The sequence below is a fragment of the Chanos chanos genome, chromosome 4 (assembly GCF_902362185.1).
Source record: "Chanos chanos chromosome 4, fChaCha1.1, whole genome shotgun sequence".
NCBI classification, from domain to species: Eukaryota; Metazoa; Chordata; class Actinopteri; order Gonorynchiformes; family Chanidae; genus Chanos; species Chanos chanos.
In genome coordinates this window covers 25665723-25737811 of record NC_044498.1, presented here as the reverse complement: position 1 = coordinate 25737811, position 72089 = coordinate 25665723, and the positions used below count along the sequence as shown (strand labels likewise).

Sequence of the window (72089 nt, the reverse complement as noted above, 5' to 3'; positions counted from 1 at the left end):
AAGGTCCTCTTATTAACATATAAAATTTTACATGGGCTTTTGCCTTCCTACTTGTCTGTCTTAATTACACCCTATAACCCCCTTGGCACCTTGCACTCTCAAGATTTTGGACTATTAGTCGTTCCAAGACTTAAAAAGAAGTCCGCTGGCAACCAAGCCTTTTCCTACTGCTCTCCCTTCCTCTGAAATGGTTTACCTACAGAAGTTAGGGAGGCAAACTCTCTCCATACCGTTAAAACCAGATTAAAGACTTATCTATTTTCTCGAACTTATGGATAATATAATTTTGATTTGACTTTGTTATAGACATTTAAAGCCCTTTGAGACTATAAACAGTGATATTGGGCTCTAAATAAACGTATTATTATTATTATTATTATTATTATTATTATTATTATTATTATTATCACCTGATCTACCTTTGTACCTCAGTGAAGTTACCTGTGTTCTGTCACACATTCTTGAGTTGTCTGCAGTAATTAAGACTTCTAAAATTCGGCTTAGCTCAGAATGATACAATGAGAATCCTCTAAATGCTTGTTCATCAGTTTTGATATATAATTTCTAACTCATTATCTGTCAATAAATACAAAACATGTACACAATGTCTTTTAGTGGAGAAGGAAGTTTGAAATTCTTTGCAGAAAAAGTTATCCAAGAAAGGTTAAGTCAAGAGCAACTAGATTTGGCTGGAGATTCTTGAAGACATTTCACCTCTCATCCATGAGGCTTCTGCAGTTCTGACTGACTGACAGGTGGGGAGTCCCAGGTATTTAACCTCTGTGGGGTTGTTGTCAAGGCCATCATATGACTTGGTAGTTAGTTCTCCTGGTAGTTTCAACGACAGTCATTAAGGGTCGCTGGGGTCACATGTGGCCATGTGTGAATGGTTGTTAAATCTCCTGGGCAGGGATGAAAGGACAGTATTGCAGGTGGGTGATAAGTGGTGTTGTAGACCTCCTGCTCTGTTGAGAGATTGTTGCTCTACTTTGACGCAGATGGCCTCCTTCACACCTCTTTCAAACCATCTGTCTTCCCTGTCCAAAATGTGCACATTGTTGTCCTTGAAGAAATGTGTTCCTTGTCCTTCAGGTGTAGGTACAGTGCTGAGTCTTGACCTGAGGAGTTGGCCTACCTGTGTTGAGCCATGCATTTATTTAGAGATTGTTCCGTTTCCCCGATGTATAAGTCTGAGCATTCTTCATTGTATTGGACCGCATACACTAGATGGCTTTTCTTGTGTTTGGGTGTGCGGTCTTTCGGATGGAGCAGTTCCTGCCTTAGTGCGTTGCTGGGTTGCTGATTATGTTCCTCTATTAGATACTGACTCTCTTATAATGTCCAGTATCACACAGAAAACCACAACACATTCCACTGCCCCCCCCCCTTCGCCTATGGTCATCCAGGAATATGTGACATCACAGAGTGAGTGGTGAAGAAGTACAGTTTCCTGTTCCATCCCGCACCCCTTTTCCCCATGTGTACAGACATAACCTGCATCAACAGATGAGTGTGTGAAACTGATTCTACAGAGGTTGATTTGGTCTGAACTAAACCCTGCAGAAAAGCATTTATGCATTGCGAAATGATCTCTGGAAACTTCTGTATTAAAAAATAAGCCTTTTCTGATGGATCCCCCAGCAGATTAGAGGCTACACCAAAGATATATTTTAGAAATGAATACTTTGTAGACTTGCTTGCCACTGTAGGTGTTTCTGGAGCTAAGCTGTTTCTGAATACTTTTTTTCTGATGTCACATTTACCTGTTCTACCTGTTCTGTTTGTACCCCTCACTAAAATCAAGTTTTGTCATATTGTCCAATGCAGTGTTACTTCACATTATTCTGTGCAAAGTTGTTTTAATACCTGTGCATAATGAGGCTGAAACATGCGCAGAGCAAATGGATACCAATGTAGCACTGAGTCTGGCCAAGATTCTTGAAACAGATTGGCCCAGCTCCACCTTGAACATCATAAGTCACATCCAGCCCAAATGTGTCAAAGACTCATTTTTTTCCAGGCCCAGCTTGGCCCCAAACTCCACCACCGACACTGCTGCCTTAGGCCTCAGAACCTTGCTTTAAAAGGAGGGGAGGATGGCATACATAACATATCTCCTCTGGTAGACTTGGTGTAAGTTTCTGCTTCTTTTCACCAGACTGCAGAGGTCTTCTCCAAGAAGCAATGATACACCCAGAGGCTGACAATATGCTCCCCAAGGTCTAAACCATGATTATTGTAACATATCCATGACTATTGTAACACAACCAATGGGACAGATTGGGAATCTGTCCTCTTTCTAGCTTCCCACCTGTGTGCAAAGCCAGTTGTGTTTATGTGGACATCTGGCTGAGCTAGAGGCATTGCAGAAACCAAGAGCTTATCCCTGGTCCTTTGGAGGGTGGTTTAGTAGCTTTTCCACTTGGCACCCTTTCTTGTTTCAAGTTGCACCCTACAAAACAACTTACAACTGGCTCACATGCATGTTACTTTACAGTGTTACATCCTATGATGCAACTTTTGATTTGAATTTTGATTTGTGGGATAGATGCCAGGTTATTTCACCACATGACCTCACAGGCCAGCATGTTAAAGATAAAGCTGTTGGTCACATTTTATGCTTCATGTGCATGACTCATGTGCACGTGCTTTGTCAGACCCATCAAATCAGTCCCTGCAATCCTTTGATCTGATATAAACAAACTTACATAATTCTCTCTGATCCAATGTGTCACCTGTCCTCACATGTTTCTTTTATTAGGGCCGTCATATCACCACAAAAAGCCCCAAACTCACCAATGTCTGCTCATCAGGAGTGGAAAAATGGTAGGGGGACTTGAACAGGAAGTGACATTGTGGAGCTGTGGGTTGCTGCAAAAAGCATGGTTGAGCTGAAACTGCTTTTTGAGGTTAACACTCTGGTGCATGTTGATACCACATGCGATTAAGCTCTTAATTTTTCAATAGTCTTTATGGAATATACACAGTGTATACACAGTCCTTCATCCCTGAAATGCTGTTTAATCAAAGGAAGCTTCCAAAGCTTAAAAAGTTGTGTGAGATTCAAAACTTGAATTGCCAAAATGCTTTGTAAGAATGAGAAAGGAAAAAAAAATTACAAAAACAATACTAAGCAAAACAGAGGGTAACCTCTTGCAGAGCAATATTCATATCTTCCTACTTTATTCACAACCATTAGAACTTTCAGCAGAAGTAGATCAGGTTTAAAACAGTTAATATTCATATCTTACTCCCTTATTCACAACTGTTAAAACTTTTCACAATAGTTGATCAGGTTTAAAACAGTTAATATTATGTCATGTCAGATTAAGATATTACTTTTGAGTAATATTTGTTGTTATTCCTCATTATAAATTATGTTTCCTCTCTAGTTTACACGGACACATCCTGCACTCCAAAACAACTCAAATCACTGATTAAGATAATCTTAGTAACTCTCTCATGCAGTTACTCATAGAGGAATACCTTGGTTTTTGTCTACCTTAGTGTATGTGTTTATTAGTGCGTAATAATACATACATAGTGACTACATGCAGTCTCTTAGGCCTCTAAAAGGTGGGTTAACAATTTCAGAAAATCCATCTGCCATCTATGACTCAACCAATTTAATATTAAAGAAGTTTGTAGAGGATGCACCTGTAGTTTGTGCCAACACACAGTGATAGATCAATTTAAGAGAAGAGGAGAGCAAATGTTTTAGGGCTATATTAAACACCTGTTGTACATATGGAAAGAGGGATATCCATGCTGGAATGAACCCCATACATGGTGTGGAAGTAAGGATGTATCTTCAGCGTCATGGGGTTTTGCTTCACTTTCCCTGTAGCACACATGAAGGTCACTGGAACTCCACTAAGTAGTATTTTTCCAGTCACACCTCAACATCTGCACAGAAATGATTACCTGACCACAATCAACTGTTTTCCCACGGCTGGCACATTTTCTGTCTCTGAATTTTGTTAAAAAACGTGCGGTTTGAATTTAACAGAGCGTTCCATATGTGTGGACTGACAGAGCTGAAGGATTGAGAAACGGCCTCTGTGGAGTAATAGTTAAAGAACTCACGTAAATGTTGCTAACAGTCTCATAATGCTATCTCAGTCTCTCATATTTACTATAAAAGAGGGCTTAGTGGTGCTAAAAACAGTGGTTAATATTTCATGTTCTAATATACTTTGCTTTTGTCAGAAAGATTCAGATAATGAGCAAACAAATAAATACAAATGAAGTGCAATATCAATGATTTGATAAGGTGATTAGATGTTATCATCTATTTTAGTGGTGGTTAGCTGAGGGGAAAGATAAGCCCCATCAGATGTGTTTCCTGACAAGTCAGCAGTTGCGGTTTTCTGTTGAAGCCGAAAGCATGCCCGCATCATCACTAAATATAAACACCAGCACAGAGAGCAAAGCTGCTGACAAACCCTCCGTTCATTTTGTTGAACTTTTCCACTTTGATATTCAGCTCAAAAAATATTATATAGGATTCAATTTAAATTAAGACTGAGGCTAAGTTTAAGTGAGATTAAAATTAAGAGACTACTTAATAAATTATCAGTTGATTTACATATTTAGTGCTTATAGGAGAAATTCTGTCCTCTTACTGAGTTTTGTGGAAGTCAGAAATGTTTGTAAATAAAGGAATTGTCATTTTTTTGACTATGTTGCTTTGAGTTGTCCTTATACTGTGGTCAATCAGATGTATTTCACTGTATTTTGCAAGTGGTGAGAACATTGCACTGACAGGAAGAAATATTCTGCTGATTGAGGGACATTTGGTACTCGGGCTTCCAGGAACATGTTTAGTTGCTGATGTTCACTGAGTTGGCTTCTAGAAAGTTGGTATCTAAGGGAAGTTCCCCTTCTTTGGCATATGGGCCTCACCAAACCCTTGTAAACACAATCTTGACCTTATCTCTCTTACAAGTTAATTCAGTTAAACAACATTTACTACTGTTTTTGCATTTGTTTTTAAGTCCAGTGATTTTAGTGGTATAGAATTGTATCTTGTATGATCTTCAGGGTTTATGTTCTGGTGGAGAAATCTCTCTGTATGTTACTGATTTTAGACAGGATACAGTGAGAACGATGAAGATTACATCGTAATAGCACACACACAAGGTGAACAGTGAATTTGACCTCTGCATTTAACCCATCCTTACACTCCAGTAGTGAGCACACACACACACTAGGCACAGGAGCAGTGGGCGGCACACCTGCGCCCGGGGGTGCAGTTAGGGATTATGTGCCTTGCTCGAGGGCACTTCAGCCATGTTTTCCTGCCGGTCCTGGGAATCGAACTGGCAACCTTTCAGTCACAAGCCTGCTTATCCAAACTTTAGGCCACAGGCTGCCCTGAAAAGCTTCGAAAAGAATTGAACCCACACCACCAGTGGAGACTACAACCCTTAGACTGCTCGGCCATCTTGACAGCACATCCACTGACAGGATGGACAAGAGACCAAATCAAGGGAGAGACCAAGAGGAGTGTAAGAGACAACATGTCAGAATGACACATTCTTCCCAGAAAATACAGTGACCGGTGGAATAGTTGAACAAAATCCTACCTATTTCAATGCAAATAGTACCTGTTTACACAAGCCTCTGTGATAGTGTGAGGAGTGGGTCACTCCAGGAGACATTCAAACCCCAGCCAACTCCCCAAACCCCCCAGGGTCAGGACTGTGGAGTCAGATGCACTGGCAAGGGAGGTGAAGTCTTAAACTAGTGGCACTGTCCTTTGAGGGAGGGAGGTTTACTCACAACGCTGCCTTCTACAGGCACATCTCTGTCATATGAGCAAGGACTGCGAATTTCCTTTTTAGAATTAAAATTTTGTTTATTTGGAAATTCACAACTGGCACAGCCACCATATTTAACAGCAAAGTAAATCAATGTGGTTTTGAGTGCTTTATAGGATTTTACAGGAAAAAAAGAGCTGCTATGTCAAAAATATGTGAACTTCCCTTCCTCATCCTGAAACACTGTTCACATTTCTTAACAGATCCCATTTTCAGTCTCAGTTTTAACGAAGGTACTGTAGCACACACAGTACACATACACTCTGGGCTCACTGGTTTGTGCAGGGGGTTTGGAGCACATCAGATATGCATGCCCTGTAGAGCAATACTCTGTCATAAGACAGCATCAGCTGTGGTACCACTGAGAAACAGCCACAAAAGGGTCCGGTCAATGAGTCCCAAATTTCACACAATACAGCACACGAATAACAGCACTGTAAGGTGATGTCACCTGTGCACTGTTAAATATTGGTTAAAACTCTGCCAAAGAGAAATAGTCATAAAAGTTACTAGGTTGGAAATACCCAGAGTGACTTGGTTTGATTTCTGATTCAAACAGCACGCTCAAGTTCACACACTATGACAGCGGCAAACAATATGTTTCATAATGATGTGCGCCAACAAAGAGCCAGAAGAAACAGAAAAGCCACAAAATCACACTCCAATCAAATTACTACGATCCACTGCAGCGAGTGTTGGAAATCTTTGCAATATTGAAAAACTTATCTCTCTCATTTACACTGCAAACTTTTACTTTTCACATTGTTTCATCACAGGTTCCAGAACATCCAGCCAATTGTAAACATGCTCACATGTTGGCTGACAAATTTATGGATTTAGGGTACTTAAAAAGTGCTTAAGGAGAGAAAACAAGGTTGAAGTTCTTCTGATGTAAGGTGGGTAAACACCTGGGACAGGTTGCTAGTCCATTGCAGTGCAGACACACACAGGGGCAATTTAGTATCTCTAATTTACCTGACTTTGGGAGGAAACCCATGCAGACTCCACACAGAAAGTATCCTGGCCAGGAATAAAACCCAGGCCTTTTTGCTGGGAGGCGATAGTGCTACCCACTGTGCCACCTCCTATAGCGTATCCTTTCTTGATTCAGAAAGCAGTTACAATTATTGTCCACTTGATGGTAATGTTGCATCAGAGTTAAATGCAACAGGCCTGTCAATCTGAATGTTGTGAGACACCCTGGACAGCACAGCACATTTGCCCTGACTTGTCAAAGCCGAAGTCACTGAATCAAGATCTTAAAAGACAGCTGGTAAGTTTGATTAGATGTGTAATAGTTGGCTTATGGTACTGAGTCAGTTTTGAAGACTACAATTACTAATTATCCACTGATATAAAGAACTGGCTTCGCAGAATTTTAAAGCAAATTATGACATTCACAGCCCAAATCATTTCATCAGCACCTGTTTCAAAAACATTTTCTCATCAAACAGAACAAATAAGCTTACTGCCTTTGACAGTAACTGCAGTTAATCCAAATCTACCACTGCAATCTCAAAGATTTGGCCTTGGGACACAAAGATCACTGAAGGTACATAAAAAATAGCTGGCACTATGAAGAAATTTTGGTAATTCTTTATTGCGCCTGAATTTTTGGTGTGAACACATTACACAGAGGGTACCACCAGCATTCAGAACACCTCACATAAGGCAGTGGTGAAAACATTGTAGAATATTGCATACACAGTTATAACAATTTTATTACAGTATTCATTCAATATTTATGTCATCTATAATATTGCTGCAGGTTTGAATGTCGCATTAGAAAACAGGAAAAATCAAAATAAAGTTTCCCCAGACTGGGTTTGTGTGAAGAGATGTGCCACTAGAAGAATGGTTGGTGGGTTTGTGGTAAGTGTCCAGGGTCAGGAGTCCAGAATGACACCAGCTTTAGCACTTAGCACCTTTCCCGAGATTTGTTTTATTCAGGCCTATTTTGTATTTAAATGTGACATTCTCCTCCAGTGCACAATCACTGTCATGATTCACAAGCATGTTCCAGAAATACCTGAATGAGTTTTTTTTATTATTGTTGTTGTTTATGTTTATGGAACTCTGAGGTATGGTTTGTGGGTGGCTCTTTGTTTTTGCTATTTTCATGTCACTACCTGAGTTATGACTTTCTATATCACTACCCTTCCGTTTTTTCTCTGCAAAGGATACCAGGAGTAGATAGAAAACAGGAAGATGCCTGTTTATTTGGAAAGGTGGGATCATGCATTCATACAGCATATCTCCCACATTACCGTTTTCTACCCTTTTTTCTTTTCTTTGTTCCCCTTTTTTTCTGAGAGTTTCCTTGGTTGCTTGTGCAATGTTTGGCGCCAGGCTCACATGCAGTATGGAAATTGTTTGTCACCACTGTTGAGGACAAAGCCCTGTCCTTCTGGGAAACACAGCCCATATCTAAATATTTGTTATTTATAGATCCTATTCATTATCTCAAGCTGATTTTGACATCCATATCTGTGTCTTCAGATGATATGGTATCTGAAGTTCCTTCAACTGACCTCAGCAGTATTATGTAATGAAGGTGGAGATGTCATATTCTAAATATATATAATAAAGGTTTTGCACCTGTGTAATCCTTAAGTGTCATTGTGGGAAGAAATGTTTCAAGGGAATAAAGACTTGAAGGTATTCAGCAATTAACAAATAGGCTACTGACATTCTTTTCCCTGGCTAATACAGGTAAAACAAATACTTTGATTTGCCATGAAGTTTTGCACCAAAGGTTGCTGAGCCCTGAAATGAGCCCTGAAATGAGCCCAGCAGGATGGGGGAGCTGCTTGCTGCTTAGCATCTTTTGTTTTATTATGGACTTTGCCTTGTTCATGAGCTTGGCATCAGGGCTTTCGCATAGCATTCATGTTCATGCAGAAATGTTACTGTGCTGCTGTTTTTCATGTGGTGCACAAAATGGTTAGAAACTCCTCACCCACATTAGAGGGGTGGTCAACACGGTAATAGCGGGACACCAGCATGAGCTGGTAAAGACAGGTTAAAAGACAAGAAATCTAAATAACCATTTGCGTGTATTAGTGTTTTCAAAAGGTGACATACTGGAACTTTTCAGTTGTAGTGTCAAGCCCTTGCACCCACTAGAAACATGGAATGATAAAAAAAAATCTTTTATTACATGCATTGACAACAAGGCCAGGTTTAATCCACAGAAGTATGTCTCTATACTACATGTCCTGTTTGTCCACAAAAAGAGCGATGTTTTTATACTTAATAGTGGCTTTAGAGCATCTATGTTTGTGTTGGCCTGAGAGCAACTTTCCAAAGAAACTAAATGATAAAATGATATCCCATCTCCCAGACCTCCGCTGGAATTTCACGGATGCTTTTCTTCAGATGTCCCAGAGAAATGCAGTGGAATGACTGGCCTGAGCCACTTGACGATCTTTATTTTACTTCCAGTCACAGTAATGTTACGTAACACCGAGATGGTCTTGACTTCTTCAAATTGTGCACTTGCAGTATGCATTTTTTTTTTCAAACTCAGCTTTCTTAAATGCCAGGAGAGTATTTGAACTCAGCTTCAAACATTCAATGATTCATTGTTCTACACACACACACACACACACACACCCACACACACACACACACACACACACACATATATATATATATGTATATATATAACATTTCTTAGGAATGTCCCAATCCGATCTCAAAGATCAGTATCGGGGCCGATCAAGGCATTATTTAACAGATCGGTATCGGCTTTACTGAGCCTGACCCTAAGCCCGATCCTTTGTTTTACGTCAGCTGTCATACAGGTGTCGTAAACGGAGAGCACGATTTGTGGCAGGACGCAGCTAAAATGTCTGCAGTGTGGATATGTTTTAAACTGGGAAACGAAAGCAGTCCAACAGCCACTTGTAATGTTTGCAATGCAAGCATTTCATGAGGCGGTAATGACACAAAGCTGACCAGCCCATGTGGTAGCGAATACAAAGGTGCTTTCAAATATGGCAAATTGAGGCAAATGGGTTTTCTTTTAACTTTTAAATTTGGACATTTAAGGTCACCATACTCCGATGACCTTAATCCTCAAGGCTACTAATAACAACCAAGGTATCATTTCAAAATTGAAACACCTAACGCTTTAGCTATATGTGATGTATGCGAGTTTGCCTAAACTAACGACCACAGAGAGCAATGCAGTCACTTAACTAACACTAAGGATTGATAATATTCAAAAAAGAGGCTTTCAGAAAAAGTATCAATGAAACTGACAGTTAGACAACTTAACCACTTGAATTATTTTAAGATTAAATAAAATCAAACACTTACATGTATTTCCTGGTATAACTCCCACAGTACGCCTTACCCTCTCGACACTACATTTCAGACACTGCAATACCGGAACTTTACAAGAAAGTTTACTTTGTTATTTTGTAAAATAAGAAAAGTAATTAAAAAAAATGTAAGGTACAGCTTTGCCGCAGGCAATTTTTCTTAATGCATTTGCTATTCAGTTAAGCATATACATTGAAGTGGTTTTAATAACTTTTATGTACTTGAAATGTGCACTATGCAACTGTATTACTTAGGAAAATACAAATATCGGATCGGGACTTGGTATCGGCAGGTACTCAATATTAAATGACTCGGATCGGGATCGGGGGCAAAAACACTTGATCGGGACATCCCTAATACACACACACACACACACACACACACATCTATCTATCTATCTATCTATCTATCTATATAAACATATAAATACATACATACATACACACACACACACACACACACATATATACAAACACACACATATATTCATACATGCATATTATGAGGGGCCAAACAGGAAATATATAAATGTAATTCTTAATATACAAAAGTTAATTTATACTCAGACATATCACAAGACAGTCGTTTTTCTTTTTTTGAATATATATATATATATATATATATATATATATATATATATATATATATATATATATATATTTTTTTTTTTTTTTTTTTTTCTTTTTCTTCAAAGACTACTGAGTGAACAAAACAAGTTTAACATTAGTATCAGTTAAATTTTGCAGTACTATCAAAGATAATCAAACAAAAACATTAAATAATTTAAACTTGAATGAGGCAATAACTTGGACTTCATCAAAGGGTCCTTATTTTCTTGGTATTATCTCGACTCTGACTGTAGCCTATATTTTAAGCTCTGTCTGCTTGTCCCAGTTTTACATGTACTGTACTGTCCAATCCTCACTATTTGGAATCCTTTGATCTGTTTGCGTGCCCTACAGCATTTAAACTGTAAAATACCTCAAAAGAATTGCACCATGACGACGGAAAAAAACTTCTGTTCTAACCCGCTGTAACGAGGCATCCACCTGCCATGATTATGCTGTGAGGATGGAAATCTCCACCGAGAACTCCAAGAGAAAAGATCCATTCTCGCCATCAAAGAATCCACCAGCTACCAAAAGGAAAGACACAGGGACAGAAGGTATGGAAGGCATGAATGCTGTCTTGGAAGCTATAGAACAGCTAACTGAGAAAGTGGATACACTCGGTACCCAATTACAGCAAAACACCGTCATGCTATCTAGTATAGCTAAGGCAGTTGAGTTCAATACGGCAGAGATCAAAGACTGCAAAACTTTGCCTCAAACCACGGTGCGTGAAGTGTCGGCAATAAAGAAAGACAACGTTGAGCTAATGGAACGAGTCCTAAAACCTGAACGGTACAAGCGGCGTTGGGATCTCCGGATCCGGGGGATAAAGGAACAAGAATATGAAGATAAAGTGGCTGCTAACTTGCTGTTGAAAATGTCCCCATCATGGACTCCGAACATCAACCACATTGAGGATTCTGTTCACCGACTAGGCAGACGCGAAGAAAACAAAACAAGGCATGTCATTGTCCATTTCTCTCAGAGAACGCAGCGAGACGTACTGTGGAAGATGACCAAAGATTCCGCAATCTGCAAGGAATTTGGGATTGGCTTCAAGGCAGACAGAGAGATGCGAGCAGCGCTAAGGCCAAAGACACAACAAGCAAGAGCAGCTGGAAAACGGGCATACTACATAAGTGATGCTGGTTACATCAATGGACAGAGAATCACTTAGTAGTGGCACACAAGGTATATTGACTATGGTCTTTAGGAATAAGCATTAAAAGGACTTTTTGATCATAACAAACGGGTTGGATGGTTTAGATACAATATTAGACATTGAAGGGGCTTCTTTTTCACTTCTCTTAAACTAGCAACTGCTAGTGAATATTATGTTCATAATGCATGTCTTTTTCTCTTGTATTTCACTTAATGCTAGAGGCTTAAGAGACAACACTAAGAGAAAATAAATATTTTTATTTTGTAAGGTTGAGAAAGCAAATTTCATTTTTTTTGCAAGAAACACATTCAAAACCAGAGGATGAAAAATTCTGGGTAAACCAATGGGGAGACAGAGTTCTTTTTGACCATGGTTCCACCAAATCAGCAGGCTTGGCTATTCTGTTCTGTAACTCACCAGGTAAACTAGTGACATCTAGATTTAGTAATAATGGTCATCGGCTAATCTGTGTCCTGAACATTGAGGAGCAATACTGTATTCTGGTCAATGTTTATGGATTTAATAATCTAACTCAAAACAGACAGTTACTTGCAGATGTTTCTGGTGCCATTGAAAACCTTAAGCTCACCTATCCAACTGCAAACGTAATTATCAGGGGTGATTTCAACATGGTTAATGATGATTCGCTGGACAGATTTCTTCCCAAATGTCAATACAGCTTTTCCAACCCTATCTTATCTGATTTTTGTAACACTCTCAACTTAGTAGACCCATGGCGCTTTAAATATCCGGACACAAAGCAGTATTCCTGGTTCAAGCAAAACAATGCAGCAAAGTCAAGAACAGACCTAATTTATTTCTCTGTGATGGTCTTTGTCTCTGACTGCTGTATGTGAGCAGCTCCCCTCACAGATTACTGTGTTATTATGTTGGCTCTTAAACCCCCTGTTGTTTGCTGCAGAAACAAAGGGTACTAGAAATTCAACTCTAGTTTACTAAAATACCAGTAATTTTATGATGGCATTAAAACCTTGATCTCTAATGTGATGACTGATGAATCTGTGGCATCCTGTATTTCGAAATAGGAATTCTTGAAATTTAAAATTCGGGAATATTCTATACATTTTGGAAAATCGCAGGCGTGACAAATTATCAAGGCTTAACATCATTAAAGAAATAAACACATGCTGCAATAAGAGATCATCTACTGACAATGATAAACATAAGCTAAAGGGGCCTGCATAAGATCCAGGATGAAATGGATAAGGGGAAAGAAGCAAATCGTATTTCTGTCGATGAGAAAAGAGTGGGCCGGAGAGAGACTCAATCAAAGCCTTATTAGTTAATAACCAAGTAAATACAGATCCAGGCTTGATTGCTAACGAAATAGTTTCTTTCTATAGTGATCTATATCCCTCAGCCTTTTCTATGAATGATGCTGACTCCTCAACCATATCAAAGATCTCATTCCCTGCATAGATGATGAGATTGCAGAGTTGTGTGATGCTGATATTTCTTCTAATGAGCTGGATAAAGCAGTAGACAAATTTCCAGGTAGTGATGGTCTTACAGCCAATATCTATAGACATTTTTGGGACTTTGTCTCATATGTTAAAAGCAGCACCTGAAAATATGACATTTCCCTCTACTATGAAACAAGGTATAATAACTTTAATTCCCAAGCCTGGCAAGGACCCCAAAATATTAGATAATCTTAGACCTATCACTTTATTGAACAATGACTACAAAATTGTAACCCTTATGTATGCTAACAGATTAAAAATGAATCTACACAAAATCATAAGCGACTCCCAATCTGGCTTTATGAAAGGTAGATCCATTCACAACAATATTCGCTTAGTGCTAGATCTTTTAGATTACAGACATTTAATAGAGGATGATGATTTTACTTTATTTCTTGACTTTTATAAAAAAAATTTGAAACATCATAGAATCTCTTTATGAAAATAAAAATAATTCAGTCTCTTTACCAGGAGGAAATTAAAAGGATCAATCAAATTAAATTTGATTATATTTGGAAAAGGAAAATCCACTATGTTAAGAGAGCAGAGATGAAAGAATTTAAAGATGGAGGCCTACAAGCTATTGATTTGGATTTTATGAATGTAACCTTGAAAATCAATTGGTTAAAATCTTTTTTGAACAACAATAACTTTTGGTACCATATCCCCAGAGAAGTATGTAAGAAATTGTGAGGTATAGAATTTCTACTTAACTGTGATTTCAGTATTCAAAGGCTCCCAATTAAATTACCCCTCTTTCATCAACAGGTCCTTTTATATTGGAAACTCTTATATAATCACAATTTCACCCCACGCGACACCCCAGTATGGAATAATAGATATATTATGGTTCAAAACAAGTCATTGTACAACAAGGACGGGATGGAAAAAGGTAATTGGTCAGTGATTGATGATACTGAAACCACTGATCATTTATTTTTTCAGTGTATGTATTCTGCAGCTTTATGGCTTGATGTACATGACTGGCTTTACCCAAAAGTTTTTCAACTTGAAAACTTTTCTCAAAAGGACATTGTTTATGGACTCGTCCTGGACAATAACAAAGATGACTTTCTGATTAATAACATTCTTATTTTTGGAAAATTTTATATACACTAATCAAAGTTTATGAAAGTGAAACCTAAGTTTAGTGTGTTTCATAATGAGTATCTTTCTTACACAAAAATGTTAAGTGTAATAGAAGAATATGATTTACAAGAAAAGCCCTTGCCCTTTAAGTTCTTTTTGTTGTTGTTGTTGTTGTTTACGCTGTCTTTTTGTTATGTTTAATGTTATTTCAATCTTGTCAATCTTGACTTCTTCCTCCGTAGTTTGGTGTCCACTGGAACTTGCCATTTAGCCATAAGCACACAGTGTTCTGTCACTCTTGACGCATTTTGCAGTGAGGGTTTCTATTAAACCAACGCTTGTTATGAGATTATTTACTATTTCTTTACCTCTTTGGGCCACCCCTTCACCAGTTCCCTGTCAAATTTAGCTCCCTTACTTGGAAGGTCCTAATACCAAGAAAATAAGGACCCCTTAATGAAGTCCAAATTATTGCCTCACTCTTCAGCTCTTTACAGTTGTTGTGAGTGTCCAATCAGTCCTAGGTATTTTCAAGAATTTGCTTGACGACAGCCATTCAGAGCTGAAGTAAAAACATATCCTTTAGTGGCCACTGAGGCTTTGTCATGGGAGAACACAGCTGCTTGCCCTTCTGTTAAAGAAATGCGAGTTTACAACAGATTCCTCAAGGGAGAACAAAATCTTTTAAACATAAACATTCACTCAACAGAACATGACACAATGAAAGTCTTTCCTAGCAGCTGAAACAAACTGAAGCATTTTAAAATATGCTGCTGGGTTTTAAAATGTTATGGAGGTGGTTATCTGAGGTCTGGTTTCAGTATTTCCGTGCGGTAGGTGTAGTGGAGCGCAGCAAGGTTATCACTGGAAAATTACAGCGAAGTTTTGATGACAATTCTAATGTAAGACAAGGCCTCAACCCAGCAATGAAGCACACAGTTTTCAACGGTGAGACTGCAGCACTGAGACTGAGGAAACTGTTGTCTCAGTTTCTCAAACCAGATATGTAATAATGTTGAGTTGCAGAAAAGCACTTTAATCCTCTCAGGTAAGCTGAGCAGTTCTAAATGTTTTGAGCACTTCACCTTTGACTGCCAGTAATACCAAAACCACAGTCGGTGAGATCATAACAATATTGCTCTATGAATATTTCCATTATTTCTTATCTTGATTGCTCCACACTGCCCATCAGGCTAGCATTCCTCCCACCTCTTAACACATGTAAACCATTTTTCTCTCTTTACAGTATCAATACCATATCAGTTTTCTCCAACAAGTGTGGATGTAAATCAGCACTGAAAGTGACAGTACACTTACCCCTCCAACAAATGAAAACAAGGCATGCTTTAGTAGATCCATCTTTTCTCCTCATGAAGCATCAACTCAGAGGCCAAAGGTTAACTCCAAAACTCTTGTGTCCTCTCAGTGCACCAATATCCTTAAAGCATGGAATCTATGAAATAATATCTCTTTTCAGAAAAGGATTCCTTACCCACACTTCAAGAACAGTCTCTTTGAAGCCCGTCCTATGTGAGTATTTTAGTTGAACGTGGGAAATAGAGCAACCCTCATGCTGACAAAAGTTGAAGAATGCGCTTGACAGGGTGAAAGCGTTGGGTCAAGAGACTGTATACTGACGCTGGGTGTAGTCACTGTAAGTTTTATTGAGTCAAAGATTTAAGTATTTGTCCATTTCTTACAAATGAGTCTAAATTTACACATTGTGGAAAACTGAAGAGAACGATGTATAATGTCTAACCCTCATTTAACAACAGTATTACTTTGTTAAAACACAGACCAACAGTTTCCACCTCAACTGTTTGGCATTCGGTGTAATGAACATAATTAGCTATGCATTTTTAATGAATCGTCACGCATAAAAAATTATGAAAATAAAGTTGCAGTAGCTCTGGGTCTCTGTGGGGGGGTTTTAAAGCATAATGTGATGCTTCAATGAGATATCATTCTGATATGAATATTGTTATAAATACTTTCTGGCCTTTGTAACACTGTATGGACATCGCTGTGATCCGTTCAGGACAAAAGCCTCAGGGAAATGAGATGTTCACCATCCTCACTGCCGAGGCAAAGCAGAGTGAAGCAGGCCCCGCAGACCTGGGTTTGGCTCCTCAGAGGCACTGACACATATGAATGGGCTATTGTATTCATGAACTGGTGACGGGTTTGGGCTGGAAGTCCCAGGCAAGTTTAGACATTATCCTTGTGAATGTCCTTGACCTGCCCAGAGAGACCAAGTTCAGGGGACGGTCATTTTGAGCTTACGTTCTCCATCCTGTTTTTCTCTCTCTGTCTCTCTCTCCCTCTCTCTCTCTCTCTCTGTCTCAAAAAAAAATGACACAACAGGACCATAGGGTGAAACTAGAGATTTGAGCCAACGCAGAAATGGGTGTGAGGTAAGTGCACAGCTGTTTGTGGTTGTTGATAACAAACTGTGTTCTGATACAGTGTGTCCAGACAATATGTCCCTAAATGATTCTTAACTGGCCAGCTGGACGTATCTGAAATATTGTGACATTTGTCACTATTGTGAATATTTTAAGAGTACTGAAAGTTGCCAAACTCTGAGAGGGGTAGCTTCAAAATGCAGGAAGTGATGGGAAGAAAGTTGATGCACGTATCAAGAGAAATTCTTTGAATATCTCAGCAGGAATTCTCTTGCTCTCTCAGGAGAGATCTCTCCCACAACTTTAACCATCTTTCATTTCAATGTTTTGACAAGACTCCAGTATGTATTTCAGGGTAGTTAGCAAATCAAATTGGTATGACATTTTGTAACTTATCATTGAGTATCTCCTTCATCTTCTCTGCATTTCTGAAACTAATACATGGGAACAAAAATTCATCATCAGTGTGTGCGGGTATGGATGTATTTTGCATGTCAGTAAGTCATGATCTGGAATAAATCCAAGAATTTCGGCTAAGGCCTTCTAGAATTTTTCTCCTTATCCACACCATTATTTGACACTATAATCCCTTGTATTTTTGCTTAGTATTTACAATGTTTATTTTTAATAATAGTTCACACATTTTAAGCTGTCCGGAGGCACATTACACAATGTAAGCTATAGTTAAAACACATGTAACAGATGAAGAAATGCATTTTCCATTTACCAGTCATTCTCCCCAACTATAACTCTAACTGTAGGGAAGGTTCTGTTCCAGAGCCAAGCATTATGTTCTCCTTGTCTCTCTTTCTGTCTCAATTTCTTGAGAGACAGAGAAAGAAAGAGACGCCGTTTGGAGTAAATTGGGTTTGTCAAACTTGCGAATATTGCCAATAATCTCAGCGACTAATATGGAACCTTGCAGTCAATTGAGTTCCATTCGGATTGTTCTCTGCCAGCGTTGGTATGTCCTGAATATTGTCACCCTTCTACCATACCCCACTCAGAGCTGTTTGGTAAGAAGAGAATTTTATTTGGGAGGCTGGATAATCCAGCATGTCTGCTGGCAAATAGAACACCAGAATCACTGTAGTGTTATGTCATCTGTTAGTCAATGGAAATACATTTATTGTTGATTAGAGGAGCACATTGCTGAAAAGGTCTTGTTTATTGTCCACAAACCTTCAGTTTTGTGTGTAGTATTACTTTTTATACATAAGAGGGAGACAAATCATCACGGCCACTGTTTAGTTTGGCCTCGGATGCTATTCTGTAGGACCAAAAACGTGGACCAAAATGTCCCAGAGTTACCTTTGAGAAACTTGGCCTGCTGTTACTGTGCCTCTTCACTAGCAGCAGCTTGAACATTAATTATTTACTTCATCTTATGGATGTAGACAGTAATATAAACCTCTGCAGTGTCTAACCCAATGTGCTATATCACAGTCATAACATGTGGATCACTTCCTGACATAAACAATTTATTCCCTAGCAAAATGTTCAGTCAGTTTTGCTTTTCATGTCACCTATAAATGGAAATTTCTCTGCACATATCACAGAGGAATGTGCCTAAGCTATGCTGAAGCTTGCATGCCAGTCATAAGTCATGACAGTAGGTAGCGTTCTCAGTATTCTGTGCTCTGTGAGCTCAAAGGTCTCCAGGTCAACCACATTACTTCCAGTCAGCTCATGCTCAACTGTGTCATGGCAAGGGTGCATAATTAGCGCCTAGACGAGAGGTTTAGTGACTATCCTGGACACTCGTGACACATTCTTCCAGTTTGCTGGGTTGTTTCCGGGCCTCAGATGAAAGAAGAACCTTTTGTCCTCACTCACACATCACATCTCAGTGTTGTGAGGGCTTATTCTGGTCACCCATTTCTAAATACCTGCATTCACTCTCTCACTGGCTCCACGTGCTGCCTCTGACCTGAGAACCATGCTAATGTTTTATGAAATGGCTTTATCATGGGTCTCAGTGATAAAAGGATGGAATCCAACAGAACAAATGCCACAGGAGTTTGGCGAAGTTTGTACATTTTGTTTTTACCCAATGTGTTTAGCTGATTCTGAATTGAGTTGTGGGGTGGTACAGTGGTGCAGTGGGTAGTGCTGTTGCCTCACAGCAAGACGGTCCTGGGTTTGATTCCCAGCCAGGGTCCTTTCTGTGTGGAGTTTGCATGTTCTCACCATGTCTGCTTTGGTTTCCTCCCACAATCCAAAGACATGCAGGTTAGGCGATTGGAGACACCTGTCCAGGGTGTTTCCCTGCCTTTTGCTCAATGAGCACTGGGATAGGCTCCCTTGCGACCCTAATTAGGATAAGCAGCTTTGAAAGTGAATTGAGTTGGGTAATACTTTTGAAACGCTGGTCGTAAATGAAAGAGCAAGACACGAACAGTTTTGTCTGAAAGTCAGCGTTGGTTCGTATTTGTCAGTTAGGGAAATCTCCTCTCCTCATACCATCCATCTTTTTTCTCATTTGCATTCAGCTTAGATTGAGAAGTATGATTAAGCAATAAAACAAATGTTAAGAACATCAGGGCCTTAATACCTCCCTGAGATGTCTGATGGTGGAGATTGTTTATTACACACAATGGTGTGAAACACACACTTGTCTTTGCCAGTAACAGGCTCATCTGTTCACTTAATCTGTGTAATTCAGGACATCTGTATGGACAGGGCACTTACAAAGACAAAGTTTTATTGTTTCCGCTTCTTCAAACTGTGTATTTTCTGAGTCACAGGTGACAGGCAGATAATGTGTTCTTTATGCAATATGACTAAGTGAGAACCTCCTGTGGAAGTGATAGGAAATTCCTGTTGATGAACGAACTGTCCTGTGCTTACAAGCTTCCAGGGAGTGTACGATTAAAAATAGATGGGAAAAAAAAAGACTCAGATTGTTATTCCTCTTCTGGAAACTTCTCTCACAACCATCCCTGCTGAAATTATAAGAATAATACTTCTGCAAATGAACACTGAGGAAATTATATCAGACCACAGTTTGAAGGCTAATTTTGGAAAGTTCCCTGAACTCTATCAAAAAATGTAGTCAAATATGCAGAACATAATTGACTTTTAACAATATGTTCCACTCTCGAGACTTGACATAAAAGAAAAAATATATGCACACACCCACAGACGCCCACACAGAAGTGCACGCGCGCGCACACACACACACACACACACACACACAGATATACCAGAGCTATGGTGGGAGTGGCGGATGTGTCGGAGACTGAGAATGATGCTGATCTGCACTCTTCCTGTCCAGGTCTATTGTATGAAGGCGATTCAAGGCCAGGTTTGGCTGCTCTCTGTCAGCTCAGACTTTTTGGCAGACTCCTAGACTGACTGACTCTGTCCTAGCCCCCAACACACGTGGTGGCACACACTTTCTTTTGTTTTTGTCTCAGATGCACTCAGGCTAACACCGTTATTTCTGATTAATCAAAGGGCCCAACCTGAATGTAAACCAATCAACAGAAAATGCTTTCTTTGTTATTGTGCTGCTCACCAAAAAGAGCATAATATGTCATTCTGGGTGAGGAGGGCATTGTTTCACACACAAGAATGAAAACAACAACAACAACAACAACAAACAGTTTGCCCTGCAAAACTGATCAAAATTGTTGTGAATTCACCTGACACGAGCCTAGGTACAAAAACCTAATTTTTATCTTCTCAAAGAACAGTTTGTGCGAACGAGGAATGAAATGAAACATTGCTGTGTTGTGTGAAAAACAAAAACAAAACTGCTTTTGTCATGGATGATGCAGTTAAGAACACACAGAACACTTAACTCATGTGGTGGCCGAGGGCTGTATGAGTCAAAAGTTCAGGTGAAGCAGCATCATTGATGAGAGTTGTGAATGGGGTTGCCATGGTGCTAATCAATCAGAACAATCCCAGAGATCCAATAGGAATGAAGCTAAGTAGAAGCCCCAGAAATGTCTGACGCTCACCCATAGCATTGCTGGTATCAGTATGTGTGTCTGTCTTCCACATTATTTATCAGCAGCCTCTGATGTCCTCATACTGTCACATGATCAGTCTGTACTTGAGCTACAGAGTCACACATGATGCTGCCTCTGAATGTTTTACATGTAATGATTTTTTTTTTAGTTTATTTTCTTAATCGTCTTCCACAGATTAGTAGCAAGAATTGAGCAACAGCATCATTGGAGTTACAGTACAATCATGAAATTATCAACATCAGACAATAAATCATTCTACAGTAGAATACAGCTGAGAGACATTGGATTGGTTGAAGACATTCAGAGGTTAATCACCATGGACTACAATGATAGGAGAGCATATTTGCTTTTGCTGGCTTAATATAGTCCAGACGTGAGTCCCCAGCTTTATAGAATTAATTGCTCCTGTAATCTTGTAAAAACTTGGTCTTTCTAATGAAACTATTCTATATACTGCTTTATACCACTGAGTTATTATGGGCATTTTAGCACTTAGCCAGTTAAGTGAAATACATTTTGTGCCAGCCCTCACATCAGTTTGTTCCACTGAGATGTAGCTAATAATGCCAAAACTGCTAGGGCCCTGTAGACCAGTTTAAAGTGAGACATACAAAAAAAAGTCACACATTAAAGTGCCTGTTTTTGTCCAGGATGTGAGATTGACTGCTCTGAGCTCGTGGCCTCTGACCATGTCGAGTGGACACAAGAGAAGGGAAGTGTGGCCTGGTACAGAGAATAGGATTATGGGAAGGGAAGAGTAGGCCAGGAATATGTTTGTTATCACATCCTGCTGTCCAGTAAATATGACAGATGAGAATCAACCCTTGGTTTGCGTGAGATAGAGGTAACATATGAGTGATGCAACCAAACAGGAAGACATCAGTCAAGGAGAGATTATGGAGGAGAGGGGAAAATATAAAAAAGACCCTTGTCACGTGCTGTTAGCGGGAACATGGTTATGAGTTTCGCCTCTTCAGGAAAGATTACACAATAAAGATTTACTGAATTAAAATGAGTCCAAAAATGCTGACATCAATGTTATTCATAAATCGGTTTATTAAATAAACTCTTTAACAAATGAGTTAGACATTAGAGACATCTTGGCATAATATTCCTAAGACATGTTCATTACCTCCTACTATGTTTACTAAAAATGAAAAACAGCAAATTGTACATCTGAGAGACATATGTTTGAGGTAGATTTTAGGGAATGATTCATCACTGTCTCTGACCTCAGCTGTCTATGAAATGATGTATGTAATGTTGACAGATAGATAGGCTTCCCAGTTTATGGACTATTTATCAAAATGAGAATGCAGCTAGATAAGACTCACAATATACGTATAAGAGTATATATTATTTTTTCGCATGAATCTCTGCTCTATTTCAGATATGTGGATACAACACAAAATTGTGAAACATCGTAGATGCTGTAATGTTGTGAAATACATTGATTCAAGACATTCAGCATCACCATGTCAAAAGATGGGGTGAAAAATATTTACATTTATTATTATTACTATTATTTTTTTTACGCTTACTGTTTTCTCATTTGACAAAAATCTGGAGTCATCTGAGTTCTCTAACAAGGACATTTTTAAACATTGAAAACTCCCTGTAGAAATGCCAGGGAGATGTTTGACCTATAACCTGGGCTTAGTGAAGCCAAGTGAAACAGTGTGAGGGACACAAAGACAAACTCGATGGAGACGACAAACGACGATACACGAGAGAGGTCTTTATTTTCTTTTCAAAGCCAAACTCTCCGTAATGGGGGAATGTTTCATAATTCAGGTTCTCAGCGCAAGAAAAACACATGGAGAACAACAACATCATTTGCTTCCAATGTACGTCTGTATACACGCAGGGAGAGACTCAGACACACAGACGCACACACGCGCACAGACACACACACGCACACACATAAACACACATCGATCCCACTGAGTGAGAGAGAACAGCGTCACAATGTGAGTTCATACTTTAAGACCAGTCTAACCGAATATGAGTACAGCACAGGGTAAAATGTCTTTTCTCCAAGCCCTCGGTGGCATCTGCTCAAGACTGCCCACACAGCTCTGACAGGTCACAGTCTCCCTGACTCATTTACATCCCCAACTCTCATCAGAATTCAAAATCGACCTTCAAATCTGTGAATGGTGAAGATGTGCTTTTATTTACATAGCATGTAAAGCAGACACCAGATATTGCAATTCGTCAAATAAAGCATTGAGGAATGACAGTAGTCTACGGAAACTGTAAGCACGCATTCAAAGAAATACTGAAACTGTCCATGCATTCAAGGACACATTGAAAAATGATTTAAATGTACCTTCCAAAGAAGGATCAGTGTCTAAAGATTATTTTCAGACATCATAGTGTAGAGCAGATATTAGAATGCTCTGATTGTTGTTTTGATCATCACTGTTCTAAAACCAGTAGATTTGTTTCACCCAGGGAGGAAAAGGAGGAAGAGTAATTAATGAGTGAAGAAGGCCTTATGCAGGCCTGATGACATCATTAGTTAGTTAATTAAGTTCTGATAGCACTTTGACTTAGACTCTGAATTGAAATGTCAGGTAATAACTGCAGCAGTAAACAGAGTTGGAAAGGTAAAAGTTCATTTTGATCTGAATGTAGGCGTCTCAGTGCACAGGATTTTTGTGTGTGTGTGTGTGTGTGTGTGTGTGGGTGGGTGAGGGGGGGGGGTGATGGGGCAAATACTCAGGGAGCTTCCAGATTCGTTCTGTATTTAATATGATTAAATAGCTCGGGTTACATTTTAATTAATTTGTAGAGGTTAAGGTTACACAAATTAATACATCTCATAAATGCAGTATTGTATGCTTATAACAGTATTATAAATATTGAGGAACATGTCATAACTCAGTAATATCAGTAAATAGGTGATTTGTGATCTGAAAATTTTGTATGGCTCAAGTGAGTCAAAGTGAACACAAACTCTGATCTGACACTTTCTACAGATGGAAATCCACCTGAAAAAACCAGACCAAAAAAGGTACGTTTTCTTTCACTTTGTCCTCCTGTGAGGACAAAGTAAAAGAAAAAAACAAACAAAAAAAACCCACAGGTAATATATTTCTTTTTTTCCTGACTGAACTGGAAGTTTTATAAGTACTCTACATATTCTGAGAGATTGACTAGGTATAGACATACAGACTCTAAACGAGGATATTGTCGCTACAGGCAAATTCAAGCACAAATTCAAACGGAGAAGTCTACCAACCCTCTGACAGTTAGACTACTATACACTGGTAACAGTCTCTTGGTCAGGCTAGAGAGGGCTTGCATTCATAATAATGCTGCCTTCACAAGAAGAGATTCTCACTACACCTACTTAAAAATATGGTGCAAAAAAAAAAAAAACTTTTTTATAACAGCTCTATATTCAGGGTGACTAATCAAGACAGAGATCAGTGTCATCCTTTCTTCTTTTACCATACCTCTCAATTGTTCTCAAACAAATAAAGGGACACTGAAAAACAAAATGTGGTTGATATGTAGAACAAAGGCTTGTTCGTGTTATGACATTTGTTTCATATCTGAAATCAACAAAAAGAGGCAAGTCTTACACAAAGTAACTGAAACTACAGCATTTGAGAACATGTAGGTCAGTCCAAAACCACACTCGCCAAAAAGTAGGCTAAGCTTCACAAGTCTAAACCACCAGCACATTTCTTCATACAGAAAAAAAATGATTCCGCAAAAATATACAGGTTAAAGTAAGCAAACAAACATAATTGTATTGTTGACTTCAACCAATCATATATATATATATATATATATATATTTTTTTTTTTTTTATTTTTTTTTGAGAAGTCACTGTTCATCTTTTGTTGATGTATGCCTGTCTGAAATTCTTGAATTACCCAGAAGCATCCCTCGTAACACCTCTTTTCCTCAATCCACCCACCAAAACCTCACTGATATTGTCTCTTATTCTGGGATTTTTCTCTTGGAGGGGGGGACTAGGTGAGCAGGAAGCTCGCTTGGAAGCTCATGACCTTCTAGTTTGACCTTGATGAGGTGATTGGCCAGGGCAAACTCTTCGTCATCTAGCATGCCATCCTTATCAATGTCAGACAGCTTCCAGATCTTTCCTAAGACCGTGTTGGGAAGCTTGGATTTGACCATCTCCTTCTTGGCGTTGGCGCCTGTTACTTTTCCGTTGACTGGCGAGAGGGTGTAGAAGATCTCATCGTACATGGGCTTGTCTCGTGCCACCACCCACTCCACCTCATCAATGCCTTCACCAGCACCTTCTCCATAGCCGTGGCCAAATGGGCCGTTCATGGTGCCTTCGAAGGCACCACCCTTCACCACCTGGTTGGGTCGCTGTGTCTCCTCCTGACGCACCAGAACCATGAGCTGGGCAATGTCATGCGCTAACATGTCGTCCACTGCATCCAGGAGCTTCATCTTCAGCGGCTGGAACTTATTGAGGTCATGAGCTTGTAGCTGCTCCTGTGAGGGCAGACAAACAATCATGTGAGATCAAGGCCAAGGTCAAAGTCTCCTCTTCAGTGCCGTTCTGAACATAAACTAATGTTCCTTTGGGATTTCCTAAATTTCCCTCGGGATCAATAAAGTATCTATCTATCTATCTATCTATCTATCTATCTATCTATCTATCTATCTATCTAATGCTGAGGAAAATAATTGAAAATAACACCACTCTGAGCTCTATAGAGTCACACACGCCTTCACTGAAATACCTCACTGAGAATACATACAAGACGGATAGTATTGCTTTACCCCAAATCAACCAATGGCCTAAAATGATGAAAATGACCGATGAGGCCAGTTTCACATATGTGTTTACATTGGACTAGAGCCCGACCGATATAGGATTTTTCAGACCAATGCTGATTTCAATATTTGATGATTTAAAAATCTGATAATGATATATCGTCGGCCGATATATATATATATATATATATATATGTATAGAGAGAGAGAGAGAGAGAGAGAGAGAGGGGGAGAGATTTACTTATTTATTTTTTTCAGAAACACATAACATAAACAAAGATTTTCCCTAACATTTGTAATGTGTAGTTATGTAAGAGTCCTCACCAAGACAACATGACATCATACAGTTTAAAAATAAACTCGTTTTATTGTCATAAGTAGTACTTTGAACAAAGGTACAACAAAATATATTAAAGTTTTGATAAATAATGCAGTAAACTGATACAGTGAGCTAGAGTAGATGCTTCAGCTGAATGCATCTAATACTACATGACTGAAGTTATGTCATATCGACGATTGTGGGACATTAGATAACTGAATGAAAACTAGATAACTTAGTTTGGCTACAAAGCCATGTTAGATACTTGTTCAGCTCATGTCTATTTATGTGTCCCCTCTGGTTTAATAATTTGCAGTACACGGACTGTAACTACAGATGTGTGAGTCACAGATATATTTACCATTGCTTCATTTAGGCAGAATAAGTTAAACAGTTACAGTTTAATCGTTCATTAACGTTAGCAGTCTTCCACTGATAAACATGGCATTAGCTTGCTTTGTCAGTAACCTAATTTAGCAATGGACAGCGTTATACGCTGCTGTAAGTGATGTTGCCAGAGAGTTTTTACAAGAGACAAGGGAGAAATGACAGGACTGTTGTTTGTTTACTCGCTAAAACTACCATGCTGTTTGTCAACAGCTTAGTCGACACCACTCAACTACCGTAACATTAAACGTAATTTTGATGTTTGACTGACTGTATCGGCTTTCACGTTTCTACAGCAAAACCAGGCATGGCTGACATGAATGTCATTGAAGGATCTATCTTCCGTAATTGTCATTTATCAGCCGATATAAACGCCGATACCGATCTATCTATAATTAGCCTGTATCGGTCAATAAAATCAGCACGCCAATTTATCGGTTGGGATCTTTATTAGATTTTGAAAGGGCATTTATTGACGCTGACTCAGTACAATCAATTTAAACGAGAGGAGATGGACAGCATGGCCCTGCTTATAAAACCATACTGAACACTGTGATCAACAGCATTAAAATCAGCATGTGTAATGTCCCCAAAGCTAACTGCTCTGAATGACTCCTCTATGATTAGCTTTTGATCCCGAGTTTATCTGATTCCAATAAATGCTTCATTTCTGATTCACAAAATAATGAAAAATAATGCTTGACATGTACATGGCAAGTCACTGTGTTTACAAGTTCTGAAAGACTACATTGTAACCTTGAGTTTCAGGTCTTTTATACAAATGTTCTGGGTTGCAAATTTGTTTATCTTAACAGTTCATGAAACAACACTCTTGAGCAAATCGCCATAACATGTGGAACACTATTTCAGTACGAAATGGTGCAGGTGACAGATTCAGAAAGGTAAATCCACCTGTGTCAGTGGGACAGAATGACAGTGTAGTGATAATGGTGGTAGTGGGAACAGTGATGTGGTGAAAATACTGTTACTGTTAAACACTGTTAATCAGAGGTCTCTGCTGAGACTGCGCCATCCAAATCATCTAAATAGAACATAGTAAATCAGGAATGGGCCAGAATCCAAATAGAATATAGTTAATCTGGAATGGGCCAGAATCCAAATAGAACATGGTTCATCTGGAATGGAACAGAACATGCTGAGGTACCAGCCAGGGTATATGAGATGAGCTGTTCTGTCTGTCACTCAGTGAGTTTGTTCGCCTACACATATTAGTAATAAACTCAGCTGATCAGCCGAATCTCTGGTCTAACTGGGTTTCTTCTCCTCTCCTCACTGTTGGAGGAGCTATTTGACAAATGTCTCTTCCCAATGTCACAAATCATGAAAAATCGCATAATAAAACAACTAAAAGAAATTCAGCATTCAAATCAGTGATGAAAATATCTGAGAAACATGATTTTTACCTGCATCTTCTTGAGGTTGGGAAAGTCTCCGGGGGAGATCTGGTGCTCCCTCTCAATGCGGCTATAGATTTCTCCCAGACTGTTGATCAGCTCCTTCTTCTTGTTCTCCTTCCCAAAGACAGATGGCATCTCCTTCTTCAAAGAACTGATAATGTAGGCATGGACCTGTAAAGAAAGCACGAGCCTTTAGATTCATACTGAAATAGATTCATACTGAAATTCTCCAGGGAGTTAACAATGCCAATTCAGAACAAGGCTGATGAGATCCAATGGCAATGATCAGACTGGTAATGCAGTTTTGTGTTATTTGTTCAATGGCCTTGGTAATGACTGAGTCAAGGAGGGGTCTTTTTTCTCATCTCACTCTTTTCAGTGTAATCCCTATTTGGAAGACTATGTAACCTGCTCTAAGTAATAATACTGTGTGATAAGTAGATAAGAATCCATTTCTAATGAAACAGACAAATAAAGAAATAAAAGAAAAAATTACTTGTATAATCAACTGTTAACCTTAGTTTGGGTCTGACGCAGATATGAGACAAACAGGAGACAAACACATGGCGGGAAGCTTAATGAGCTATCACTGTATGTGAGTCAAAGCCTTCTCTGTAATGTGCATCCTTTGTGGGAGAGGCTCTCTCTCATCCGGGCAGGAGGACGACACACATGTCGATGACAGGAGAGGAAACAGCCCTGTGATCAGCACAGAGAGCAGAATACCAGGTGACGTCCTCTTTCAGAGGGAACCAGCTGCAGGGCTAGGCTTTGACTCATAGTGTGACCATTGCCCACTGTGAAAAAAAACTCAGCATTTCCTCTCACACACAGGGCATCTTCAGGACAGCTCGTATGATCTGTGTACTCAGTGTACAAAGGGTCTAATATACTCTGGGCTTTTCAAACACAGAGCAACTGACTTCAATGTGGTCAAACATCCTTTATGACTGACAGCTTTATGATTCGCTACCTATGAATTTCACAGTGTCCAGCTAAAGTACATTTACTGCTGTGTTTACAGATGGTTACTTTGCACAGATAAAAAAAAAAAAACAAACAAAAAAAATAGTCTGACTGGCCCTAACGGAGTGACTCAAAGATCTCATTCAGCACATCAAATGAGTAGAACAATCCCCCCCCCCCCCCCTTTGGCTTCATCAGAGCCACCAAATAACTTTGGTTTGTCAAAGTCTTGCTCCTATTCATTGACTTTTTGACTCTAAAACACTACGCAGGAAAAGTCAAACAATCACAAAAGGAACTGTCAGCCAATCAGATATCCTAACTTAGATGAGCATGACTCCGAGGAGCATGTAAGGACAAAAATGCCAATGATTTTCTACTATATCCAACTGACATGACCTTTCACTGAATGGTATGTTTGCTTATCTCTTTTGTGGGAAAGAACTGACCTCTGACCTGCAGAAATGTACATACTCTCACTGGGACTCCACATAATGAAACATACAGGACTCTGGTGATGAAAGGTGTGTCATCAGTGAATCTGTGACATGCACTGTTATTACTTTCAAAGAGTTTTAGGATACTGAAATCATAAAATGTGGTCCATATATATCCCTCAGCCAAACTCCCTTTCTCCAGGTCAATGAAGTTCTTTAGTAAACTTGGAAAAAAGGTCTTCATGAATGACTGAGTAATGTCCTGCAAATTGCGTGACCTCAGAATGCTGTTCTCTGACTCATTCCCAAGCAGTCATTTGGCCATATTACAACCTTTGGTCAGGGAGCAAATGTCCAATGAAAAGGGGTTTCCCTCTGGTGTAACACTGTTTGGGTCAAACTGTATGTCAAACACTGTTGGGGTATGAGAGATCAAATATATATGAATGAAACAGAGGTTCCATTAATGCATCACAATACAGACACACCCTATGGTTATCAGCATCTCTGCTCTAATAACTCAGCAACAACTCATGAGACTTTGTGAAATTTTGTTACGCATGAAAAAATATTTTTAGAGCATATGAAACTCTTATTTCTACGTCACTTTGGTTATGAGTGCAGTTTTGGTTCTCAAACAGCCCCTGGCTCATGAAAATCAAAATCTATTTCTGGAGGTACAGCAAGGCCAACAATCCTGAGCAGGCCAAAATAGGCGAGTGGAGATAATGAATCAATGTCTTTCTCTAAGTGCTGCAAAAGATCGGCTGTCTTGGCAGGTTTAAAGGTCGTGTACTGTGAGGACAGAGAACAGAGATCAAGGACAACACTACTGAATTACCAGAAACAGGGCAATCTGCTCAAACCCATATGGAACCAAACCACACATATAGTCACTATTCCTGCAAACAGATTCAACCACTTTACAGATTTCAAGTGATGAAAACACAAGCAAAAGCGTGTAGACTCAGCCACCTCAGAAAGGCCGAGGACAATAAACCAACATCTTTCACTGGTTCTGTGGAGATTTTATTCAATGTTGGTCCCCAAACAGCCAAATAAATGCACACAGTGTACACTGAACTGTGAACAGCAAATGAACAGCAATGTCTCAGAGAAAAGCCATGAGGGTTAAGCACTACTGCTGACAACCACCTGACGTTCATTGTTGTTTTACTGTCAGCCTATTAGCATGGCTCTTAAGACACACCACATGGGTTTTCATGCAGCATTTGGAGTTTCCATTGTAAGCAGTACACATGATTAGTAAACAACATTCTTTCTGTCTGGGAATAAAAAACAGACTCTAGTAAGGCAATCTACAAACAATTTAGTTTTGCTCGTACAACATCACATACGTGGTAGTGACCCTCCTTCAAACTGAATTATTCCAAAGCATCCTTTCCAGCATGAACTGTAACCAGATATAAGTTCTGTGAGTGTTTCCAGTCATTATAACAGAAATGTTTTAGTGTTTCTCTGTAAGTAAACTTACTGTAGACACAAAGCCAAAGCCGGACTAGGATAAAACTCACCGCTGTGAGGACACAATGTTCCCTCAGAAGAGGGCAGGAGAAAGCTTACTTAAATGTGTTCATATGACTACAACTGAATGAAAATGTGATAATAGTGATTATTCTTCTGAGTCAACCTGTTTTCCAGTGCCAGGCCAGGCCTTTCACAGAATCGTAAATCTACCTCTCCATGATATACTCTCAGAACCTCTAAATTCTGGGAGGAAAATTTAATTATTTGTGACCTTGTGTGTGGAAGTTTGACCCTATATGAGGACAAAAGATTTGTTGTTTTTTTTCTAACAAAGATCCATCTGCGAAATGCTGACGAAAGTCTGAATTCCTTTATTAACTCCTAAGGAACCTCTTAACTACTCATGAAACACTGATGTTACAATTTAGTCCCACTGCACCTCCAGGCTTTATGACTCCACTGGCCTTTCCTTTCTCTCTTAATGTATAAAGGACTAATCATACATGACCATCAGTAAATCTTTACGACACCTTGACAGTGGGTTAGACTCACCTTGGCCAGTCGTGCCCTTTTGATGAGGTCGTTGAGTTTGCGGAGGGCAGCATTTCGGGGCAGTGACTGGATGTCCTTGAATAGGTCCTGCTCCTCAGCCTCAAACAGTTTACGGTTGTCTGGGATGAGCAGCGGGTGAGACCAGAACGAGCCGATGTAAACACGGATGACCTCCGGCGTGTTGACGATCTTGCCAAGCGACCACATGAGAGCGCCATAAACACGCATCAGCTGCTGCGTCTCGATTTGGTCAGCCTTGTTCAGGACCACGCGGATCTTGTCCTCGTGGTTTTTCAGTGCCTTAATCACCTCTGAGAACTCGTCCGAGATGTCCAGCTTATGGGCATCGAAGAGCAGGATGATGCGGTCCACACGCTCAGCAAACCACTCGAGGACAGCAGCAAAGTCATAGCCTAAAAGGAGCAGATGGGGTGAGAGACACAGAAGGAGTCAACAGCAAACAGAACATCCATTTCTGTAAGACTCTTGCGCCCTAGTATACACATGGAGAGCAGTAGCAGCTGAGTGACAGTATGCTAATTGGTAGAGTCCAATTAGCTCCCGTGACGCGTTTGCTAAATGCACATTCATTCAGTGGGTGTGTTTTTAACCCATCTAAATCATTTAGTCATGTTACTAACTGTTACGAGCCCAGCCTTTTTTTCTTAAAAAAAAAAAAAGACCAAAGCAGGACGCAGTAACATAAAAAAAAACCCACACCGTTCCGTACGCTTAAGCTTGACAATTTTAATGAAAATTAACAAAACTCACAAAATAAGGGATCGAGGTGGCAGCAAATGAGAACAACGGGGAAAACAGAAGACAAGATAATAAAAAAAAGAAAAAAAACCCTCACGCTGTCTTCCTTGTGCACAAAGCAACTTCCCTGGCTCCCGAAAAGAAAAACGTGAGTCTTCCGTCCCACTTGCTGCTACCCTCGCTGAACCTGCCCTACAGTGCTCAAAACAAGTGCCCGCCAAAATATACTCATGTACAGTAAATGACCCAGGTGTTTACAAACTATAACGACATTAACTAACACAAGAAACTAAATAACATCCGCTATAAACGAAAGGTAGTTTCCGCGTCTGCCCGAGGGAATCGAGAATGAGGGAGAGTGAGAGAGAGAGGGAGCCATCTTGGGACGGGTCGCTTAAATAGGAGAGGCCCCGCCCACAAATGAATCCGTGTCAGACTCCACCTAAAAGAGAACGGACAGATCGAAAAGACAGAGACAGCAGCAACATATGTCATCACTAACCCTCGTAACACTAACGCTTTGAGTGTTGCGGTTGAAAGCCATTGGGGACGCTGTCGTACCATGACTTAATGTCTGCCAATGCATAATAGCTTTTGCAGCTTCTTTTGTGGCTTTGCTTATACTCAGGGGAAGCAATTCAACACTGGTCAAGAGAACAGATATACCTGATATTTCACTAAATCTTTGAGGAATTCACTCTGGCTCCTTACAGAATTAAACTGGGGGAAAATTACACGAACTTTTCACCACACTGTTGAGTTAATGAAAATCCAAGTTTGATAAATATTTCAGAAATTTCATGTATTGTGATTTATTTCAAAATATTTCCAAAAACCTTTCACAATATTCTCAGCAAAGAACTGTGGAAAATGGAATCTGTGCCAGCTTTCTGGAGCACTCCAGAGAAAATATCTGAAACTCTCGCAATAGCAAGTCACACAGTTGCCAGTGTAGTCATTCGGGCATTCACAAATATCTCCAATATATCAAACTCTTGACTGATGCATTTGACTGAGGTCTGGCTGCCTGACTCAGACAGGGAGCTTCATGAGGGGGGGCTCCAGTCATCAGGGAACTCTGCAGTCTCGTGTTGGAGACTACTGAATAATGTCTGACTGAGCTTTCCCCAGCAATGTTCCCCGCACAGAACTAGAGTGAGTGACACAGAGAGAGATAAGGGGGAGGGGGGGGGGGGGGTGGAGAGACAGAAAGAGATGCAGCAGGTCAGCAGGGAGAGTGAGAATCTGCCAAAACAAGGCCCTAATCCAATGGACTAATCAGTGTAATAATGTGAAGGCAGAAAAGAAACAGGGCAGAAACCCCAGTCTAGAGCTTTGTATGTTATATAAAGGACAGTTGAAGCAGGAGGTCTATTTCTGTGCAGAGTGTCATTACGTTGTTGCACTGTAATGTTGTGAATGTACCGTTTATAATGCAGTAATAATAATAATAATAATAATAATTAATAATATTATGTTGTGAACTTAACAACTTAATATTAACAGTTAACTAAACATATTCCCACTCATTGTCACAATCCAGGGACCTCAGGTGCTTCTGAACAGTCAATAAACTGTTATAAACAATAAACAATACGACCTCCACTTTATTTTATCTTATTGGCCATTTGTATGGGAGTACACAGGAACAAAGCACAAAGGAACCTGAGAAATTCAACAGTGCGTTTCACACACACATACACACACAACAACAACAACAACAACACTAATCAAAATGTGACAGTAAAAATGCATAGACAATATTTAAGTGAACCAACTAAGACCTGTGGGAGAAACACCAAACCAGCTCTTGAGACATGTACCTAGAATGAATCAGTTACATAAGCAGAGTCTAGAAATGAACCAAAAACAGGCCTGAAGACATCTGACATTTTTAACTTGGGTTTACTGTTTGGGCCTGTGGTCACAGGCACAGGCAACCAGATGCAGATGAAACTATGTTTCAAAATGACTTTGTGCTACTGGTGTAAATTCAGAGTGAGGACATACAACCTCACAACCTATCAAGTCAGCCCTGTCTGTGCTAGCTCAGAGGGGTCTGACACGGACTTGGCAGCGTTGAACTGAGAGAGTTGATATTTTCCAGAGTCTATTCAACATTATAATGTTGGGAACAGAGATTAGTGGGTTAATAATTCAAATCAGAGGCATGGAACATGGCGGACGCAGCCATCTTTCCACAGGAAGAACCTGCGCCTCAGGGAACAAGAGAGGCCATCCCTTCTGATTTGTCAGTTTCACGGCAGGAAGGGGAGAGGAGGGGCTTTATTGTTGCCTGCAACGTTGTGCTCCAAGTTTGTACCACTACCAGCCATTACACACTTTACTCAGTCTTTAACACAGGTATATTTCATATGGGATAAAAACATAATATGGAGACAACAGCACAGAGAACTAGATTCTAACAGAGACTGGAGTGAACATATAGAGAAAACAGATCCCATTCATAAAGAGAAAGGACATTCTAGAGGGTGCAGGGCAATAACAGCAGTGAAACCAGACACAGAGAGGTTGGCATTACAGCATTAATTTATGTAGCAAAGGGGGCAAAGAGTTGAGAGTTAATTTTTGGGGACCCAGTAATTTTCATAGCTCCAGCAGTCTGGAGAGACATGGTAGCACTGAAATCTAAAAGGGTCCGACAGGAAAAGCTTTGAATGTTAAGACTGTGAAGGTTCTCAGTGGCATGACATCGTTTACAATACCTCCATACGGGCATTTATGTAGACAGCTATAGCCTGAGCCTTCTTCTGTTGCAACTGTTCATGGAGAAAGAGAGAGAAAGACAGACACACACCCATAAACGCACACACACCACACACATATACAAACAGGTGAAAATAAAATGAAGAAAAATGGAGAAAGAGTCCATGTTCTGTAGATTTGACAGCTTTTCAGCTGTCTCAGGAACAAAAACAAACAACAACAAAAAATACAAACAACCAAAACCAAAATAAAAAAAAAAACAAAAAACAAAAAAACAAAAATAAAGTGAGCTGTGGTCATGATGGAAAAACGGAAGGGGAAACAAAGAGTTCAGTTTCACCCATACAGCAAATCTTCACAACATATTTTCATAAAATATGCTCAGGAGAAGCATGCATGAAATGGAAATGTACAAACACTGTTAAAACCTCAATTATCAACAGTTGTCAAAGCAAACAGACATGAGCTCTGCTTTTCCTCGTGTCTGCCTGAGAAACACTCCCCACCTTGACACACAAGTGTGTGTGAGGATAAATAAATTTAAACTTGTGACAGCACTGCACGCACAAGCACACACACAAACACACACACACACACACATGACTACTCTGGATAACACCACTTCCTGCTGAACAAACACAGCTGTGTGGAGGGCAAGGTACAGTAAGTCTCCGGGTACAAACCAAAACACAGTGAAGGTTTACTTTCTATTCATACTGCATTTTGGGAATCCCAAAATTTGGATTTCAAAAATACACAGTTTGTAACAGCCTTTTAACTGCTGTAAGAAATAATTCACATCACTCATACTATAAAACCATGGACATAAGAAACAGTTTAAAAATGGCCCTGAAGTGTGCCTGATGGAGCAGATGGCCAGGTAGAGACATTTAAAACAGTTTACGGAGTCAATAAGAGTGCCCATGTCCTAAGGTCGATGGTACATCAGCTAACACAGACACGTCCCTGTTTAACACCACCACTGTGTGAGTACAAGGAGAACCCAGACCACTGACCCCATCAAACACAGCTGTGGTAAACGACCCAGCATGTCCGCTGAAAACCTACAGAGGTTCATCTCCCTCTAGAGTCAAATTATAAAACAGAACAGTCTCTGACTTCACTAAGCCTTCCACAGAAATATGATGTTTTTCATTTCAAGTGAAGCATGCTGACAAACACTTTAAAACAGACAAGAGGAAACGCCCACTTTCAGAGTACCACACAAATAAGACAGAGAGCCAAATGCTGCATACTGACTAGTGATTTGATGCAATGGGAAAGTCATTTATGTACTTGAGCCTAAAGCATTGTTATAGCAGCCATGGACAAGCAAACTACAACATTTGAAGTGATAACTCTTTCAGCCCAGATGTCCTCTTAAGTGTCCGCTCTGTGACCAGTGGCTCTAGAGTTTAATCCTGCAAACACATCTCCCTAAGAGCAAACATATGTGTCTCATCCAGAGCCTTCTGAGAAAGAGACAGAGAGGAGGGAAATGTCACTGCTGAGGAGAAAGACTGTTTACTGTTTCTCTAACTGGAGAGAAACAGTCTTCAGGTCTTGAGAGCTTGGAAAGAAGCAGCCTTTTTTTCCTCTGGGAACTCTGTGCATGTGTGTGTGCGCGCGTGTGTGTGAGTGAGTGAGTGAGTGAGTGTGTGACTTCAGCCTTCCCAGCATTACTGTCTCATTTAATGTTCTGTGATACATACAGCTCTGCCAGGACCCTCAGAACAAGAATAGAAAGGGGAAGACATATGTCTGACAGTGTATTAATGATTAAAGACCCCATCAAGGCTGGAGCTTGCCTCTAAACAGTCTGCAGACTGGGTCATCTCTGTTGGAAATTGAGTACAACATGTATCAAGCACCAAGCTATGTTTTTTTTTTTGTATCACAGTAGTGTCACTGTCTCATGCATACAAATGACCAAATCTCAATTAGCACTAGACAGCCTCTTCCACAGGGTCAACACACCGACTCAGTACCGACTGGTGCCTCAACACAATGCAAAACAGTCAACCTATTAGATAACCCACTTCCTGTTAGATGTTAGCAGGAGAATATTTCTCAGTCCCATTAATGTAGCTCAGCTTATCTAACTCAGGTTCCCAAAGAATCAGCTAAAATGAACACTTTTTGTCACAGATCTATTTATCTGTTGTTCAGAGGCATCCAAATATGGCCATCAAAGATGACAATGGAAAAAATTCTCAGAAAACATCTGAATTTTGAAGGAGATAGAAGCAGGTCCTACGGAAGTATACAACAGTGTTTTGTGACAAAGCATGAAAAGACTGTACTGATCTCCTGCTCTGAGAGTCACTCTGCACCTACACGCAATGCACAGTACACGGTTAGCAAACAGCACCAACACGCAATGCACAGTGCACGGTTAGCAGACAGCACCTACACGCAACATACAGTACATGATTAGCAAACAGCACCAACACGCAATGCACAGTACACGATTAGCAAACAGTACCCACAGGCAATGCATAGTACATCATTAGCAAACAACACCAACAAGCAATGCACAGTACACAATTAGCAAACAGCACCTACAGGCAACGCACAGTACATGATTAGCAAACAGCACCTACATGCAACGCATGGCACACAATTAACAAATAGCACCTACACAGTTAGCAAACAGCAAAGGTTTCCTGCCAACGCTCCGTATCGCACACTGCAAACTCACACAACCACAGTAAGAACCTCAAAACAGTTTTCACCTCAAAAGATGAATATCCACACTTCCTCCGGCAGGTCTTTCTCTGTGTGGGCGTGAATCTCCCTGTGGTTGTACTTGTGTGAAATCTGTTTTGGATTCCGGCACCACAATTAGCCAACAGCAAAATGCTTTGACACAAACTTTGGATTCAGGGCCCATGCTTAGACGATAGCACATTCATTAAGACACGACACAGCAGAGATACTGAATAATGTTACAAGAGCATGTGCCAACTAACTGCATCACACTGAATCTGCAATAACATCACAGACATGCATGCACACGTGCGCATACACATGCATTTTTTTTTATCATGCTAATAGGTTTGCATAGGCATGTACACCATCTGAATTTCAATGCCACATTCCAGCTCATGCCAAAGTATAAAAAGTACAGACCCATCTGTGAATTTGAATTGAGAAGTATCAAGTAATTTGAAGTATGCTTGAATACTTTAAAATGACATTGTTTTAGCCTTGTAGCTTTAATAAATAATCCTATCGTTGTGAAGTTATTTCACACTGGGCTCAGCTGGTTCACCTTCAGTGTGTCTGTGAGTTGGCCGCAGGTTTGAGAAACACAGTTCAGTCATACTCATGTGACTGGGCAGGAAATTTCACAGTGAAGCCTGACCTGGGCGAAGGTGTCCTCACCCTGACGGGGGCAGAGTCTCATTAAAACTAGCTATGTAAGAGTCTCACATCACCCTGCTAATGAGAGAGCATGACCAAACACACCCAGAGACAGAGAAAGAGAGAGAAAGGGACGGGAGGGTGAGAGAGAGAGAGAGAGAGAGAGGGAGAGAGATGCAGTACAGGTCATATCTTTGTACAGGCAGATGAAAGCCTGGAAACTTTACAGCAACGGCCTTGAGCTACAGAAAATGGCACTCCACAGGACAGATATTACAGGAATATTTCCACTATCATTTCTTATTATTTCTGATGTATGACTCATAAAAGGGCTTCAGTGCCTTTTCTTAGTGTGCGTTGACACCTCTTCACTCTCCACAAACATCACAATCCACACATCACTCTGTAACACACTCCTCACTGTAAAAAATACCTGTTCAGCACTTCATCACAACAACAATCATTCAACTAAGGATGACTGAAAAAAAAAAAACTTGTCAAGTTACACCTTCCTCTTTTCTCATTCAGCAGAGTATAAACAGAACAAACTGGATGAGCTGAGTTATATTTTTAAATGAGAGTCTCAGGGACACACAGACAACCTGTGAGATGTGATCACTGACTTTTCTGTGTTCTGTGAGATGTGACCACTGTATTTTCAGCGTCCTGTGAGATGTGATCACTGAGGCTCACTCATCAAATACTGAGACAAAGACTGTTTTCAGAAAGCATTATTGGTCCTTCCTCTCCTCTCCTCTGAGGAGAAAAGGGAATACTGAAAAATGTACAGGTGACTGATAAGGAGCCTGTGTTATAACCAGCGCTTCAAACCAGACTTTTTTTCAATTGGTTCGTTCCGATCAGAATCAGTATCTTAACGTTTCCGGTTTTGTGTTCCACCTTAAAATGATCGTTCCCAAACCAGTTGGAACCAAATGAAACACCGGTTAATAACGTTCCATGTAGGGCTGTGTGACATATGACAATCTTTATCTTTCAGACTGTATAAAACAGTGTTAATTTCGTCAATGAAAACAGTGATGAAAAATGTTCGTCAACGAACTTTTTTCTGTGACAAAAATGAGACAATAACTAAATAAAAATGTACCTTTGAAAATGAAAACTGTGATGAAATATATTACAATTTTCGTTGACAAATCCTAACGAAACGATAATGTCAGAGACAGACGAATGGACAAGCAATTATAGCCACCCTCCTCTGGAAATCGAACGTTAAACATTTTAACTAACGTTAACTTGGCAACCAGTGTTGCCAGATGTACAATAGTTATCAAATTTGTACAATAATTTTGCCCTCTGTACGATGTACGTTCAACAATGCCAAAAGTCCCATATTGTACAATAATTTGATCATTTGGTGACACTTAGCATTAGTAGCTGTAATCAGTCTAGGGCTAGGCTATCTCATTTTAATTAATTTCCCGACATGATCAGGATAGTAAAATATGGATCCTATGTCTGTGTTTACGCATCTCTTCTCACACTCTTTCCAGCCAATCATTCTTGTTGTGATGATGAACTCACGAGCTGTCGTTTACTTAACCATTAATCAAATCGTCTTTACAATTCAGAAATTTGGGGTATTTTATACTGACTGCAGTAACTTACGGGCCAGTACTTTATTTAGCCAGTGCAATGCAGTTATCGTTATAATACTAGACTACATGTTAAATGAGCTGATCGGCCGATATTCCTTTTTTTTTTTTTTAGAAACATATAACATGAACAAAGATCTTTCCTAACTTTTGGTATGTGTAGTTATTTAAGAGTTAAGATTGTCATAAGTAGTACTTTGAACAAAAGTACCACAAAATATATTTAAGTTTTGATAAATAATGCAGTAATCTGACAGAGTGACCTAGAGTAAATGCTGCTGTTGAATGCATCTAATACTACATGACTGTTTGCAATGAAGACTTGGGGATTTCACACTACACATTTGAAAGAGAAGATAGATAACTGTTCGGCTACCAAGCCATGTTAGATGCTTGTTCAGCTCACGTTTATTCGTGTGTCCCCTCTGGTTTGACTGGTAATGCAGACAATGCGAATCGCAGATATATTTACCATTGCTTCATTTAGGCAGAACAGGTTATACGCTATAGTTTATCCGCTCATTACGTTAGCGGTCTCCCACTGATAAACATGGCAATGGCTAGCTTTGTGGGTAACCTAATTTAGCAATGGACAGCGTTATAAGCTGCTGTAAGGGATGTTGCCAGAGAATTTTTCGAAGTGACATGGGATAAATCATTGGACCACTGTTTGTTTACTCACTAGAACTGCCACATTGTTTCATTAATAAACCTACAATCAAGTTTGTCAACAGCTTAGCCTACACCACTAAACTACCATAACGTTAAAGGTAATTTTGATGTTTGACTGACTGTACCGGCTTTAACGTTACTGCAGCAAAACCATGCATGGCTGACATGAATGTCAACATGGCTGAAGGATCCATCTTTCATCTCGCCGTTTCTTTTCTAATTGTCATTTATTGGCTGTTATAAACGCCGATACCGATTTATCTGCTGTTAGCTCATACCGGCCGATAATATCAGCACACTGATTCTGCTGGAAAAATCTGCTTCACCTTACAGTTAAGACAGTTGTGTGTAAAATGACAAAAAAAAACACAAGTCACTTTCTGTAATGAGGAAGGAGAAGAGCAGAGGGTTATGAGATTTTTGACTTGACTTGGTAACTTGCTATTCACATTCATGATCTCCAAAGTCTCCAGTTAGACACAGAGACAGAACTTTAGATTCTATCAAAATCACACCGCCACATCACATTGTGACTCCCTGTGATGTACTGACAGTCATCATTCAGACCTCATTCACTATGAACACACACACACACACACACACACGCACACGCACACACACACACAGAGAAGCATGCCTTCATGCTAGTAGTCATCAGCTTTCTGTGTTCTCCTGTTTGGTCCACAGCTGCAGCTGAGTGCAAGCAGTGAGTTTTCTAAATCCCAGCTCCTGTCTTCCTGTCCTCCTGTCCCCTCTGCTACCGGAACCTTCTCTAATCCCCAGGCCATTTCAGTTCATTCTGCTGGGCTGTGTGTGTGTTTTCATCAGCCCAAAGGAAAACGCTGACAACAGGCATCCAGGCTGATCAGGACAGCCTCCTAGGCCCCAACAGGACTTTGCTGAACAACAGATGAAATAAACCTGTGCAATCCAGACATGCTTCCATAGGACAACACAAATCACTTATTCCTATTATCAGTTTGTTCCATGTAACTAAAACTATGGTTTTAGCTGAATCAACTTACAGTCAAGCCAACAGCTGGTCATGAGTTCCCTCCAAAGAGATGAAACTAAGACACAGGGCTGCACAATGTGGACTGCAGGACTAACCTGCAGGAGCTCTGTGAGATGTGGTTGTCTGTACTCATGGAATGGTGCATTAGGGATCTACGCCTGACTCTCAGATTTAACCTCTTCCTTTTCACTACCCTCACTTTCACCTTCAACCAAAATCTCACTGTACTTCAGGCATATGAAGTGTCACTATCCCACACACCTGCTTTTTTTTAACAATGAGAAATGAGCCTCTCTTTTTAAGGGCCACTCTGAGAGGTGCTGCACTGCCCTGCTGTTCTGTTTACTGATAATAAACCTTGAGACCTAACAGACCCTATTCATCTGCTGAACAGGGTCATTTTGGCCACACATGACCAAATACTGCAGGGCAACACATATCTGCCTTCACCATCTCCATCCTTCAGCACGTTATCATTAAGACCAGATTAAAGCCACATTTCAGCCACACTCTGCCTCAGTCACAGTCATTCATAAGGATTCAAAAAAGGCACAGAGCCAGCAATGCAATGAGTCTGTCAAACCTAGTGCTGTGACTCAGAGCGAAGCAACATCAGTTTGCATGATTTCTACAGCATGTACAGTAATACACTGCGAGCTGGTCAAACACTTGGGTATAAACATGTTTTTCAATGTTTTACTATGCAAACAAATGCCTGTGTGCTAGAATACTGTGAGTGAAAATCTGCTCTCTCGTTCTTAGCATGAAATGAGTTCTTATGTGCATAATTCACAGTATGAAAATACTCCTGAGAACAGCTAAAAAAACAAAACTCGCCCTGCTGTCCTTTCTTCCTTTACTCAAAACACATGTTTTTCCTCAAGAGATGATTTTTTTTTTGTATAGTATAATTACTCAAAACTAAATGTGTTCCCTCAGTATGAAAATATACAGCCTTTTTCTTTGTGCTTCATGACACACAAATGAAAGAATTCTTAATGTCCTAAAAAAGATTGTACACTGTGATTGGGCTCTGATGAATGGAAGGTTACAGTGAACTCACACAAGAATCTTCCATATGCAACCTATGATATTATCTCAAAACACAAGTGATCATACAAACAGGAGAGCAATGTGGGACCTCTCTAAAGTCAGTGGGAGTTTTCACTCCACTGTGGACTTCAACAGCAGAACATTTTTAAATGTACTTTCATTTACAAGAGTGCATATGCATGTGTGTGATGTAAGAGTGTGTGTGAATGGGAATTTTTAGGTCATTACCTCTGCTGATCCTCTGTTTCTCTCCAGACAGGATTCCTGGGGTGTCAATCACACTTATGCTCTCCAGAACAGGGTTAGGCAGCTGGGCACACACAAACCTACAGGACACACACACACACACACACAATGAACACAGAGTCAGAAAGTAGGAATAAAAGTCCAGAAATACTGAACCCATGCCTTAAGAGACTTTGGTCCCGGGATAAAATGAAGAGCACATTAAAGGACATTTCATGGTGTGTCGGAGCTGAAACACTCCCTCTGGTTTCAGTAGTACTGTCACAGCTTTATAGTGATGGAGGTAAGCGCTCAGGTAAGTGTTCAGTTGTGTACTGTGCGTGTTAATAGATCATATCTATCTGTCTTTCTGTTCATGGATCCTTTTAACCTATAAATGAGTCCAGCAGTTATGTCTGGGCTCTCTACTGATCATCGAATCACTCTCTTTCCAGGTTCCATTTCCGTCCATGAGCTCTGGGCAGGACTCTCTAAGGGGAGCCCATGTGCAGTTACAGAGAGCCACCTACATGGCTGATCACTGCCAGACATGCATCATGCTTATGGGACAACAGAGAAAGACAACAACAAACAGTGTTTCGACAAGTACACAACCCGGAAAGAGACAGGAATCGTCACAGGCCTGGAAAGAGGAGTAGGAATTGAAATCCGTCCAGTTTAGAAGGTAAAACCCTCTCGTCTTCAAAAAAAAAAACCCCGAAGAAACACAGCCTTCTGTGTGCCAGTTTCATTTTAAGGGCAAATATAAAGGTTACAGTGATAATTGCCAAAAGTAAATTTTATGAGTTTGGACTGATTCCTTCAGACCTAACATGGTAAAACAGAGACATTTATTGTTCATGCCAAAACAATCTACTTCATTTCAAGCCAGAGACAGCATTCTGTTTTGGTGAACATGATCTTTGGTGAATTGTATCGTGTGAACCAGATCCAAAAAAGGGGGCAATAAGCTAGGGTTGGATCCCTGTGGACTGGTGGAACGACCTATCCATTTTCGTTTTTTTTTTTTTTCAACTGTAAGACTTAGAGTCCTTTTGAAAAATTCCCACTGCAAAAGAAAGCTTGATGCAGCACTATATGAAAAAAAGTCCTGTGAGAAGCAGAGGCAGGGGGATTATATGACGGGAGTCAAATGACACTCTTCTGCTCTGAGAATCATCTCATCGCTGAGCTCTACATCAGAAACAGTATGAAATGGCAATTCTGTCCCTCCCATCCCCCAGTCCTCAAACCCTTCACCCTCCTGTTTTCACACAGTGTATGTGTATGCATAAACAGCTGCTCTGGTAGGAACACACGCACAAACTTCCCCCTCTACATCAAACTGCACACAAACCAAACTGATCCATCGCTGGCCCTGCTCTGCCACACTGCTCTGATTGGGTAACTGTCTCTCATGTGACACAGGAAGAGAGTTTCAAACTACAGATACCAGGGCAAAGCATGATCTGTTCCTATTTCTGGATTTATAAATGATGAGCATATCTATAATTAGAGCTGGGAACCAGGGCAATGTACTAGGCTCTTCCAGTATTGCAGCAAACACTGGTACTCACAACACCTCCATGTCTCAACAATATTGACATCACTCACATGAAGACATGTAGCTGAATAATAACTGATGGTAATCAAACATAGTCTTCTATACCAGGGTGAAAGGATGAATGGTGTGGGGACTATTTCAGAGAACAAAGAGTTTAAGCTGACCCTTATTTCACCCCACTTGGGAAAATTAAAATTTCAACAAATAGCTATCTATTGCAAAGTCTGAGTTGAGCTGCCAATCCAATTCCCTCACGACTTCCTGCTGTATCTCCTGATTTGCACAACAAACAGTACACCATGCCAAAATCTCTACTATCTGCAAATTTGTCCCAGCGCATAACTTTACAAACACCACCTGCAAAAATAATCAAAATACACACAGTCATATCCGCAGGGACAAAAAAAACCCAAAAAAACAGCACAAGACTGGAGGACAGTTAAAAAAAAAGGACCAGGTCGGTTCTGAAGAGTTTCCCCTCTCGTGATCTGTGAATGACTTTATGGCAGCTGGTCAAGAGGCAGGTTAGTGCTGCGCTATCCCAATTGTCACAGTATCATGTCCTTTATTATAAGATAGGATAAGATGAAAGGAGAGAAACTGAGAGAAAATATGAGGGAGAGGGGAAGAGAGAGAGAGAGAGTCTGCTGGAATAATGGTCTGCGGGAAGAAGGGATTTTAATCAGAGAAAGAATGTGAGCCCTGTGTAGCTGATTTAGTAGATAAAGCAAGTCATCTGGCCCAGTAAAAACACAGAAAGCTGAGTGCCAGATAGCAGTATGGCCCAGTAAAAACACAGAAGTTGAAATTTATGCATACACACACACACACACACACACATATATATCTTAGGGGTTGTACACAGTACTCGAGCATTCGAGTACTCAAGCAGTTACATCAATTCTCGAGTTTCTACGTTATGGTCGAGTACTCGCTAATCGTGTGATGATACTCACGCGCACTCAGTTTCCAGTTAGAGCCCGTGGTAAACAAGATGAACGATGCCGACAGCATGAAAGGATGAATCAGTTGTTTGTATGCTTTGTTGTTGTATTTCATTGTGCAAATTTTCTTTCCCAACTGTCATTGTGATGAAATAAATGTGCAACATTTGTGAGTTCTGGACAGATTTCTCAAGGATAGCTCTAACTTTGAGTCTGTCATATAATAGCCTAGGCTACTAGGGCGGCTAAGAAATTAATGTTGTTGAAAGATAGATGCAAGCAAACATGACTAATTTCAGTCAGTTAGGCTTATTAATGATAATCAGGCAAAAAAACAGCCAGTATATCTAAACACAATAAGAACATTTAACAGAGAAATAATTATGCGTTATCAAATTTACCCAGGTTTAACCCACTATAGGGTGTACAACACACTTTGTTGACTGAGCTTTCTATCTTGGGCTAAAGTAGAATGTTGGTAACAATAACGTTAAAATATCGTCTGTATCATCCATACTTCACCATTGCGTAAGGTAAGAACAAGTGTTATCTTCATGTCATATCGTTAATTTTATGCTTTGCTCTATGCACTGGGACCAACCGCATCATAGTTTCATAGTCTTGTAATTGATGAAGCAGCATACATATATACATACAAATATGTATATACATATATGTACACACATATATATACATACATATTAGGGATGTCCAGATCAAGTGTTTTTGCCCCCGATCCCGATCCGTGTCATTTAATATTTAGTATCTACCAATACCAAGTTATTAAACCAATTCAATGTATATGCTTGACAACTGAATAGCAAATGCTTTAAGAAAAAAATGTCTGCAGCCAGGCTGTTCCTTATTTTCTCTTTTTTACTACATTTTTTATTTGACAAAATAACAAAGTAAACTTTCTTGTAAAGCTCCGGTAGAGCAGTGTCTGAAATGTAGTATCGAGAGGGTAAGGCGTACTGTGGAAGTTATACCAGAAAATATACACAAGTGTTCGATTTTATTTAATCTTACAATTATTCAAGTGGTACTTTTTCTGAAAGCCTCTCTTTTTTCATGCTATCGTTATCGATCCTTAGCGTTACTTAAGCGACTGCATTGCTCTCTGTGGTTCGTTAGTTTAGGCTAACTCGCATACATCACATACAGCTAAAGCGTTAGGTGCTTCAATTTTGAAATGATACCTTGGTTATTAGTAGCCTTGAGGATTAATGTCGTCGGAGTATGCTGACCTAAAAAATGTTCAAATTTAATTTCACCTGGAATGTTAGCTTCAATTTGCCGAAGTTGACAGCGCCTCTGTATTCACTATAACATAGGCTGGTCATCCAAAATGAGTAATTCAGTTACTCTCTCTATAATCTTTTTGGCCTTGTCGCTGTCTCAAGGAAACTTCTCTCTCCTTTTAAAAGCATATCCTCCAATGTGTGTTGCTCTGGAGCAGCCTTTGCCTGTGTTACCTGAGTGAACTCACTGTATTCTGCTGAGTGTTTATTTTTTAGGTGCCATATCAAAGCAGTAGTAGCCTTTTGCAAACATTACAAGTGGCTTTTGGTCTGCTTTCGTTTCCCAATTTAAAACATATCCACACTGTAGACATTTTAGGCGCGTCCTGCCACAAATTATGCTCTCCATTTACCACACCTGTGTGACAACTGATGTAAAACAAAGGATTGGGCTTAGGGTCAGGCTCAGTAAAGCCAATACCGATCTGTTAAATAATGCCTTGATCGGCCCCGATACCGATCTTTGAGATTGGATTGGGACATCCCTAACACACACACACACACACACATATATACACACACACACACACACACACATATTTATATATATTATATATTATATATTATATATGAACACACACCATATGCAATACATGTGTGTGTGTGTGTGTGTGTGTGTGTGTGTTTGTGTGTATTAGGGATGTGCAGAGAGCCCAGTATTTGTATTTGTATCTGTATTTGTTGAGGCAGCAAAAATATTTGTATTTGTATTTGTATTTGTGAAATAGGTGTAACAATCCTGTTTTTGTTTTTATTACACTTCTAATTGTGGGATATTAAAGTGTTAATAAGTGTTCTTCAATAAGCTATTATAATAATTATGAACACTTAAATGTAATATTTATGGTTTTCATAAACCCAGCAATAAACATGTATAACCATAAACATTATTGAAAAGAAAATCATTTTAAAACTCACATTCAGTTCCTAATCCACACTAAAGCGAACAAACTAAACTCTAAACTAATAAATGCTTATGTTAACATTGTGAACCCAGCCACCACCTGCCCTAACTGGAGGACGCAACCGTGACACACAGGGTGACTGAGCAGTGAGCACAGCGTGTAGGTGAACTAGAGCTAACGTAGGCTAATCTTGTGAAGTTATACTTTAGTATAGGCTTCACAAATAACGAAATACTTAATCTTTTGGCACATTGGCACCACATTATCATAAGTATCAGGACTTTGAAAAGATTGTCCAAGAAACTGTGTCTATTCTGAAGAAAGAACCACACGGACTTGGAGGAAATTGCTACGAGAATGAAGTCATAATTTTACAAGGAAAAAGTAATAATATTACGAGATAAAGTCATAATTTTACGAGACAAAAGTTATAATGTTACGAGAATAGAGTCGTAATTTTAGGCTACGTGTTATTTTAGAGGGGAAATATCAGAAGAGCAGCCTGCCTCCTAAGTTAAAATGAGGAACGTGGAGCATCTTGTGAAGTTATACTTCAGTATAGGTTTCACGAATAGCGAAATACTTAATCTTTTGGCACATCAGCGTCACATTGCAGCAGGCTGCTCTGCTGATCCTCCTCTGCTCTTCTGAAATTAAAACTTTATTCTCATAACATTACAGCCTTATTCTCAAAAGATTTTTTTTTCCCCTTAATGTGGCCCCAATACTCTGTCGTAATGACTAACACCAACCATTTGACATGGTTATGTTTTCTTTCCGAAACAAATAATTTTTAAAATATTTGTATGAAATAAATATTTGTACAAACCCACTATTTGTGCTTTGCCGAATACGCTATAGATATAGATATAGATAGATAGATAGATTGATAGACAGATAGATAGATAGATAGATAGATAGATAGATAGATAGATAGATAGATAGATAGATAGATAGATAGATAGATCGATCTTGCACACACACACACTCGCACGCACACACATACAATTCATTCTAGGTCTCTCTCTGGCTCCCTTTCTGACTCTCCAGGTGGTGTCTGCTAATTGTAGACCCATTTGGTGGTGTTTCAGTTAACTTTTGTGGGCATCTAGTCAAATGCATGTTACATTGACTGATGCAGATTTGTATGGCTGCCTGAGGTTAACTGTCTGATGAGGGACACTGTCCAAATGAGTTTTCGATAAAAAACACCAGCAATTCTTCTGAGCAGGTGCACCAGCCTTTTCAATGCACCCTAAAACTTGCTGTCGGAATAAATTGTCAGATGACACTCAGACAGCGTGTATTGTAGGAGAGAGCACCTGTTGAGGAAGGCATTCCCAAAGGCATTGAGCTTCCGGAAGGGTTTCTTGGGATCCACCACCAGGGCATTCCCGGGAATAAGCCCTTCCACATCACCATGCATCACAGCTATGAAGGAGTCCGTGGTGGGCTCTGGGCCAATCCTCATCCCGGGAAAATCCTGCTCTAGGAGGTATCTGGGAATGGACAAAGGAGACGAACACAGCCTCAGAAATCTGAACAGGACTGTTTTCTATGAAATACTTCAAATATGTCCATAGAACTGAATGAAATCTGAACAGGACTGTTTTCTATGAAATACTTCAAATATGTCCATAGAACTGAATGAAATCTGAACAGGACTGTTTTCTATGAAATACTTCAAATATGTCCATAGAACTGAATGAAATCTGAACAGGACTGTTTTCTATGAAATACTTCAAATATGTCCATATAACTGAATGCTGTGAAAAATACAAAATAATACAGGAATACAAAATACAATTTATTTTTCTTAGTAATATTTAATTACAGAGTTTCACAAAATGAAACATATATGTCAATACCGTGACAAATGCCTGTTATGTTTCTGCGTTTAAACGTCTGTGTGCCTAAGGTGTGAACCAGTCTCTGGTGACCGTCTCTGTGAAACCACATGTCTGATTCAGCACAACTAAAGAAACACGAATACTAAACCAACCAATCTGATATGGCCAAATCAGTCAGGCATGTAGTCTCATAAGACAATGTACATAAATAATGACAGGTGTAAAGACATTTTACATCTTTTACAAATAACACAAGGCAAATCTATGGTTTAGGAGCTGTAGAATGGCCTCACTGGGGATGCACAGTTGACAACCTGTAAGGACAAGGTTTCACAAAGTCACATTTTCAGTTTTCATTCAAAAGGGGCATCTTGCACATGATATGAGTTGTTCTGTATCATACTGTCATATTGTTTTGCTTTTCCCCCCAAGATCTTACATGGGAAAAGCAAGAATGTTTTATGGTTCCCTCTCCACCATCAGTTGTGTAACCGATTATGTGTGCTTTATGATTGATTTGCGAATGTTTTGCTTGTATGTTGATGGACTCCGTTCTGTGGGGGTTTTAATGCGCACTGGCAGCTCTATTTCTCTCCCTTTCTCCACTGGCTGGCATCCAGTGAGGAGAGCGAGAGGTGTTTACTTTAGCGGTACACTGATCGGTCAGTGCCTGTATCATAGAAACCCTCACCTCCGCTTGTAACAATGCAGAGCAGGGGCACAAAAAAAAAAGGAAAAACAACGACCATTTGACAGGATTATTTAAATCTCTAACTGCACAAGGGCCTCAATGACATACAAACTTACATACACACACATACACAGACACATTAATCGGTTAACACAAATAAACAGTGACAGACTCACACATACAGACATGAACGAACAGTGGCACAGAAGCACACACACACACACACACACACACACACACACACACATAGTGTTTGTTCATTAGCGGTGACAAATGGTGAGAATGTTGTTACAGTGCAATAACTCTGAAACTATAGCCGTAAGCGACACTAAACTAAGACAACTGAGCTGCACATAAGGGCTGTAGATTAGGCTGTACTACTACATAAGCTATTTAAAAGAATCACACTCGTTTTACATGTCTTCCATGGGTCTTTATTGACTGAGCTATGTCAAATGGCTTTCCTCCCTCAGCTCCAGTCTCATGAAACTGTGAGAACATCTGAGCTTTTGACCCGGCCTGGATATGGTGTTTAAGTGTCACTCCGTATTTCAGAGGGCCTGACTAATTAAGACCACTCATATAGCTTGACCTGGAACAACCGACACGCAGCTGTCATTTCAGCTAACACAAACAAGTGAAGGGAAAGCAAAAAAATTTAACTCTGATTTCACCATAAAAAAGAAACAGCTCAAAAGTGATAACGAATCAGGAAACAGAGATTAGAGAGTGGAATTTCAATGACAGAGCATGCTCTCCAGGGATCAAACTGCCTGTGAGGGACATCGGCATGAATCCAGACAACCGTCTCCAGTTCCTACCCTCACTGCACTCTGGAATCCATTAGTGACTTGTTCTTCACTAACATGGGCAACATGGGGATTTTTACTAGTGCCCTGAAAAGTCCCAAGAGTCTGCAGTCTCCTGTGCTAACCAAAGATAACCAGTAGATCCTAGAGTTAGATTTAGCTGCGAGGCAATAGCATGTAGAATTTCCTTGTTGCAAAGCACCCAAGCTCATTTGCAATCATCAAGCATGCATAACATGACAAAACAAACAAACAAAAAAACAAGGTCCAAATACAACCATTTAAACCATACACCAGTCTGTTCCACTGTCCAGTCATGACATAAGCTCTCATAATAATAGATATGGTTAATCTCCTCCTAGAGCAACCCTTTCTGTCCAATAGGTCAGTGACTCCAGAACCAGTTCTTCTTCTTAACCTATATGTACTGAAATGTCAGACAGCCATGGTCCTATGAGTAGGTTATATACTATTTATTCGCTATAATATAAACATTGCACTATTTACCTTATGTTACAAGACTGTTCAGTGCCTGTTACCCTGTAAACAAACATTCCTCACCAAACATGAGCTTTAAATCTTAAGGCAAATGTTTTAGCACTAACAATGACATTATAACAGCACTAAACAGTTACTCACCCAATTCAACAAAGTTCTATCAGCCTAGCTTTTTTGACCTCCACTTCTCTTAGTGAGAGTGTGTCAATATTTGATCACGTTGAAGCTTTGAATTCCAGATAATGTGTCAAGCAAATCTAAGAGGAGCCAAACGCAAATTGGACAGGAAAAGTGCAGAACCTCAGAAACAATTTCAAATTGTTTGTAAAATCAACGTTCATCGTAACATAGATCTCTTAATCTTTCACTGATACCTCCGCGTCTGTCTGTGTGATAACGTGAACATGCTTACAAATACAATGTGGTAAATCTTGCATGAAAACCAACATACCGTATGAAGCTGGTCTTTCCGGTGGAATATTGCCCCACAAGAAGGACCATTGGCTTATTGTCAAAGTCAGCATCTTCTAAGGCGGGCGAGTGGAACTCGTGGAATTTGTAGTGTTCCTCCAAAGGCAGGAGTTTGGTTTTGTAGAGCTTCTTGAGTCCATCGCTGACTGTCTGAAACACCTCTGGATCCTTCTTCCTCCTGTCATCCGTACCCAACCAGCTGAACATGATGCAATTTGATAATCGACAACCTTACACTTTTAATATATATCGGGTGGTAACTGTGAATGAATTTGAAATTAGAATTTGCTTATAAATTTTAATGAAGATGCTCTAAAAATAATCTGGCAGGTGATGAATCCTACGTGTTTTTCTTTCAGATCATAACATTATGCTGTCAAATTCTTCATCGGATTGGTTTCCACGTCTTTAGGCCAAGCACGAGACAAAATGCACGAAGAGAAGACGGACAAAAGCCTGCAACGGCCCTGCTATTCACACATTCTTGTGACATGAAATTCTATTAACATACATAATTTCAAATCATGACTGAAAGGTGAAGCCTTTCAAAGCTGTGGAGGAATCCAAAAATGAACGCTGCTAAAGCTGCAAAAAAGATGGTCTCCTCTTACATTGAAATAACGTTACGTGGTTTCGTAGAACAAGAGCAAGACACTGTCAGAATTGGTTTTAGCTGGTGTAAAGTGAGAAAATAAGAAAACCGACTAAATTACTAAGCTGCGCAGACTCGATGGCAGGTTCTCCGGCTTCTTCTCTGCAGCAGATTTAAATGTCAGTCCGTCAGAGAAACCCGACACGGGAGGAAATGCCCAACTACTGGCAAGGCCCCACCCAAGTCTCCAGCGGCTGAAGTCAGTGAGGGCAGCGCCATTTCGGCAGATGGAGGCCGATGGCAGAGCTCCCTCACTGGCTGTAGCAAGTACTGTACCAAAGATGCACCGGAGTGAAATGGTTAGATCACCTAAACCGACTCGAACGTAAGAACAACAAAAAAGAAAAAGAAGAGGAAGAACAACAGCAGTGATAATAGGAAGAGGAAGAGGAAGAAGTAGTTATTTTCGAAATAATTTAGCGCCATGTTTTACAGGGTAGATTGGACTGAAGATTTTATTTTGGTTGACTGAGATTTTCGTTTTCAGTGTAAAACAGAAAGTAATAATATTTAAGACCATGTGATTTTTCATGAAAGTAAAAGAGAAAAAGAGAAAGGAGTAGAAGAAGTTTTTCTGATATTTCAGTCACTGTAATTGCACTTTCAAACAAGTCATAATTTTATTTTGGTTTGTTTTGTTTCATTTGTATTACTGTGTTTCCTTGTTGATGGAGATCATTGTGTTCAATTACTGAAAGATTATGAAAGCAGAGAAGCACATGGTATCAATTTGTTTGTTCCTGCTAGTGAGAGAATCATTGTAAGTCAAGTTCATCAGTGGCCAAGGATGGAAAGAGATTGAAATTCAATTAAAGGGGTGGGGCTACTGCCAAAGAGTGCCAATCAGACCTATAAAATTTGCCATGGAATTACTGAGTTCCAGTTTGTAGTTGGTGGATGATGGCATGCAAGTGGAGTCTGCTGAGGGTTGTGGTTTGCTCATTGCTGTGTCTTGTCTGTGTTTGCAATGCAGTTCCTTGGGGATCACAGAAATCACAACCTTTAAATCAGCAGTGGTCTCAACACCCTATTCCACAGCACCAACCATCTTCACAGCATAAGCTGTCTCAGGCAGAACCTTTTGATAGCTGTGCTGTGGAGGATTACTCTAAGGTCCGTTGTGGTTTACCTGACATCAGTGCTGCTGACTGTGAAGCCATCCACTGCTGCTTTGATGGTCTACAGTGCTATTATAGCAAAGCAGGTCAGTTTGGCTTCACTTTAGTCAACTCTAGAAACCATCAGTGTTAATGCTCTCGCTCTACCCCCCCCCCCCCCCCCCCCCCCCCAGTGACTGTTCAGTGTACCCGGGATGCCCAGTTTATTGTGGTGGTAGCCAGGGATGCCACTCTGCCTTCCCTAAGTCTGGATTCAGTTAGCCTGTTGGGAGGCAGTGACCGAGAGTGTGCCCCTGTCGACATGACTGCAGCCTTTGCCATTTACCAGTTCCCTGTGACTGCCTGTGGGACAAATGTGATGGTTGGTATTCTTGCTTTTTAATTGTGCATGTTGTGTTAACCCTACAGTACTACAAATTCCCCTCTTGCCATTTTTAGGCTGATGGTGACTATCTGATCTATGAGAACAGGATGTCGTCCTCTTATGAGGTGGGAGTTGGACCCTTGGGCTCAATCACAAGAGACAGCCATTATGAGTGAGTAATGCCATCCACTTGCCTGCACTGTTTTTTGTTCCAGACATTAGTCATGTGACAATCTCTCCCTCTCCAGAGTTCTCTTCCAGTGCCTGTACTCTAGCACTTCAGTTGAGGCACTTGTTATTGAAGCCATCCCGGGTCATCCACCCCTTCCAGTGGCTGCTAGTGGCGACCTCAGAGTGGAACTGCGGCTGGCCAATGGAGAATGTTTGACAAAAGGATGTGTGGAAGGTGTGCTATAGTCCATGATCTTGATCTGTCCGTTTAGGTTTTATGCCTGGAATTAACATTGTGGGTGTTCTTTTTCCCTACAGAGGATGCAGCCTACACTTCATACTATGATGCAGCTGACTACCCAGTCACGAAAGTCTTGCAGGAGGCAACTTATGTGGAAGTGCGCATGTTGGAGAGGACGGACCCAAATATTGCTTTGACCTTGGGCCGCTGCTGGGCGACATCCTCCCCTGACCCTGAGCGTTTGCCGCAGTGGGACCTCCTGGTTGATGGGTAAGTAGAAAACTGGTCCTCAAGGTTCTGGTCCTTTTTTTTGTGGGGGTTCTTTTTCTTCAATCTATGTATCCACAGGTGTCCTTATCAAGATGACCGTTATCTGACTACTGTGGTTCCAGTTGATGGGTCCTCTGGACTCTTGTACCCAACACACTACAAGCGCTTCATCTTCAAGATGTTCACCTTTGTGGATGCTGAATCTCTGGCACCTTTAATGGAGAGGGTACATCTTTAAAAAAGGACTGAACCAATCAGTGGTTGCTATACTTGCTAATGTTGTCAACCCCTTTTGTAGGTCTTCATCCACTGCAATACTGCTGTTTGCTATCCAGCTGTTGGTGGCTCCTGTGAGCAGAAATGTTTCAGACAAAGTGAGTTGTCTTGGGATTTTGATGCTCTCGCTTGCCGCCTTCCTGTTGACTTTTTTTTTTTTTTTTTTTTTTTTTCTCCCCAGGGAGAGATGCTGGTGGAAAGATGAGCACCCTTCAGGAAGGGCCTGTGGCTTCCAGTGGGGAACTACTCTTTTACAAACCCATGAAAGATTAAGGACTTTGTGCCCACTGTTTGTCTTACTGCAATAAAGTGAGCTACATTTATCCAGTAGTCTAGATGTGAATCCCATACCACCTTGCCTATGGTGTAACACTTAACCAAAACAAAGTCATGAGACTCCTCTAAGAGAATGAAGCCATGGAGCTCCTATTTAGGTTTATTACTGAGTTCACTAAAACCACTTTCTGGAATACCCCCAGGTGTTTACAGCCTGATTAGTTAAAGGTAACACTAGTCAGCTACATTTTGATGGACAATGTTCAGTCACTGCTCTATGACTTCCACATCTGAAGTGAGAGCAATTGCTCAGACTTTCAAGAGTGGCTGGAAACTTGGTAAAGCTCTCCCTCTAGTGGTCAGGGAGTGCAGATTGATTTGACAGGATATGAATTGACAAGTTCACAATAACCCTGGTAACTCTTTTTGACTGTTCCTTCCTATGCTGTGGTGATTAGGAGATGGATGAGGAAGTCCTTTTGCATGACACCTTTTGAATAGTCTGAATGTTTTAACAGTGATGTACAAACTGTTTACCAACAGATGGCACAAGAGGTTTTTGAATAAGGATGCGGTGGTCTTGGATTTTGCTGAGTGCTTAGTCACAGCATCATCCTGGTAAGGTAGATCAATATTGAGTGGTGAGACATTTCTGTATCAGTCAGGTGTCTTTTGGTTTTGTTTGGGGTTTTTTTTTTTTTTTGGATGTACAGACCTTTTATATTTTTCTACATGTTTATATATTTTATGCATTCATTATTTTGTAACCAAGTAAGAAATTTAAGATGACGCTCTTATATTTTGTTAATGTAAGGACTTGAGTTTTCAACATTTGTCAAACTCAGTGGTCTGAAATGTACAATTGTGCCATATTTACATTCAAATCTTACCTCAGTACTCAAGCTGTGAATCACTCAAAAAAAAAAACTACAACTGAAATAGGAGCTTAATACTGTTATTTTGTATTTGCGAACAATAGTGTAGATATATAACATGTGGTAAAACTATGTCATTTACTTGAGAACAGAGACAAGTTCCTCTCTGTGCTTGTGATCAAAGGAACATGGACCCAATTGCCAGAACGCATTTCCAGTGATGAGGGACTACATCATATAATTGAAAAGAAAATGTAATTAAAACTACGCTGATTAATATTCAGAGTCTCTGTTGCCTAGGAGTCATTCTTGTTAGCAGCTGATGAAGCACAATAAATCTGAAAGCTCAGTTCAGGCTCCTTTTTTCTCTCATTTCAGTGGTAGCGAGACTGTGACACAACGCAGAGTCCTCACACCAGAGGAGACAGACCTGAGGAACCCAGTTTGACTTTCCAGTCATGAAACCACCTTGACGACAGACCAGCCTAGACAACATCTTAAAAAAAAACCTACTACTGTTGAACATCATCTCATGCCTCAACTGCCTTTGGCCACATCAGTGACCGAATTTTCTGTTTTCAATAATATTACAGTGTAATGGCCACCTGTACTCAGTTATTAGACTTTTAGACAATATTTTATTTTATAAAAATAGCTCCACAATAAATACATGTAATTGCAGTCACAATTACAACCTCTGACCTAACTGACTTTTCAAATTACTTAATTTACATGCTTAGCTTATGTGTATAAGCATATGTTAGAATATTAGTATAGTGCTATGTATATTATATTAGAGTATATGTATAAATGCATATTGTGATTGTGCTGTTGTATTACTGTGTATTGTCATATTGTCTAAATATATGTATATATATTGTCCTGTTATATTGTTATGTATTGTTATTCTCAGCACAAATGAGAACAAATTCTGTTAGAATTTTCAGAATATCAGTAAAGTAGTTTCCCTGATTCCTCTAAATGTTGACATCAGCATAATTTTCTCATAGAAATGAATATTGGATTTGAAAATGGGTTTTTGATTTGTGAATATTAGGTCCCTGAGAACTGGGTGGAAAATGTTCGCCAGAGGCCAGTGTTCGCTGGAGAAGGGGTTGAGTGTGACTGAGAACGCTGCTCCCTCTGTCTTGCGATGCTTATGAAGCTGGTCCCAGGGGCATCAGCCTGGACATTCATTTAAGACGTATCATGTGGCCTGAAGCGTTTTGTTTTTTTTCCTCCCTGTTGTGCCACTCTAAAAGGTAGCAGCTCACTCACATGAGGACCAGTGAGGGATGAGTCCTGGTTTGTGTAGCGTTTTAGTGGATGTTGAATGGCAGGAGCAGGACCTTGGCAACTGGGAAAGCACTGGAGACACAGAGTCAGACACAGCTGCTGCTGGTGCTGAGTACCGAGAGATGCACATGAACTTGACTTACGCCAGTGTTTCGCTCATTTATACTGTCATATTTTCTAATTGTGTGTGTTTCAGTGATAATGGAACCAGTAACAATGATGCCAAACATTACATCAGTCTGATAAATTTGTCTGTCACGGCTGATCTGTAGAAACTGCTGTACATCACTTGACTTTGCAGATCTGTAAGAAAACCTGTTTCTTCAGTATCTTATGGAAATACACACCTCCTGAGTGGTCATGTGTGTTGTGAAGAAATGTGCATCATTTCCCCCTCCCCCACATTTTTTTTCTCTCTCTCTCTCTCTCCCTCCCTAGGTCTGAATCTATATGCTGAATTGAGGTGACTTTTGATTCACACAGACCCTACCTACATGAGGATCAATTATTTATACATACACAGTCATAAAACTCATTGTTTCCATTGTATTGCATGTGAGGCTTGGGGCATTTCTAAATCTATTTTAGATTGAGTCTGATATCATAGATGTTGCCTGTTGCCAGATGCTGCAGACAGCAGACAGTGGTCTTAGAAGAAAACCTCACACGTAAAGATTTCTGAACAAGACATTGAATAATATATTATGCCGCCTGCACTGAATTCTGTACCATTTCCTCTCTGTTCAAATGTGTTCTTTAATATTGAATATCTATGTGTTAATATTGAATATTAACATGTACTTGAACAAAAGTGAATAGCTCTGCACATCGATCACAAGTCTGCGTTACTGAGATGCAATACTTCTATGTGAGCTTTCTATCTCTCTCTGTGTGTGTGTGTGTGTGTGTGTGTGTGTGTGTGTGTGTGTTGCACATGTTGAGGACAAAGGACGCTATCACACCAGTTGCCGTACGCGGTGACAGTGAAGCAGGAGACTCACAGCTCTCAAACCAGAGGGCTATTAAGTGTTTAGTAGGATTGAAGTGTAAGGCCTTTATCAAATGCCATCACCTGTGGTAACGACTTGACCACTGGGAGCATTTGGCATTTAGCATGTGACATTACAGTGTTCATGTAAATCTGACATAGCATGACTCTCTGTTTGAATTCGTTCCCTCTGAATGCATGAGAGAATGTATGTAGTCTCTGGTGCCATATGGGTCCTGCTGAGTGGGTGATTTCTTTTACATTCACAGCAGAGCAGAATGTAGATATTCCACTACTGCCCTAATTGTCATTCGCCAGTTCTAGAGAGAGAGAGAGAGAGAGAGCAGATAATGGCAGAGCAGCTGTGTTTGGTATTCATTTTGATTCCCCCGATAATGTTTCCTTGTTCAATCTTATAATAAACTATGTAAGACTGCTGCCTATGTAGTGGGTTTATGTAACAGTATAAAAATGGCTTTCTCCTCAGGAACACTTTCTCCTGCACTGTTGATGACTGACATATTATCAAACCTGACTGCATGCTTGGTGTAGACTACATCATTCTGGATAAGAGCCAAAAGAATAAAAGTAAAAAGAGAATGTTACAGGATGTTTTTAGAATCTATTTTAGAAGTTGACACAGCTTTGATGCCAGAGCAGCACTGTAGCCTATGAAGTTCATGATCTTCCTCCCTCACTTTTTGGAGAGTACAGTAAATCTCTTTCTCCATCAGATGATCACAGACTACACCCAAACCCAGTTTAAATCAGTAGAACAACCTCTCATTCAAACTGTTAGAGAAAATGGCCATTGCCTGTGCAAAGGCTTACAGACTGCTCAGCTGGCATTTACAAAAGTCAAGCCAAAATGAATTTCTCTCTTCTTTGAGTAACATTGTGTGATGAGAAAAAATAACATATTTCTTTGAGACTATAACTTGCCCAGTTGCTATATGTCAGTATAGTTTTACAGTGGTTTCAAGATCTGGGAATGATCTAGAACCCCAGAATCTGAGTCTCAATGCAACTTCTATGTTTTATATCTCGTCACTCTTTATCCCCCTGAATGTTAAAATGTTACAGAAGTTGAAAATTACATTTTGATAGTAAAACACATTTAGATTCAGGAGAGCATCTCTGCTTGCAGATGAAGAAGCACATATCATTCAGATGAATGTTTGGGCTATTTAGACTGTTGTGTTTGGGGGACGAGGCTGATATTAATCTTCTCCCAGACAATGTGCTGAACATCTCCTGCATATTGGGCTGTATGGTAATGAAGAGTGTTAGGGTGGCACATCCATTCATCAGACCTAGAGAGGAGAGATGAAAACACACCGCAAGTAATAAAAGAAGAGTGAAAGCGCACAGACACATACACACAAGCACAAGTAAAGTTTGAATGTAAAATATTTTATATCAATGGCTAATTCAAATCTGTATAAATTCCCTAAAGGTATAATATCCACAAAAGCTATTTAAAATTGATGAGACTGAGTGTTTCCTTAAAGGGGCTATGTAACCATAACAAATATGGTTTCATTCAGCAAACAGTCTACTAATATCTATGCTTGGCACACCATGCTTACAAACTAACCTACGGTACCCCTGAAATGCCTTGAGAGCCTGTCAGTGGAGCAGAGATTAAAGGGGACACTCCTGATTCAGGGACACACATTTGTAGGAACGCTTTTAGGCATCCACTTAATATGAGAGAGAACACATGTGAATATCGGTCATCAGTACTTAAGTACCCGTGATAGGTGATATATATCCGTGGCTAATCTGCAGTCAGTGTGTGAATATTTAAAATCATAATGATTGTGGTCAAGTAAATCATAATCATTTCATTTCTGAATAAACACACTAGGAATAGATAAGGAGATCAGTTCATTGATGAAGCCATGAAGTTTGAGGAATATAGCTGTAAAACAGCAGTTTTCTGAGACAACTCTAACACTGCTCAATTAAATTGTCAGCTGCGCCACATATGTATACATATAACAAGATTCTTTCTGACCAATCGGTTGTAAAGTACCACAGAAGAGTCAGAGGGAGGATGTCAATTACAATTTTATTGTAACCAACATCAAATACGGAAACAGGGACATCCAGGGTAGCTGCCTACTACCAGGGTTTAAGACCACACTTAAAGCAAGCAAAACCAAACAAAAGTGGGTACAGTGCAACTGAAATACAAACGCGTTCAAAAGGATTTTCATTACTTCAAATTGGAAAATCAACACAACATCCAAACTCAAACAAAAGGTCTAGCAGTAAGCATACTACACCCTGGCTACAGCCAGCGGTCCCCAAGTTATTAATTATGATTATTGGTTAATAAATAAATCTGATTCAGCAACCCTTTATTTATTTTGATGTAAAAACTATAAAAGTAGACAAACATCAAAGTAAAATCAATATTGCTACTGGAAGGTACAATTCAACACATGCATTTTACCCCTTGCCACTGGCTGAGCCGCCTGGGGAGAAGTGGAGGGCGTGCAGAGTTTCAGCACAGGTCGGCCGCCCTGCCTGGGACTTAACAAGGAAGAGATAAGCAACCACACAACCAAACCAAACAAACAAACAACAGTCACAAAAACGTGTCAATCCAAATGAAATAATTACAGAATCACAAAGAGAACAGACCCAAACTCCATACCATCCACCTTACCCCTATACCTAATAAAGACAAAGAAGGAGAGCTAAGAGGGCGGGGCCTTAAGTGGCACCCTTTACATAGATGATTTTCTTCTATTCCTAAAGGGTGTATGAGCACTTCCTGCTTGAGTGCACTGGCTCCCCCACTGCACTGGTCCTGCAATTACACCCTCACACTACCACAAATCCATCCTGTTACAAACATAAACATTTGTTTTTAATATTGTTCACATATTCACACATGTCCTTCACAAACACTTTTGCTTTCATCTTAACGCTAGAGAACTTTAGCAGGCAGCTCTGTCACTTGCATCTAAGTAAATATATGTTGTCAGGCATGGACATCAAAGTAGAATATAAGACAAGATGAAGGGACAGAGAAGAGGAGAGGAGAGGAGAGGAAAGGAAAGGAGAGGAGAAAACTGTACCCAAATGTGTGAAACACGCTTAGTGATATAATTACTTATGTTACGGCCCAAAGACCATCTGAATTCCAGTTAGCTACCCTCTGGCCCAATTTAGAAATGGCCACTAGACATTAGGGAGCGCAAAAGACATAAAACACTGTTTATTTAAAACAATTCAATTAATAATATTTAAAAAACAAAACCCTGAGAACAGATCACAAGGTAAACTCAATGGCAGCAGGTAGTGGCTAACCAGAGCAGGCCAATAGCTCCCAACCAACGCTTAATCTCACAGGACAAACCTCACCTCACACCCCAAAAACACAAATCTAATCTCTGAGGACAGACCTCACTTCATACCCCAAAAACACAAACCTAATCTCTGAGGACAGACCTCACCTCATACCCCAAAAACACAAACCTAATGTCTGGTAGGTGGCGTTTTGCTAGGTGTTTCTCTGATTGTTGATGAAATAACTTAATGGGAGGCAACAAAGAGGACCTGCCCGTATACACAGATGTGCTAGCAAAACACCACCTACCGGACTCAACACCTACGCGCCAGAGAAAGAGAGAGAGGGAAAGGGAGAGAGAGAGAGAAAACAAGAACAAAACACACAAATGTCACACAGAATGTATGTGATCACATAACACTTATTATGAATTTAGTGCATTTCATAATTATAATTTGTCCCATAATTTATTTTTTAGATGGTTAATAAGCAACAGGGCAAAGGTCACCACATTGCCAGCCATCAAAAGTATTTAGCATGATCTGTTCCTTGTGTGAATTTTCAAAGGCAGTAAACTGTATGTTACATCAGGCCTAATTATACAAAAATAAAACTCAATATGGAAGGTGGTGTGTTCTGTTCCTTGTTAAAAAGTTCTGAGGGGTGTCTGGAGTCTATGTTTAATGAGGTCCATGGAGAATGAGAGCCGGAGTCTGAGGGAAGACACAGTAACCTCAGATCTGTGGTAATTAGATTACTCAGTTGATATGCATGTGATAAAAATGATTAGAGCAAGCTTACGCAGTATAGTTTCCTGTCTTCCATGCCTCTTTGTTTTTAGGTTGTACAGAGCCCAGAGCAATCCACATTCTCTTACGAGATATGAGATATATCACAAAAAATCTACAGAAACTGTATCACAGCTCTTTCTACATCATACATCAGCAACTAAAAGCCGTGCTCAGGTGATAGCAGGGAGAGAACCCCCAGGGGTGGCGGGGGGCAGTGGGGGGGGGGGGGGGGGGGGGGGGCAAGAGAGTGCTCAGGGACCTTAATATGTGGATGTCTTCGGAATGCTGGCCTTTCTTCCCTCACTGGATTGACCGAATTTCCTTCTCTCTTCTGCTGTCCAGGGCTGACCTCTAATAGCTCTATTTAGGCTTCTGTTCAGTTAATGGGCTCAGTGGGGTCTACTGTCCTCACTGTCTTTCCACTGCAGATATCTACTCCCACTCCAAAAGGCACAAGAGAGACGGGGAGAGAAATCTAGCTGAACTGATGTAGCTGAAAACAAATCCACCTGAAGTGGAGAGAGAGCGAGAGAGAGAGAGAGAGAGAGAGAGAGAGAGATCTAGCTTCAATCATTATTTATTTATTTAGTATTTTTGTGCTGTACTGTGAGTAGCTAAAGCCACCAGCTGTGCTAATGTGGAGTTGTGGAGTCTTTTTTAGTCAGTGTAGTGGAGCACTATGATGCACAGTACATAACCCATCTTCACTGAGTTTGTGTTAGAGATGATCTCTCTGCATAGTTTACACAGATAAGCGTAACACACTTACACTTCTATACACAATGCCCTTAATGCAGTGACACACAATCTGTGGCTGTACTCCAAAACACACACACGGTCACACAATCCTACACCTCCATTAACGTCACCATACAGAGGGGAAGCAGTTCTAACTTTAAGGCGAGGGAGTTTGTAAAGTGTAGTGCTGTCAGAATTCTGTGATAGTGCCGGCTATCTTATTATTAAGGATTGTGTTGTTTGTGAGTAGAGGTGTAAATTGATGATGAATATAAATTAGATAGATTAAACCAGAGCCTTTAATGAGAAGCTTTCCTGCCACAAACACATCGACCTGCGTCAAAAACAACAACACATTCTCCTAGTATCAGTCAAGATACATTAAAAACTTGCCTCCTTAATTTTCGAAGTGTACAATTAAAAGGGGAAAAGCAGCCTTCAGTTATTTACTTGCTTGCTTGTTTGCTTACTTGTTTGTTTGTTGGCAGATGTACTCCTTACAAACCTGTTTGTTGCTACACCAAAAAAAGAAAAGAAAGGAAAGAAAGCACTCTGCATATTTCCTATGGCTGTTTTTTAAATGTTTGTAAAACATTTTGTTTTGTTAATATTATGTGAGTGACGCCATACAGAGGAAATTACTATAATTGCTGTTGTGTTTTATTGCCGTTCATACAGTGAGTCACAGTCAAACCGCCAACTCAGAAAACAAAACATGCCATTCCCAACAGAACATTTCTGCACATAGGAAGGGGTGGTACACATCTGAATATGAGGGTCAGGCCTGCGTTCGAGAGAATGCGTGTGTAATTATTAGTCGCTAATAACATTAGACAGAAGTGGTGTGTGTGCAACAGATGGTATACTGACGCAAATACACCTGCACAGGGGTTCACAGACAACGCATCTTCCCCATGTTATGAGCTATGGCTGTATCCATAATTAAACAGCTCACTCAGGAGTAGACATGGTCTATTATTCCCATTGATCTGACTGATTCCTCAGAGAAAAACACAGCACTGCTCAGGGACACATCTGACCCTGGGTTTTCTTACTACATGTTTATTTGCGGTCGAACAAGGAAGACACAGCAAACCCCAAACAAAAACAGAGAGATAGAGAGAGAGAGAAAGAGAGAGAGACAGCGAGAGACAAAGAGAGACAAATTTTCCGCATACGGTAACAAAAAAAAAGCAAAACTGGTTGGAGAAACTGGCTGAAATGGGTGTTTTCTGGTTTGAAAATGTCAGAATGACTATGTGTGGGGTGGAAGAGTGAGATGGAAAAGTCTAGGTTTGTATGGCCTGACCTCACAGCAAAAGCAGAGAAGAATCAATGAGCAGTGGGATTGTTTGACAGAGTTAAAAGAAGGTTAACAAGACAAGCATGGGCTAATGGTGTCGGTAACTGAATCTCACATCACACACACATACATGCAAAAACGCGCACACACACACACACACACACACACACACACACACAACATTAGCAGAATCAGAAAAGTGCATTCTGAAAAATCTGCCCAATCACTGCCTTATCTCTCTCTCTGTCTCTCTCTGTCTCTCTCTCTCTCTCTCTCTCTCTCTCTCTCCCTCTCTCCCTCTCTCCCTCTCTCTCTCTTTCACACACAACACACACACAGACACACATGTAGCATGCACACATACACATGCTCATTAATGTACACACGTGTGTATACACATAAACATAAAACGATATCTGGAGAAAGGGATATCCTGGGACCTTGAACTGGAGGCAGCATGATATACTGCCAAGTAACAAATACTGATCAGAGTCGCAAAATGAACAGCGCGTTTTAACAGCTAGTGGCACTAAATTAGTAATATAGGAATGATAGAGCAGTAAACAATGTTAGACCAGTTATGTTTCACTACTGTACAGTTACAGAGTTTATAGATTTACAGTGCAAATGAAGTGGAGGTCAGAGGAGCGAAGCTGCAGAGTAAGTCTACTCTGGTAATGAGTTCCCATGTGAGAGCCTTTCTCTCTTTTTTGTCTCATCTGATTTCAATATCATTAAGCTCTTCATTCTCGACAAATAAACTGGGGCATGAAACTGGATTTCCTCTTTTCTGACAGATAGACCTATTGTTGTACATTGGCTGTAAGATCTGCTAACAAAGGCTGGCTATTTTCTCCACTGGTGCTCATTCTCTGTACTAAAAACTGTCCAAGTCACTGGGTGTTTTCAACACCATTATTTACCTTAGATAGTCGTTTCCCAGTTGGCCCTCTAACACACAGCACAGTGAGCAAAAACATCACAGAGACCAAAAACATCACAGAGACCAAAAACATCACAGAGATGTTTTACTGTCTGCACAGTGGTGCACTGATTAATCACTCTGGCCCAAAGTCAAGAAAAAGATAAAGACAAGGGAAATGCTCTTCAGAACAAAGACCTGCACCTTACCCTTGGTTCTCATACATGCAACACTCATTGAGTCTGTTTTATATGAGGTAAATATGAATGTCTGGGCTCACTGATCAGCAGCTGTGGCTGGAATTGCAGGGAAAATAATAGGTACAGTAAATCACCACACAGACTCCTCCTTATGAGGACACTGTTGTCTTTCACAGCTGTCTGAGCGCTGGTGTAAAACTCTGAGCTGCTGGAACAGTGGAATGACACGACCGTTGTCTTGTTAAGTAATATAGAACAGTGGAATGGCACGACTGTTGTCTTGTTAAGTAATATAGAACAGTGGAATGGCACGACTGTTGTCTTGTTAAGTAATATAGAACAGTGGAATGGCACGACTGTTGTCTTGTTAAGTAATATAGAACAGTGGAATGGCACGACTGTTGTCTTGTTAAGTAATATAGAACAGTGGAATGGCACGACTGTTGTCTTGTTAAGTAATATAGAACAGTGGAATGGCACGACTGTTGTATTGTTAAGTGATACAGTCAGTAAAACTGTCATGTAGTATGGTAAAAATAAATAAACAAACAAATAAATAAATAAAATGATCTGGTGGGTTAGAATATTTGAAGGTATTTTGAGTGTGAATGGCAGGTTTGAATGGAAGAACGGCAGGAATGGCAGAGTCAGAGAGTAACAGTGCTGTACAGTAGCAAAACAACATTGTTTTTTAATGAATTTTAATGAACTAACACTAATACTGTAAAAGAGTGGTACAGTAGTGTACCAGTAATGTACTGTAGAAGCACAGCTGAAAGGAAGAGCTCAGAATAAACACTTTAACAGTAATGTGAAGATTTATTTACCATCAAAATGATCAGCTTCCTTGTCAGGCAGCCATAGCATATGACTGGAAAAACTACTGAATCGTACAAAAGTGTTCAAATTGTTATTATCCTTTTGAGGAGAGAGACATAAAAAGGCTGCATGCATCTCAATGTAAGGGGAGAGAGGAATTAAACTGCCAACAGAAATGATCCTATCAGGCTTTAAAGAGCCCTGTGCAAGAGAAGGACATTCTCTCCACCCTCAACAGTTCAATTAATAACGCTTGACGAAAGGACAGAGTGTCACTGCCAAAGTGTAGGGCACGTTTAAAGTTTCATACGGAAGAGCAACTCAAACAGCCAATTAAAAATCCCATTTCTCCCTCAATAAAACTTCATTTTGTGGATGAGTGAATTCTCTCTTGTGGAGGACACAGAGAACTGAATGGCTTTGTCCAGAAGAGTGTGTGTGTGCGTGCGTGCGTGTGTGTGTGTGTGTGTGTGTGTGTGTGTGTGTGCACGTGTGTGCGTGTGTGTGTGTGTGTTTACACTGGTCCACTGGAGTTCTGCTGAATAGGAGCTAGTCATATGGAGTGAGAAAGAGACAAAAAGAGTGAGAGAAAGAGGGAGGAAAAGAGAGAGACAAGGGAGGAAAGGAGTAAGAAAGAGGGAGAGGATAGCACAAGGGATATTCACCTGAAGCTCATGGAGTGAGCAGAGCATGGTAGGGAGCTGTGGTTCTGGCTAAATGATGAGAACAAGCCTTAAATCCCGTTACAGATGTACATCGCAGGCTAGAGAGGAAAAACACAAAACAAACGTTAAGAGTGACTTTGCAGCAATAGTCAATATGTGGAAATATCACAAAAAAAAAAAACCCACCTGGTGAGAGTCCATGTACTGTGATGCAAAGTTATTAGAACTGCTAGAGAGTGACTAGTGAGCACAGTGGAAGAGAGTGATGATATGGGGGGGTGGAGATGTCTAATCTCCCGGTACAGGGCTCTGCTTCTCTAACAGTGAAAATCTACTGGACATCATAGTTACATTCTCTGGTCCACTTGGCTGCTCAGATCAACACAGTCAGCGTCTGCTGTCAAACCTACAAAACCCATCAGGCTGTTGGCTGGATCTCCAGTCAGGAAACTGTAATCATCTCCATAGTTGGTTGTTATCTGTCCTACATGAGGTTGGACCTGCTGATACACCACTCAGATAAAGAAGAGAACCACCTTGCAGAGCTGTGTCGCATTGTTACAACCGGCAGGGTCAGAGGCAGTCATCTCAAAGGATCGATTTGGTAACATGGATTAGACTCTGACGGGCTCTCCTAACATTTCAACCAGCTCTCCTAACATTTCAACCAGCAGGTGTATTACAGAGAGGGTAGTAATGATGTCTTATGGTTCCATGATAATTATATTTCTCACTTCTTATTGAAACATTCTGGTTAAAAATCATGTCACACATCAGATTTATTGTGGAGAGATATTCTGTAATGGGTCTATAATTGCACAAACAAAAATATTAACATCATTACACAACACATTATGTCTTTCTGTCTCTCTTTCCCTGTCTCTCTTTCTCTCTCTCTCCCTCTCTCTATCTCCCTCTTTCTCTTGGTCTCTCTCTTCTCTCTCATGCTCTCTCTCTCTCTCTCTCTCTCTGCTCTCTCCCTCTCTCTCTGTCTCTCCACAGTGTCATACAAGATCATTTGCTGTTTATGTGATTTGGACATGAGTGCTGAAGGATCGTCAGTTTCACAGTTAGTGTCAGGAAGCCTTTATCTCCCTAGAGTCAAATCACCCGTATCCCTTGTTGTCAGCAAAATCATTCAGAGCGTCACATCATTTCCACCCTTGATTGACCCAATGAGACAGTACTGCTGTCATCAGCCATGTGACTCATGATGGTTAAGACTGGGAAACCAAATCAGATCTAAATTCATGCCATGTCCAGAACACAGAGCTGCATTTCACTGTAGGGCTGTACGAGTGTGAACATGACAAAGTGATTGTCTGCTGCCAGAGTGTGGGAAGTTCTGATGGGATTTGTAATATGTTGTAAGGGCCTTCTCGCTCTCTCTCTCTCTCTCTCTCTCTCTCTCTGGATGAATAATTGGACTGCTTTCAGCCTCTTGGGCCTTTTTCTCCATCACTGTGCAAGCTGGTCCCATTTATCACTAGCATCACACACACACACACACACACACACACACACACAGGCACACACGCACACACACAAACATGCATGCACGCACACGCGCGCACACACACACACACACACACACACACACGAACACAGAGGACCATATGCCTTTATTAAAGGAACTGGCAGAAATCCTTTTTTATTGGAACCTGGAAAACTCTTACTGTAAGACAAAACCCTGATTCAGCTCACAGGATCTGTACAGTCTTGTTGGCTGTACAATAATTGCCTTGTAAGCTCCCCTGTGCTGAGATACAGAAACAAGGCATATTAAAACACCTGCATTTGTCTTTTCAAGCCTTTTTTTACTCTCCACCAACCACGACACATAAATAAGCTGAATGTTAATGAATGCACATCAGCTTTAGCTTACATAGCCTTTCTCCACTTTGCAAACAACTTCGTAAATAATTTTCTCATTCCCTCAAAAATGAGTATTTGTGAGGTTAATGATGATGTTGTGTGAGAGATGCTCGTTCACTAAAGAATGTAACAATAAAATGAATTATAGCATGTAGAGTGATCCTCTATCTATGTCATTCTTGCACTGCCCATGTTACTGTAATACAATCACCAGCTTCCCCTCCTTTTTACACATATCATACAATTTATGAAGCAATTTCAGCAGTACACTTCAGCAGCCTTGTGCTGACCTTCTGCAGGTATTCAGTAGATATTGCTGTCACACAGCACCAGCCTTTGTGTGAATGTAATTCTGCTGCTTTTCTGTGGAGGGGAAGCATAAACTGCCCAGTACCCTAGGTCTGACTGTGGTGTTAGTTTACCATACCTGGGTCTGACTGTGGTGTTAGTTTACCGCACCTGGGTCTGACTGTGGTGTTAGTTCACCGTACCTGGGTCTGACTGTGGTGTTAGTTTACCGTACCTGGGTCTGACTGTGGTGTTAGTTTACCGTACCTGGGTCTGACTGTGGTGTTAGTTTACCGTACCTGGGTCTGACTGTGGTGTTAGTTCACCGTACCTGGGTCTGACTGTAGTGTTAGTTCACCATACCTGGGTCTGACTGTGGTGTCAGTTTACCATACCTGAGGGGAAAGTGAGAGGAGAACATACAGTATGCCTCCTTCATATTTCTGATGTTCAGCCTAACTCTCTTCACACACCTGATGTGGAGCCACAGGAGAGAGCTGGTGAGTTTCCTCAGGCTGTCCAGGATGTTCTCCTCTAGCACACTCCTCTGTCGGCATAATCACCAATCAAACAGTGCCCACAGCCTTTTAGACTTGTTCTGTTTATTTGGCTGTTGTGTGTGTGTGTGTGTGTGTGTACCATGTACTGGTATCTTTCTGGGCACCAATGTCACACCCTGTCTCCTTGTTCTTGTGTTGTTTCTTCCCCCTCTAGTGGCCAGTTTTGGTTCTGTTGTGCACTTGGGTTTTGGTTCAGTCCTGTTGGTCCCTTTAGTTTAGTCTCCTTTTGGTTTATCTCCCTTAAGTTCGGTTCAGTTTTCACCTGTCTTTGGTTCATTAAGCCTTGTTTAGTTCTGTGTAAATACTCTTGGTTTTTCTTGTTTCTTTTTCTTACGTTGTTTGCTGTTCCGTGGAGGGGTTCTATTCTGTCTGCCAGTTCTTCAGTTTGTAAGTTTTGTAACCTTATTTGACTTAAAGTTACCTGCACATGCATCCAGCCTCTTCCCACCAAGCCTGACAACCGAATAGCATAATCTGACAAAGTGCCTGGCGGGGACCAAATTCTGGTCCCCACTAGAACAACATTTTTCTAAACTATATTGTTAGTGATGGAAAGTGTCAAAACATTTCTTTAGTTAGGGTAACATTAGGGTTAGGGATACGTAAGAGCCAATAGGAACAAGTTGATTAATAATAATTTAGTTAAATAATTAAATTGCAGTGATAATTTCATTATAATTTTAAGGTTTATATTAGTTTAAAATGTATAATGTAGTAATGTAGAAATGATTAACATTTCTGTATCTTTGGACTTTTGATTATACAAATACGACCTCACTGTTTAATAGTAACACTGGACGTAATTTTGGTTAGTTTGGAGTCAGATGTTGGAAGCAACGCAGTTTTTTGACCATGCGTTTGACATTATAATTTTAAGTTATCTGGTCTCGTCGCTCGCAGGTTATTATTCTTCAGGATAATGGGAGTCAATGGGAAGTCCCCATTAGGATATCAATATGTGTGTGCGTGTGTGTGTGTGTGTGTGTGTTTATGGGCACAAACAGTTAAGAATAGAACTCAGATTGAAATCAGCTGACAAGCAGTGAAAACCCAAAGTACTAGCAGTAAGAACAGTCCCTGGGGCAAAGACCCACAGACTTCAGGTGATTAATCCTCAAACAGTGACAGCGGCTGTGAAAACATCCTTCCCAATGTGTTTTATTGTTGTTGTTTATCTGTGTGCTACCATAAGCAACATTGTTAGAGGCTGTGAATATAATTAGAGTCATGACGCATCCGTGCTGCCATGACTCAAACTTGGCACAAGCTACAGAATCTGAAGAAATAATGAAAAACTGAAGAGACATGAAGAAAGGCCCACGGGCCGAACACCCACACTGAGAGACCCACAGGCAAAACACCCACAGGTGGAGCTATGGACTAGAGAGAGATGAAACATCGCTGGAGAAAAAAAAAGGTTTGGGAAAAGAAAGAAATTTGAGTCTTATTTTCTCCTTTGCTTGAAGCTGTAAAAGTTCAAACCCATCTTACATCCCCAAAAATGAATCCTATGCTGTAAAATGTCAAGTCATGACTTACACCTATTGTTTGTCCATTCATAAATTGAACACACACAGAGAGAGAGAGAGAGAGAGAGAGAGAGAGAGAGAGAGAGAGAGAGAGAGAGAGAGAGACAAGCTGTGCTCTGTGGGAACATGAAAAGTCTCAAAAAGAAAAAAAAAGGAAGAAAGGAACTCGTGAAGAGAAATGTGTCCATTAGTGGTTTGGACTAGGGAGCTATTTCTAAATTTAGGGTAAACCGGCAGATGAGTTTTGCCTCTTAAATGAAAGGGTCTCTCTGTGATCCTTCTCTCTATGAATCTGTGTACAAACTGCTGTAAAAAGTTAACCCAAACCAGACACAGCCTGCCAGTGCAGCTCACTGCAACTACTGATGTCAACACGTAGGTCAGAGGTGGCTATGGGGTAAGGTCAAAAGGTCAGTTCATGAGATCAGCACATGACCCATATACATGCATGTGAATGAGGAGTGAGAGAAGAGTAAGAATATTATCTCTTCTCTTCTGGGATATATCAGCTGGAGATTAAATAGGACATGTACACATCATATACATGTATAATAGACACTTTATTTCAGAACATCACAGAATTGGACTGTCAAACAGCATTTCACACTGTGTTTCTTTTGAAGCGGGGGGAGATGGTGTGAGCTTCACTAAAATTCTGCCTCAAAGAGGAACGTTCTGAATGGTTCTGAAGCATTATGTAAACCCAGATATAGACAATGTCACTTAAAACCAAATCTCCACAAGGGAAAGAAAGCTTGCTGAAGATAATATCAGACAGTAGAGGAAACTTCTGAACTGCATAGGCACGTAATCAGCATTCAGAAGGAGTGCTGAGAGGGAACTGTGAGGAGTACAGTCATAAATTATAGAGGAACTCACAGGA

General features: G+C 40.2%; 2 protein-coding genes across 3 annotated transcripts; one reads left to right on the top strand and one right to left on the bottom strand.

Annotated features, from left to right (window-relative positions):
• Positions 1–24739: 24739 nt before the first annotated feature.
• ehd3 (EH-domain containing 3) lies at positions 24740–52440 on the bottom strand. 2 transcript variants are annotated; one of them, XM_030772882.1, is made up of 7 exons: positions 52297–52440; positions 51666–51863; positions 48689–48865; positions 42656–42753; positions 31220–31632; positions 27783–27947; positions 24740–25367 (listed from the first exon to the last, which is right to left on the bottom strand). In XM_030772882.1, coding segments are annotated over exons 1-7 (1581 nt in total). In that variant the 5' UTR covers positions 52299–52440; the 3' UTR covers positions 24740–24839. The 2 variants fall into 2 exon arrangements, with proteins under 2 accessions (XP_030628742.1, XP_030628741.1); XM_030772881.1 differs by having other exon boundaries at positions 51666–52440.
• A 124-nt stretch (positions 52441–52564) lies between these two features.
• LOC115810281 (zona pellucida sperm-binding protein 4-like) lies at positions 52565–55050 on the top strand. Its single transcript, XM_030772207.1, has 9 exons — positions 52565–52604; positions 53311–53541; positions 53629–53816; positions 53894–53991; positions 54068–54225; positions 54309–54501; positions 54580–54727; positions 54800–54875; positions 54959–55050. Exons 1-9 carry the CDS (start codon positions 52565–52567, stop codon positions 55048–55050), a joined length of 1224 nt encoding a protein of 407 aa, XP_030628067.1.
• Positions 55051–72089: the final 17039 nt, after the last annotated feature.

What these genes read in the sequence shown, in the direction of transcription:
- ehd3 (XM_030772881.1), bottom strand. Translation starts at nt 51,892, where the DNA reads ATGTTCAGCTGGTTGGGTACGGATGACAGGAGGAAGAAGGATCCAGAG. An exon ending in GGAAAGACCAGCTTCATACG is followed by an intron (nt 48,866 to 51,665) that starts GTATGTTGGTTT and finishes GTCCATTCCCAG; the next exon opens with ATACCTCCTAGAGCAGGATT. An exon ending in AAAGGGCACGACTGGCCAAG is followed by an intron (nt 27,948 to 31,219) that starts GTGAGTCTAACC and finishes CTTTCTTTACAG; the next exon opens with GTCCATGCCTACATTATCAG.
- LOC115810281 (XM_030772207.1), top strand. Translation starts at nt 52,565, where the DNA reads ATGGAGGCCGATGGCAGAGCTCCCTCACTGGCTGTAGCAA. An exon ending in TCCCTCACTGGCTGTAGCAA is followed by an intron (nt 52,605 to 53,310) that starts GTACTGTACCAA and finishes TTTGCAATGCAG; the next exon opens with TTCCTTGGGGATCACAGAAA. An exon ending in TGGCACCTTTAATGGAGAGG is followed by an intron (nt 54,728 to 54,799) that starts GTACATCTTTAA and finishes CCCCTTTTGTAG; the next exon opens with GTCTTCATCCACTGCAATAC.